The following is a 55,600-nucleotide window of genomic DNA, read 5'->3' on the forward strand; positions in this document are numbered from 1 at the left end:
TCTAATGATTCTTAAGTTATTAGGCTGACAATTATTTTGGAGTCAATGCCTCCTGACCTTGACCCTTGACCTAGTGACCTCAAAATGAATATGGGTGATCTACTAGTCAAAACCAACCTCAATAACAAATATGAAGTCTGTTGACCAAAGCACTTTTAAGAAATTGAGCGACAAGCTTTTTGAACTTATGGTCCCCGTGACCTTGACCTTTGACTCAGTGACCTAAAAATCAATAGGGGTCTCCAAATTGTTATTATCAACCTCCATGCCAAATATGAAGAATGTAGGTAAAATGATACTTAAGTTATTGAGCTGACCAACTTTCTGAAGTCAAGGCCCTTCTGACCTTGACCTTTAATCTAGTGACCTCAAAATTAAAAGGGTCATCTACTAGTCATAACCAATCTCAATACTAGATATGTAGTCTTTTGACCAAAGCATTCTTAAGGAATTGAGCGAGAAGCTTTTTGAACGCAAGGCCCTTGTGACCTTGACCTTTGACCCAGTAACCTCAAAATCAATATGAAGATTGTAGACCAAATGATTCTTAGGTAATTGGGCGGACAAGCTTTTTGAACATAACTAGCCTCAATACCAAATATGAAGACTGTTGACCAAAGCATTCTAAAGCAATTGAACAGACAAGCTTTTTCAAATTAAAGGCCCGTGTGACCTTGACCTTTGATTCGGTGACCTCAAAAGCAATAGGGGTCATCTAATGATCATGACCAACGTTCATGCCAAATATGAAGACTGTTGGTCTAAGGAATGTGGACAAGCTTTTTGAAGTCGAGGGTCATGTGACCTTGACCTTTGACACAGTGACCTCAAAATCCATAGGAGTCATCTTACAATCATAACTACTAGTACTAGTAACCTCCATGCCAATAATGAAGATTGTGAGCCAAAAGATTTTGAAGTTATTGCGCGGACAAGCTTTTTCTAGTCAAGGCCTCTGTAATCTTGACCTTTGACCTGGTGACCTCAAAATCACTAGGTGCCATCTACTTATCATGACCAATCTCAATATCAAATATGAAGACTGTGGGTCAAAGGAATCTTAAGTTATTGGGCGGACAAGATTTAGTCAAGGCTCCTGTGACCTTGACCTTTTACACAGTGACCTAAAAGTCAAAAAGGGTGATCTACTATTCATAACCAATCTCAATACCAAATATGAAGATTGTAGACCATAGGAATCTTAAGTTATTTGGCGGAGAAGCTTTTTTAGTCAAGGCCCCGGTGACCTTGATCTTTGACCCGGTGACATCAAAATCAATAGGGGTCATCTCCTAATCATGAACAATTTCAATACTAAATATGAAGACTGTAGGTCAAATGAATCTTAAGTTATTGGGCGGACAAGGAACAACCGATGGACGGCCGGACAAGCTGATCCCAGTATACCTCCTTACAACTTTGTTGCGCGGAGGTATAATGATATGAGTATATTTAAGTGATACTGTCACAAGGATGCTAAGACCATTTGAAGTAAATCTGCCCAGCAGTTTCAGAATGTTGACGCATGATGACGGACGACGGAGCATCCCCCTTTATACTTATAGCTCACCTTGAACCTTCGGTTCTGAAGAGCTAAAATAATTCACTGGTTTAGAATTTAATTAAAATTATGGAGAAAGTATAAGAAAGGTCTAAAAAAGAAATTTAATTGTTGAACACATGGTGAGCTGATATCGCAAAAATTCACCTCTGAGCGCTTTGTGCTGAGAGCGCAATGTGCTGAGAGAGAAATCAAGTTATGATGACGTTTTTTTATCAAATGCAATGATAATATAAGGTGTTAGTTTCACAATAAATCATATACCATGTTACATGATGTTGAAGAAGAAGAAGAAGAAGAAGAAGAAGAAGAATCTTTATCTCAAAAGATTCATGATATATACAATTACATGTATGCATAAGTAAATAACTAATTACACAGCAAGATGACGTGACTGCAAGTATTTCTTTTCTTTCATTATTAATATGGTTACCATTGATTATATATTTAATTTACAAGTTATTTACTTTTTGAGAGATTGTATACATTCAAATATATAATATTAAGAATTAATTTATGTAATCCATGTAATGAGGATAATTATGACGTTTTGGTAGTTTATCTATTTGGCAAATTAGTATTTTGTTTGGAAACTGTAACAATTTATCTTGAAATAAAAAAACAAGAAACATGGCAATGCCATGAAACCAGGTTTTCAATTATCACCATTGTAGATAAATATGTTGTAGTTGAAATACAAATACAAGTAACAAACAATGTAACTATGTGCAATGTAAATCATGAATAATGTTGGAGGAATTGCACACAGAAGAAGTGTTCACTATATATTCTGTATAAGGGAAAAAAACAAAGGGCCATAATTAGGTCAAATATTATCCAATCACAAAACCCCGACACTATGCGACAGGGCACTTGATGACAAAGCTTCTGTGAAAGTTAGAACAAAATCCATTGAGAAATGTAGGAGTTGAACACAGAAGAAATTGTTCATTATATATTCTGTATAAGGAAATAAACAAAGGGCTATAATTAGGTCAAATATTATCCAATCACAAAACCCCGGCAATATGCGCAATGGGCACTTGATAACAAAGCTTCTGTGAAAGTTTTGTCAAAATACATTGAGAAATGTAGGAGGAATTGCGCACAGAAGAATTTTTCACTATATATTCTATATATAAAAAAACAAAGGGCCATAATTAGGTCAAATATTATCCAATCACAAAACCCTGACAATATGTGCAAGAGAACTTAATTACAAAGATTCTGTGAAAGTTTGGTCAAAATCTATTGAGAAATGTTGGGGGAGTTGCGCACAGAAGAAATTGTTCACTAAATATTCTATATAACGAAAAAAAACAAAGGGCAATAATAAGGTCAAATATTATCCAATCCCAAAACCCCGACCATATGCGCAATGGGCACTTGATAACAAAGCTTCTGTGAAAGTTTGGTCAAAATACATTGAGAAATGTAGGAGGAGTTGCGCACAGAAGAATTGTTCACTATATATTCTATATAAGGAAAAAAAACAAAGGGCCATAATTAGGTCAAATATTATCCAATCACAAAACCCTGACAATATGTGCAAGGGCACTTAATTACAAAGCTTCTGTGAAAGTTTGGTCAAAATCCATTGAGAAATGTAGGAGGAGTTGCGCACAGAAGAATTTTTCACTATATATTCTATATAAGGAAAAAAAACAAAGGGCCATAATTAGGTCAAATATTATCCAATCACAAAACCCCGACAATATGCGCCAGGGCACTTGATGACAAAGGTTTTGTGAAAGTTTGGTCAAAATCTATTGAGAAATGTAGGAGTTGCGCACAGAAGAAATTGTTTACGCCCGCCCGTCCGCCCGCCCGCCGACATACCTCAATCTAATAACCAGTTTTTTCCTTCGGAAAACCCGGTTAAAAATGTTTGCAATGCTGAGGCTTAACGGGTCTTTAAATGTTTATATTAAACAGCTGAAGAAAGTTGCAATAAATTAATGCGCAGTAATGTGTCGTAAAAGTTATCAAAATGTAAACAAAGTTGTACATGCATTTTGATTTCCATACAGAATACAAGTTCGCTTTAATTATACCAAATGACAATATATCAAAAGAAGAAAAGATAATTTATCTACATGTATATGGCAAATGAGTGTGTCAAGATACCAAAAATTATTAGACATGATTGCATTTTTTTAGGCATAACTGGCAAATAATTACATTCCGAGGTTTGATTTTATTAAGAATATTCATAGAGACCTAGCTGTGAATAAAAGATACAATTTTAAAAGAAGTTTAAGGGATATTGTGTATCTGTGATATGTAATTGTCTCCGTCGGTGACCACACTAGACATGCATCTCCTATTTAAAACTGGATTCATTAGCGTTATCAAGCGTTGTGTGGCCAAATTGTAATACGTACGTAAACATGTTTATTCATAGTTGAATGAAAATAACACACTTGACCGACTTTCATCCCTAGTGTAGATAGTATAGACTGGCCTAGTAACCGACTAGACGTATATATTTAAATCATCGGAAATAGAAGAGTAATTTGGAACACAGTCAAACTGTACGATATTTTCATCATTCTTACCTACATTTCATTCGATGTTACTACGCCGTGCAAACATTCAATGATTATGATTTACATTATTTGCTGAAATCGAAAGTACACGCTACAGAAAATTGGAAAAGTGCACGTATTTATTTCAAATTAATTCGCATTTCCAGTTACTATAAATATAGCTAACATAATTAACATATGAACTCGTATGTGTTTCAGCTGATCTGCCCTCGTGTCATCTAACGTCTCTTTATTCAAATTCTATAGTACAGTACTTACTTAAATTAATTAGTATTAATAATCATTTAACAGATTCTAAACTCATGAACGCTTCGGCGCAATTTGTTTTCGATTCATATATAAGGAATCCTTTTCACCACAGAATCATAATGGTTCTACGGATGCAACAAGATTAGCAGCACGACCTTGCTGTCTGATCATGGTCTGCACTGTTTGCTATTTAGACATATTTATATAAAATAATAATGACCGCATTAAAAGATAGACAGGTAGCTGCTAATAATTAAAGGGACCAAAAGACAAGGAATCGGATTGAAAACTGTCTAAATTTGAAATAAACACACGGTTCAGAACTGTTCACTATAAGAGAGATGTGTAAGCGGCCGGATAGCTCAGTCGATAGCACCGCGAGGGTCCCGGGTTCCAGTCCCGGTCGGGCTGCACATTTTTCTCACCCCGTGTGTGTAAAATTGTTTTTACCCTTTATTATAAATGTTCGATCATAGTTGATGCATCCAAGCTGTCTGTGATATAATGAACGTATCTATTAATTCGAAATTAACGGGACTATGTTTGCCCTATAAGGTTCTAAGATCCCTAGCAAGTCATACTCCGTTAATGTTCTAAATTCCTGTTGATATTTTATTTATCTTTTTAATATTTTATTTATTTAATGGAATGCGTAAACATCAAAATAACTTGTACAAACAAACGCTTGGCTAGGGTCCAATCTCTGTTATAGAGACACGTTTCATGACCCCGCCCATATTTCTGTTGTCTTTATACATTACATATTATCTCATCAAAACTTTAGTAATAAAGAAAGATTGGATAAGATTACCACACTTGAACAGCGAATTAAAGATATACTATGCTCAAATTTGATATTAGAAAATATTGTTAATTGATACACAGTCTCTTTGTAACTATAAGATAAACATGCATTGACTTCACACAAAATAGATATGTCTAAAATTCTACACTATACATGTAGGTGGTCACAATATGAATATAAAGTGTCATTAAAAAACTGTCAAGAAGAGACCAACTTTACTTAACCTGTAATAGGGAACGCAGCTTCCCATACATATCAAATTAGAAATTTTCGATAAGAATTTCATGATTTCAATGAATTTCTGTGATTAAATATTTTACTTAAGGATGAGCATAGTATGTCTTTAAAAAATGACACACTGATTTTGCGACAATTGAGGAACCGAAATGAACTATGCAAAATTGTGATTAACTATTGCCTAAATAAAAATTTAATAGGATTAAAAAATCAGGAAATTGTGCTACAATTAATCTGGCGAAATACTCAACTTTTTTCTATTGTTTAAACGTTTTTGTTTCATTTATTAACAACAAAGGTTAAATATTGTCCACGTGACTTTGCTATATTTTGTACATTCACTTTCGCTTTTAAGAACCAGTTCAATGCCCGCTACCTGGCTGCCTGTAATGCCATTGTCAACATGACCTACTGGCGTGATTTCTTATCTATATAACAACCCTATACTTACTTAACCTTATTTTATATTTAAAAAAATACATAAAACATTTGAGCACTTGCTGTGGAGAATTTTGTCTTCAATAAAGCCAGATTATTTTCCTTAAACTCAGTACCAAAACTCGCTGGGTGGTAATCTTTAGTTCTTTCATATTAAAATTACATAAACCAATAATAGATGGTTTCAAAATCACAGCAAAGGCCTTTTACGTAACTTTACCGTGTTGTTTACAAATGTAATATAATGAAAGCTTTATACCCGTTTACGAATTCTATAATCATAGAGGACAATTTAATACATGTTAAACCTTAAAACGTTGTATTAATAGACGTTTTCGCAGGCACAATGACATGACCTTAATTTTACCCTATCGGTTCAATAAATACACTGTTTGGCTTGTTTGTTAACATAGTAGATCAATGAACAAATGGCCAGAAGTTCACGTATACAATTACAATAAGCGACTGTTCTCCTATTTATCTAAGGCAAGGTGTTTGTGTACAAAACACTGCTTATTATTAACATGTCAGTGTTTTGACAACTATATTCTAATTTTTAAAGAAACAACTAAGAAATCCTTAAATGTTTATGGAATTACAAAACCTTTTTTCACTTATCAAATAATATTTCCGGGTTATAAATACGCTGTGCTACATTTTTTCCTGCCATTAAATACATTTACCTTTCGGATGATAAAAATAGACATGTTTAACGTTCACAAATGTATGTATATTTAATACATAAATGTGACCATTGTAACTTGACCCAATACATTGCCACCGGTGACGTCAGATAATACATAAATAATCATCACTTAATTGTTCAACATGTTATATAAAGTTCATATATTAATGTTGAAACAAGTAGATTGTAGGTTTTGCAAGTTCAAGCATGTAACTGATAAAACTTCCTGTTAAAGTGTTTATCTATAATGATCATAGTTACACACTTCCCTTATAAACTAAAATACTAGACAGGCTTGAGATTTACCTCATTAGCAATAGGCAATAAATATACAATAGATCTACGACTGTTCATCCGATTGATGATAAATCAGTAGTAGTACTAGTACCTTCAGCACATGTATGAATTCTACAAATTTATTTAAAACTTGTTTCATATGCTCGATAATTGTGAAATGAATATAACCTATTGTAAAACTTGCATAAATTCTTATTGTCACAGATATAAATCTGACAATCAACTATCATTTATATTCTTATTTAAATTCCTTAACCACCCAATCAGATCACACTTTGTATCTCATCATTTGAGGCTTTTCATTACGATATACAAATTATACATAAGCTTGGGCGTGTTTACAGGAAATTATCAACTTATTATCCACTTATCAATATGGATGAAAATAAAACTCTAGACAAGTTTAACAATAAATATCCTATATTTAGGACTTTTTTTTTTCATTTTTTTTACATCATAGTTTACTGACTTCACATCATATTTAAGGTTTTTAACAAAGCTACATTACCACATAATTTATATACCATATTCTGTACAAAATAAAGAGAAGAAATTACAAAACATCAATAAAACATGTTTAAATGGTAATTACTTATAGACACTACAGAAATCGTTAGTTGCCAGTGATTTATATATAATATATGTCTGGGATGAAGACAAAATTGAAATAAATGATGAAAAAAAAAACAAGATTAACAACTATTTACACATGATTAATGAATAATATATTCAAAGAGACAATGTATACAAGTCAATGGTGAAGTATGCCATTGCTATTTGTTTTGTCCTTAATGATGTGATTTAATGACAATGTATTAAACTCAATTCTATTAACTAGTCCAGCACTGTTATAATGGGTATATAAATGGAAAATGGGTCATAAAATATTATATGAAAAATACAAAAGAAAAATATAAAAAGGGGGAGTAACTGTCACTTGAATCAATGAATGGCAGTTTAATTACCTAATTCAAATGACAAAAATGTAAACATCAATCATTCATTCAATTCAGATGAGAGGTCAAGGCCAAAAAATGGTAAGTTAACACAAGTCATGGGCCCTGACCCCTTCTTAAGTTTTGATGAGTTTGTATGTATTTATATATGTATATATATCAAGAGAGGCAGACATGTGCTTGAGATACAGTGAAAAATAAACCTGAGTAAATACATCACATTTTAACATGATTTGCTGCTCTAAAGTTTACCTGAAGCCAGTTTTCATACATAAAAATGCACCTGTCCACAAATGACTCAAGCAAATTATATCTTAAATAGTTAAAATGTTCATTGTACTTCTTTTAAACATGCAGTCAAATATGTTATTTTACCCAGGTCAGAAGATCAAAAAATAGGTTTGTTCATTATTGCTTTTTATCCACCTTAGAGTAAACCAACTAGTTATGTTTGAATTCAAATTAATGATACAGGTTAAACCTGCCAAATACATTAATGCAAAACTTCAGTACCAAACAAGATTTACAGACAAGTGACAAAAATACAAACAAACACAAGTTCTCCAGGAAACAAAACTCTGAGAAAAAACTTATCCAAATATCAACTGGACCTACATACATGTACACAACTTTCAAACCCTATCCACTCATTGTTTTTCCCAAATGCAATTTATGTCTAATTGCATCTCTGAAAATCTTAAATCTATGAAGGAAATCAGAGAAAAACTCAACTGAGTGCTTGTCACAGAACTTTCACTTGTGTGCACTTAACATATTTTTCACTGAATAAATGCCTGCCATGCGTAACATATTTATCTCTGGGCTTCAACTTCCATAGCATGGGGTGAATGTGCAACTTGTGTTGGTGATGTAGCATATGGAGATGAACTGAACTTTTCTGCTGTTGATAATTTAGACAGGGCCATGAGAGCATCTGGGAAATTTGGAGGTGTGGCAGGAGTATTTGCAGGTGCACATAACTGAAATAAAAAATGAATTATTACAAACTGTCCTGTTAAAATTTTAACTCCTAAATTTCTGAAACTTACTGGAATGCTTAACAGTTTTCCAAATTTAGCCCAAAACAGCTGAAAAATGCCCTGGACTATACATACAATTCATTTCACTTTTTTTTCATAGATTGGAAAAAATATCCTTGCTTTTCATAATCAATGGTGCTAGTAGCATTGATTTGACCTAAAATATATTTAATCTTGTTATTCATGTAATATTATATCCATATATTAAAAAATTTAAAATAGATTGTTTTTGTTATAGTCAATATAACAAAAATCATAAAAAAATTCTAGCACCTTTGTCCATAATAAGCCTTAAGCTAAAAAAATTCTAGCACCTTTGTCCATAATAAGCCTTAAGTTAATTCATTCATCATTATGTTCTAATTTGATGACTGTTGTAAATGAATGTTGATATATAATCACTCCAATGTGATCATAACTAAATAACTTATATTTATAAAAAACCCGAACCATAATTCTTTGTTATTTTGAAAACCAATGACCTCACTAATCAAAGGTCAGGTTTGTTTACAATAGATACCATTTTCAAATAATTGCATAAACACTGATAAAGGTAAGATCTATTTATAATATGGATCAATAATAAAATAGAACCACGAAACATCACTTAAAACCGAAACCGCTAGTAATAAAATTCAAATCATGACGTGTTTGCTTTTTACTGCGTAAATTTAAAATGGGGGCCCGAAACCCTACGCCCATAAATTTGTCTAGTTTTGTTTCGTTAACAGGGAGGGCAAGCATGCGTTTTAAATGTAGGTCACAACCCTACGACAAAAAAACGGCAAAAACCCGGGCTTAAAGAAAAACTTTACCTATTTAAAATCCCAAAAACAAAAAACATTTAAATTTTTAAAAGTAAATAATGATAAATATCATATATATTTGCAGGCGCTAACAGCAAATAATAAAATTTTCTGAACACAAGTTTTTGAATGATGTCATCAAGATGGAGGACAAACATACCGAATAATTTCCACTAGCATGATTCCCATTACACGTTCGACAAGTCGGTACTGATGATTCTTGGAAGAACATACTAAGAGCACTCTGAAAAATAAAAAAATTCTGACTGTCACAAAGACTTGATAACTTCAGTATTTGCGTATTTCATTTGAAACAATATCATTGTTTATAATCAATGAAAATGTAAACACGCGCCATCTTGGTTTTCAGAAAAAACATGCAAAGATCACTTACCTCGAACTGCCATTTAGAAGCGACTAGAAAGTGTTTTGCTTGATCTATTTGACATCCTGTTGCAAACATAAATTGGTTCATCATAACTTGCTGCTTTAATCCGTCCATTATTTTCATTTGTTTGGGGTAAATTTTAATGTCTCCCCCTTCTCTGTGTGTTGATATTTTTGACAGGAAGTAAAGCGTGCACTTGATTGACAGTCAACAATAATAAATTCATCGGATTTCATTGGCTCTAACATAACAACAAGGGCGGGGTTTCAAAGTTTGATTCGGAACGATTTGTATTTCTTCCTTGTAAGCGATCGAAGTTTTTGTTTTGAAAATACGCAAAAGGAAATGTTAACACGTCTAGAAAGCCTATGTAAATTGTCAATAAGTATCTACCAAATGTCTTATTGAAGTTATTTGCGCAGATGTCTGAGAAATTAAGAAAAAAACGACGAAATTCACAATGATGTCTACGTCACGGGCACTTGCTCAGATCAAATTATCAATACACAAGAAGTGATGACGATTCACACGGAAGTGCAAAACGTTAACTGTAATGGACGAATTATAGTAAAACTGAGAAAAGAAATGGTTCATTTTATTTAAAGAAAGCTTTCCTTTAGTCTTATTGGCTTGGAATAAGAAAGAAAATCACTTGATAACCAAATCATGGGTGCTTTTTCAAGTACACTTGGAAGAAGAAACGGTGATGTAGAAGTTCTAGTTGTAGCATCCAACAATGCCTATAAATATCCCCCAAAATCTGGTATGTTAATATAATATAAAAGTACTTTTCTACAATAAAAATACAAAATATTCACGAAAAAAGAATGCCCTTACTATTTAAGCGTATGATTATGAAATCACTGGCTTAAGATCAGAAGATAGAAAGAATACACAGTTAGTTAATCTGCCAATACCTATATAATCCATAAATTTCTGATTTTTTTACAACAGTGTCGATGAACTATCAAACTGACAGCAAGAATTATTTTATGCTTCAAAAGCTTTTTATCCACCTCCGATGGAATCAGGAGGGGATATTATTTTGGCGTTATCTTTCCATTCGTCCATCAAAATCTTGGTTGCTTGTAGTTCTCTGTAAACTTCTACTGGCTAGAATTCAACGAAACTTTATGGGAACACGTCCGACCCTTCAACACAGAGTTTTGGCCCTTCTTTAGTTATGCACTATGCATGAAGAGAAATAATCATTTCCATGCTATTGCTCTGAACACTACTACTGGCAGGAATTCAATGAAACTTTCTGGGAACCTTCAATACCAAGCTCGGAGATGTGCATATTGTTTTCTTTTTAATTAGAACTTTATGCAATATGCATAAAGAGTAGTAATCACTTTCGTGCTATCTTTCTGCAACCACTGGCAGGAATTCAATGAAACTTTATGGGAACCATCAATACAAAGAGGAGATGCGTATATCCTTGCCTCGTTTAGGTCAGACCTTTCAACACAGAGTTATGGCCCTTGATTAGTAATGCATTATGTATTTACAGCAAAAATCGTTTCTATGCTAAATCTCTACAACTTCTTGCAGGAATTCAATGAAACTTTATTGGAACCTTCAATACTAAGACGAGATGCGCATATCATTCCTTTGCTCCTGTCAGACTCTTAAACACAGAGTTATAGCTCTTAATTAGTTTTAGTATGCATATTGAGCAATATCGCTATTTCTTTGCATCTGCTGGATTGATTTCAACAAAACTTTATATGGGAACCATGATCACCATCAATACAAAAAGGGAATTTGCATCTCATTGTTATGTCCAGATAGTACCCTTTAAACACTGACTGGCCTCTGTTACTGCCCTGAATTTTTATCATATACAACAGGGCCGGCAATATCAATTGTCCATATTGCCCAGGTTGTCCCACGACCTGTATAAACAACTGAAAATTTTCAAGAATTTACTATATAAATATCATACGGATAAGTAAAAAAATGCTTCACATAAAAACGGACAAGTAAGACAAAATCAGATTTTGCTGGCCCTGTACAAAGAAATTCAGGCCTTTTTTCCCCTATCCCATAGGTCCAAATATGGGCCCCATTCCCCAACCAAATTATGGTTTTTTAGCTCACCTGTCACAAAGTGACAGGGTGAGCTTTTGTGATCGCTTTTCATCCGGCGTCCGTCCGTCCGGCGTCCGTCCGTAAACTTTTACTTTAAATGACATCTCCTCATAAACCACCAAGCCAATTTCATCCAAACTTCACAGGAATGTTCCTTTGGTGGTCACCTTTAAAAATTGTTCAAAGAATTTAATTCCATGCAGAACTCTGGTTGCCATGGCAACCGAAAGAAAAAACTTTAAATATCTTCTTTTAAAAAACCCAAAGAGCTAGAGCTTAGATATTTGGCATATAACATCTTCTAGTGAGTGTCTACCAAGTTTGTTCAAATAAATGCCCTGGGGTCAAAATTGGCCCCGCCCCAGGGGGTCATTGATTTTCCCTATATGCATATAGTAAAAACTTAAAAAATCTTCTTTTAAAGAACCCAAAGAGCTAGAGCTAAGATATTTAGCATGAAACATCTTCTCATGAGTGTCTACCAAGTTTGTTCAAATAAAAGCCCTGGGGTCAAAATTGGCCCCGCCCCAGGGGGTCATTGATTTTCCCTATATGCATATAGTAAAAACTTAAAAATCTTCTTTTAAAGAACCCAAAGAGCTAGAGCTAAGATATTTAGCATGAAACATCTTTTCTGTTTTCATGAGTGTTTACCAAGGTTGTTCAAACAAAAGGCCTGGGGTCAAAATTGGCCCCGCCCCAGGGGGTCATTGATTTTCCCTATATGCATATAGTAAAAACTTAAAAAAATCTTCTTTTAAAGAACTCAAAGAGCTAGAGCTAAGATATTTAGCATGAAACATGTTCTAATGGGTGTCTACCAAGTTTGTTCAAATAAAAGCCCTGGGGTCAATATTGGCCCCGCCCAGGGGGTCATTGATTTTCCTTATATGTCATAATGTGTATAGCAAAAACTTAAAAAATCTTCTTTTTAAAAAACGAAAATAGCTACAGTTTAGATATTAAGCATGGAACATCTTCTAGTGAGTGTCTACAAAGTTTGTTCAAATAAAAGCCCTAGGGTCAAAATTGGCCCCGCCCAGGGGGTCATTGATTTTCCTTATATGTGTATAGCAAAAACTTAAAAATCTTCTTTGAAAAAACCCAAATAGCTACTGTTTAGATATTAAGCATGAAACATCTTCTACTAAGTGTCTACAAAGTTTGTTCAAATAAAAGCCCGGGGGGGTCAAAACTGGCCCCGCCCCAGGGTTGCCATTGTTTTTAACTATATGTGTATAGTAAAAACTTAAAAAATCTTCTTTTAAAAAACCCAATGAGCTAGAGCTTAGATGTTAAGCATGAAACATCTTATAGGTGTCTACCAAGTTTGTTCAAATAAAAGCCCTTGGGTTAAAATTAGCCCTGCCAGGGGGGGGGGTCATTGTTTTTCATTATATATGTATAGTAAAAACTTAACATCATGAAACAATTTCTAATGGATGTCTTCCAAGTTTGTTCAAATAAGCCCCTTGAGTTTAAACTGGCCTCGCTCCGGGGGCCTATATACAGGTGAGCGACCTCAGGGCCATCATGGCCCTCTTGTTTCCCAATCCCCAAAAAAATATTCCCAATCTAGAAGTCAGCAATTTGAAAAAAGTAACGCATTTTCAATTTTGGTGTCACGAAATAGCCTAGCTTACAGAATATATTCATGTTTTGTGAATAAAAACAGGATTTTTAATTGATAGCAGTTTCACATTCGTACACATTTTAGCCTGCCCTTGTATTTGTTATGACAGAAAAAGCTGAACAGTTTAAGTAAGATTTATTTAGATTTATTTAACAATTGTAACACGTTAAATGCTAGCATATTTTTAGCTCGACTATTCAATAAGAATAAGTAGAGCTATTGTAGTCACCACTTATGTTAAAGTTTTTGTAATAGTTCAAATATTTTCAAAGTCCATTGACATATGGCTTTGAAACTTTGCACACTTGTTCACCATCATTACCCCAACCTGTAGACAGGAGGAGGTAACTGTATCAAGCATTTTGACAGAATTATGCCCCTTTTTCGACTTAGAATTTACGTTAAAGTTTTTGTAATAGTTCAAATATTTTCAAAGTCCATTGACATATGGCTTTGAAACTTTGCACACTTGTTCACCATCATTACCCCAACCTGTAAACAGGAGGAGGTAATTGTATCAAGCATTTTTTTAGCTCGACTATTCGCAGAATAATCGAGCTAATGCAGTCACCCATTTGTCGGCGTCGGCGTCCCTGTGGTTAAGTTTTTGTATGTAAGCTGGTATCTCCATAACTACTGAAGGGAATGGATTGAAACTTCACACACTTGTTCTCTGTGATTATCTAAGATGATTGGCACAAGTCCCATAACTCTGATTTGCTTTTTTACATAATTATGCCCCTTTTTTGACTTAGAAATTCTTGGTTAAGTTTTTGTATGTAAGCTGGTATCTCCATAACTACTGAAGGGAATGGATTGAAACTTCACACACTTGTTCTCTGTGATTATCTAAGATGATTGGCACAAGTCCCATAACTCTGATTTGCTTTTTTACATAATTATGCCCCTTTTTTGACTTAGAAATTCTTGGTTAAGTTTTTGCGTGTAAGCTAGTATCTCCATAACTACTGAAGGGAATGGATTGAAACTTCAAACACTTGTTCTCTGTGATTATCTAAGATGATTGGCACAAGTCCCATAACTCTGATTTGCTTTTTTACATAATTATGCCCCTTTTTCGACTGAGAAATTCTTGGTTAAGTTTTTGCGTGTAAGCTGGTATCTCCATAACTACTGAAGGGAATGGATTGAAACTTCAAACACTTGTTGTCTGTGATTATCTAAGATGATTGGCACAAGTCCCATAACTCTGATTTGCTTTTTTACATAATTATGCCCCTTTTTTGACTTAGAAATTCTTGGTTAAGTTTTTGCGTGTAAGCTGGTATCTCCATAACTACTGAAGGGAATGGATTGAAACTTCACACACTTGTTCTCTGTGATTATCTAAGATGATTGGCACTAGTCCTATAACTCTGATTTGCTTTTTTACATAATTATGCCCCTTTTTTGACTTAGAAATTCTTGGTTAAGTTTTTGTATGTAAGCTGGTATCTCCATAACTACTGAAGGGAATGGATTGAAACTTCACACACTTGTTCTCTGTGATTATCTAAGATGATTGGCACAAGTCCTATAACTCTGATTTGCTTTTTTTCATAATTATGCCCCTTTTTTGACTTAGAAATTCTTGGTTAAGTTTTTGTATGTAAGCTGGTATCTCCATAACTACTGAAGGGAATGGATTGAAACTTCACACACTTGGTCTCTGTGATTATCTAAGATGATTGGCACAAGTCCCATAACTCTGATTTGCTTTTTTGCACAATTATGCCCCTTTTTTGACTTAGAAATTCTTGGTTAAGTTTTTGCGTGTAAGCTGGTATCTCCATTACTACTGAAGGGAATGGATTGAAACTTCACACTCTTGTTGTCTGTGATTATCTAAGATGATTGGCACAAGTCCCATAACTCTGATTTACTTTTTCGCATAATTATGGCCCTTTTTCGATTCATAAATTCTTGGTTAAGTTTTAGTGTGTAAGCTTGTATCTCCGTAGCTACTGAAGGGAATGTATTGAAACTTGAAGGGTTTGTACTTTTTCGGACAATTTTATGTATTCATATAGGTAACCATTATTATACTCAATGAAACACCCTTGTGACAAATTTTCGAATAGTCGAGCGTTACTGTCCTCCGACAGTTCTTGTTTTACTATCAAGCACTAAGAATAGTCGAGCGTTGCTGTCCTACCGACAGCTCTTGTTCTAAATTGGCAAATTTCACAATAACCTTTTTTCCAAAATTGGAAAATTTTACGGCACATATAAATAAAGCCTTATGTCTCCAGTTGTTGTGTTATATATGGATCAATACTGTAGAACTTTGACACATTACTGAAAACCAAAACTGCTTGTTAAATATTATGTTAAAATTATGACATGTGCAAATGAAAATTGTTGCAGTAACATAAGCTATGAACAGGATATTTTTCAATTTGTTATCATCAACATTAAAGAGTGAGATTATTATGTGTTAATCTAGTTTTGAGAAGTTATGGGAGATAACTTGTGAACTTATTCAAACAGGTATTTAAGTTGGTAATATAAACTAACATTCCAATATAAATGTTCATTTCTGTTCTAATTTATTTACATGATGTTGGTATGTGATATATTTATACTCAAATGATATTTATTCATTCTCATTCTCTTATTTCAGGTAACTATTTTGGTTCTCATTTTATTATGGGTGGAGAAAGGTTTGATATGTCACAGCCAGAATCGTATCTGTTTGGAGAGAATACTGACTTAAACTTTCTTGGATGTAAACCTATTCCAGTAAGTAAAAATAATAATCAGTTTCCATGAGCATTTTACAAAAACAATTAATGTAAATTTTAATACAGAAAGTTGTTAAATATTGTATATGTAATACATGGTTTCAATTGTAAGAAAATCCAAACACAAGTTCTAAGATAATTTTAACAATATATAAATTATTCTTAGGTTCTTCTAAATATAGTAAATAAATTTCAGAATATCACTTCAAAGATTATCTCCTGATCTTTTAGAAATGTTAAAGTAAACTGACTAGTATATAAATTATTTCTAAGACTAGAATGATTTTTGCTGCAGTTCCCCTACCCACCAGCCTCTGGTAACGAGCCAACAAAAACATTGAAAAGTCTTGTAAATATAAGGAAAGATACGCTTAGACTTGTTAGGTAAGTATCATAGTCTTGTAAACAGTGAACAATTTTTTTTCAGGTTGTCTGTTTGAATAAAAAAACATCCTTGATTACTATTTTCTAATAGATATTGACTATCGTTACTATGATATTTATTGTTGCAAAGACATTTTATACTCTGCTTAAAAGGAGAGGAGCATTCTTCTGTAATGGCATTTTCCATCTGTCTGACCATCTTGTCTGTTCAGTAACTTGAGAAGAATTATTTGTGGTTTAATTATCTTGGTTTCAGTATATGACCTCTATTGATTATAAGGTCAAAGGTGAAGGTCACCTAGACATTTAATGATAAATCCTTGTCTGAACAATACATTGATAAGGAATGAGCCATGGTTTATGTGACTTGGACAGTAGATGACTTCTGGAGGTCGGTGAAGTCACATTGGCACTTATTGTAAAACCCTTTCCTTGTCAATAACTTCATAAGGAATTTATGAGCCATGGTTTATGTTACTTGGTAGAGACATTGTCCATGGCCAGTATATTACCCCTAAACATTTTGAGGTCTGAGTTTCCTCAGTTATAGGTTTGTAACTTTATTAGTTATTATACATTGTACTATTTTAGTTTTTCTGTTTCAAAGAAAACATCAGGCTATTATGCATGCTGTGGGGTGTCATCATCTTTTTCGTCATCATTGGTTTAATGTAAAAACTTTAATATAGCCCTATTACTTAAACATTTAAAAGTGAACAACATGAAACTTACAATAACTTGTTTATCTTGACAAGATGCAATTGTTTGACAAGGGGCATCATCATGAAAACAATACTTTTTAGAGTTATACTCTTGTTATATAGTATATTATTATATTACAGTTATAACTTATTGACAATAATATAACCAATTGTCCTTTATGAAAAATACATAAGTGTGTAAATATGTTACTGTAAAAGGGAAATGAAGTGGCCTGGGTATCAGTGTCCTATAGACTCATGTCAAGTTGTTTATTACTTGTCTCTATACTGTATATTGCTTAATCTTAACATTTAGTTTCATGGAAATCTCTTCATTAATTAAACAATGAACAGTTCTGCAATAACAATATGTATAATATACTTTAAATATTTTATGTGAATGTTGATTAATTTTCTCAGGATTCCTGAAGTGGAGAAGTTGAAGGCGGATGAGAGGGACGAAACTTTAAACAACAAATATAACCTCGAGTTTACATTTGATTGTGATGTTAAATGTTCAATCAAGATCAGTTTATTTAGTACAGAGGAGATAGCTAATGGACAAATCAGGTACACAATATGAAACACTCATAGTTAGGATTGTATATCAATTAAATGTACCATTATAAATTACTTGTAGGGTATTATGTTAATATTAGAGATGGGTGGTTGAAGATCCAAAAAGCATTATTGTAAAGAGTAATATTATTACAGAATTTACATTTCATGTAATTTGTAAACAAAGGGAGGTAAGTACAATGTGGATAAAATTTTAGCCAAATTTTTCAATAAAAAACAAATGCATATATTTTAATGATTACTTATAATGTGTATAAACATTTGCAGTCCATATTTAACAAATTTTAGATGTTTGGAAATTGTTTTACTTTAGAAGAATAATTATGTACATATATGAAATTTCACTTAAGTGTTGTTACAACATACAGGATCTTTAAGTGTACAGGACTGTCAGTAAAATACATGTATATAAGAACTTTGTAATGTGAACACGGTCATAACTTCATAAGTTCATACTATCTCTGATTCATATTAGTATAGTTCAGGTTATACTCACTTTCTAGATAAACAAACATGATACAAAGTCACGCTCTATAATGACCTCCTCAAAGAAGTGACGTAAACAAAATATACAGGTTTGGTTTACATTAAGGAAAAGGACCAAAAGCAATTTACAGTATACATGCTCAGTTTTATACATCAAATATTTTCTTAGCAAATACATGTGGTTTCCATGGAGACATAGATTTACCAATATTATACTAAAATGTACATTATGACTAATCACTTTGTAAATGTTTATTTCATTTACTATTATTTCATTAAGTTTTAGACTTATAAAATTAATTTTTGACTTTTTTATAATTTTTTATGCTATTTGCTATGTTACAGTTATCATCCAAGAGATCCAAGCACAGCGTCCGAGACATTTCATTATAAAAGAGGGGCGTCTCAGTTATTTCAACAATCATCATATATAATAGACCCGTCAAGGTTCACAGATGAGGAGGTATTTTAAATATTGAAATTTTTTTTTGAAGGAATTGGAAATAAATTTTGAGATTTATTTTTTTGTTCGGTAAATATGAAAATAGAATTCTTATTTTTTAACATTCCTATGACAACTAGTGTTCAATTGTACTTAATACATAAGAGTCCAGTACTAAAATGATGACACTTTATTGTACATGCTTTTCATTAGCTTCCCTTTTTCTGATTGGATTTTATGTTGCACATACGCAATGAGTTCATTTGATGACTTTCCAATTTTTACTGGTAAAGAAAGACCTCAGGTGCCCCACCATGCATTATTTCAGGCACACATTATTTTTGTAATAGTTGCAGTCATAGCATTATCTCTATGATTTTATCTTGCCTGGTGTTCACAGGATTTGATACAGGTGTTCACAGGATTTGATACTCTTATCTTATACTATTACAATTAATATTCTCATCATAATTTCAATTTTTTACTGACTATTAACATCATAATTATGTTCATCACACAAAATAACATGGAGAAGATGCTAGCATAAAAAATAACCAGGAATGATATGAAATCAATATGGTATAAGGTGATCTTCTGTAATTGAATTTGGAATTCTAAACAGGACTGTAGTTAGTAATAGTTATATAAATTTAGATTATTATAATTATGTGTCTTTAAGGTCTGTAAAACGTTTTATGTTCCAAATTATTTAAACTTAAGTCTGATGTGGGGTAACTGAATAAAAGCATGCAACCATTGCCCAGCATATACAATTTTGTGTGGTCTGATGATGGTCTGGTTTCTTCACTATTTATTATGTCATTATTTTTAAATGTTTTCCATTATTTTCAGTTACAGTATACAGCAGATAAAGAGGAAATACCAGTAGTAATACAGTGTATAGCTGAGGATGATGGTGAGAAGATAACATTTTATTATATAATTATAAATGAAATACGGTATTGAAAAAAATTGATGAAATAAAATGCATATTTTTATTTTCCCTATTTTCACTGTGAAGATTTATTTTATACTGCAGTGAAACATATTTTCCGTATATCGCAGGTGTCTTGCCAGACTACTTTCTTCTAAATTCAGCCAATACACAAAATTATAGGGAATTCTTCCTATTCACAATGTTAAAAAAAGAGAAAAAGTATATTATAAACAGAAAATTCCACTTTTTTCTATCAATACAGGATTTAATTTCATCTTGTGGTATGAAATTTATTATATTCCACTTGTGGTTACTGCCACTTATGAAATATTTATTTTCACACCACTCAATGAAAATAAATCCTGTATTTATAGAAAAAACTTGAATGTCCTCTATTTATTAATCACATAGGTAAGAGGTACTTATGTTTCGGTGAAGACTTTTTCATTATGTTACAAAGATTGCTTTAGGTTACTGTTATTAAGGGAATTGATTATTTGTTGTTTTCTTTTTGCAGAGAACTCCATGCATGCACATATGACATTTGCCCTTATTGAGCGAAGCTCTTTGGATGGATGCTATGTAGTAAAGCCTCTTAAACAGAAACAGTTTGTTCATGGGCTTAGTTATTTATTGCAAGAAATATATGGCATTGAAAACAAGAATAATGAGAAAGTCAAGGTAAAGATATATGTTCTCCTCTTATTTTGTGTTGCTAGTTTATATGTCTGTCACACTGATTAGAAACTTTTTAATTTCCTGTTTTTTATATAAGAATTTCTTGTTTTATATGGAGATCCATCTTTGTTTTAATTGACATCTTAAGCTTATGATACTGAAATAATCTTATGATGTTCCTTTACTAATAAGGGCAAAAATATTTCTGTATTGTGGAACAAAATGGCCTCCAGAGGTAAAATAGACATTTAAAAGACATATCACCAGTCCTTTTAAGTGCTGGCCAGACTCTGATTAAATTCAACAGGAATGATTTCAGAATGTTGGTGTACAAAATTTGTTAAAAACAGACTGTTACAGATATCAAGATGGCCGGCAGTGATATAATTATATACATGTTTAAGCCCTGAATGGCATTCCATGAATGTGTTAAAAAAAAATTCTCAAGCATTTTCAAAATATTATTCAATTTTTAATAATTGACATCTGTAATGTAGATGACTAGATAAAAATGTATATAATATTCGATATTATAACTTTTGTCTGCACTATATAAAACATGTAGCAACCACAGTCTAAAACATGTGTATACATTATTTCTAGTTATTTACATCTCTGCTTTCATAACAAGTAATGCAATAAATAGAATGTTATTGTAAAAGTTGTTTATCAACTCTAAAGGTGGCCATTATCACAGTGGAAACCATATATTAGCACTTTACAGTTTAACAGTTTGGCTAAACTATTGGCCTCCTACACGTATGAAATAATACGTAAATATCATTGTATAACTAAATAAATCAATACAAGGAAATAATATCACTTAGCAACATTTTAACTGAAATGTTATAAAACATTTAGTGTATTTTGACCAGCTTTATCACAGTTATTGTTCATGACAGATTTATTTCATTGTTATGGAATAACATGGTAAACAATATCTAATAAACAATAAAACAATAATACAGTACATAACATAAAACAACAACTAAAGAGAACAAAATCTCTTATTGATTGATCCCCCTCTGATGGTATTGACATACAGGCCTGAAATAGAATATCATAGTCTGATGTTAAGAAAGACAATAGAATTTTATATAAAAATTATTTTTACAATTGAACATAAGAGGATATGCATCAAGGAGATATTCTGAAGAAAATGACTTTTGACTGACAATTTAAAAGTAAACAACATAGTTTTATTCCAAATAGAAGAGGGTCCATTCTCCCACAGGACACAGCCATTATATGCAAATAATTTGGCACCCCAGCATCTGACTCGAGTTAATAAATATTATAAAGCACCAACTTTCATAGGATGTTTGAAATTTATGTTCAAGGTTTTAAATGGTTCTAAATGGGCGTCCATGGCTGAGTGGTCATGTCGATGACTCCAACCACTTGCCCGTCATTGCTGTGGGCTCAAATCCCGACAGGTCTTTTGGATTCTTTCATGTGCTGAAGCATTCCACTTAGCTTACAGAATGTCAGTGCTTCTTCTCCGGTGCCTGTTTGTGCCTGAAATAATGTACAGGAGAGCACCTTGGGTCTTCCTCCACCAGTAAAGCTGAAAAGTCGCCATATGACCTTTACTGTGTTGGTGCATCATAAAACCCAATCAATTAAAGTAAATAAATGGTTCCTGAAGGGACTCTACTTAGGTTTCTTAGCACGACAGGACTGGAAATACTTTTTTTGAGATTTTTAGATGTCTCAATGTTGATCAATACCAAAAATAACTTGTGTGCAAAATTTTGGAATATCCATTTTAATCATATTCTGTAAAAAGAACTTAATATGACAAAACGCTGTTAACTCAAATCAATTTAAGAATCAAACTTAACAATTATTTTCAATATTATTGTTTATATTTCTTTTTTTTTCTTCACATTTTTCTGTTTTAAGTGCCCCAGTTGAACGATGTAAAAATTTCAGATTTTATATTTTTAGGCTTTTTGACCTCATTGAAGTTCCTTTAGAAATGTAGTGACCATTTAAATGGCCATGTCTCATTACAGTTTAGCATGCTCTAAATGTTTTCAACTTTACAAGCTAGACAGTTCTTTTGAAAATCAGTCTCATGCAAGGGAGATAAGTTTGATCAAAATGCATTGTTATATCCTTTGCAGTTATCTCCCATGAATTTAGATAGGTTGTTTATTTTGATTGTTTCTCAAATAATATGTACAAAACTTATTATTCTCCTTATATAGGACTAGGAATGGACAAAACTTCTATTTTAGATTAAGTTGAAGATAGACAGCAGAAGTTAATTCAAACTGTTCCCCACACATGCTAGCTGTGATTTAAGAAAAAAAATCATCATTTCAAAAATAAAATATAGCATAATAAACATTTTAATATTAAATGTAGATTTTGTTCATATTGCAGTGATCGTGTGACTTTTTTAAAGTGACACCTTTATGCTGAGACATGAAGTTGAACAAGAATTATATTCAAATTTAATGAATGTTAGTGCCATGAACAATATATTGATTCTGATTTGATCAGTTTTCAGTGGCTGATATTTGTTACAAGTCAAGTAATGAACTTAACTTTATTTTTCACTACTGAACTATAAGATAGATCTATGCATTATAAGAAATATTTTGATTGATATATAGGATGAAGATGGTGATGATGATGACATTGAAGACAGTGGTGCCGAGTGTGTTATATGTATGTCTGATATGCGAGACACACTTATCCTCCCATGTAGGCATTTATGTTTGTGTAGCACATGTGCAGAATCTCTGAGATATCAGGCAAGCAGTTGTCCTATATGTAGGTCACCGTTCAGAGCTTTACTACAGATCCGTGCCATGAGGCGAAAACAAGTGGTGGCTCTTCAGCAGGTAAGCAGGATGTTACATTCTTAATATCAAAAATTATATTAACTGATTTTCTATATATCCTCATTAATTATTATATTAGTTGCAGATGTTCATAATAAAGTATATGGAATTGAATTTCAATTAAACATATAACTTAATACTGTTTGAAGAAGCAGCAGAAATATGTTAACACAAGTATTATAATTTAATTTACTTATATCAGTAACTGTTCTTGTCAAATGTTATTTGCTCATATCAGTTATTGTCAAATGCCTGACATATTATCATTTTGATTATTTTAGGCATTAAACTCTTTTAATACATATGTTGGTTTTTATTAGCTCGACTATTCGAAGAATATGAGAGCTATTGTAGTCACCCCGGCGTCGGCGTCTGCGTTGGTTAAAGTTTTTTGTAAAGTCAAATATCTCAATTATTACTTGAGATATTCAATTGAAACTTACAATACTTATTTATAGTAACAAGGTACATCAGATTGACAAGTTGGATAACTCTGCCTACAATATTGACAGAATTGTGCCCCTTTTTAACTTATAACTTTTGGTTAAAGTTTTTTGTAAAGTCAAATATCTCAATTATTGCTTGAGATATTCAATTGAAACTTACAATACTTATTTATAGTAACAAGGTACATCAGATTGACAAGTTGGATATCTCTGCCTACAATATTGACATAATTATGCCCCTTTTAACTTATAACTTTTGGTTAAAGTTTTTTGTAAAGTCAAATATCTCAATTAATGCTTGAGATATTCAATTGAAACTTACAATACTTATTTATAGTAACAAGGTACATCAGATTGACAAGTTGGATAACTATGCCTACAATATTGACAGAATTATGCCTCTTTGGAACTTAGAAATTTCAGTTAAAGTTTTTTTGTAAAGTCAAATATTTCAATAATTGCTTGAGATATTCAATTGAAATTTAAAATACTTTTTTATAGTAACAATGTACATCAGGTTGCAAAATTGCATAACTCTGCTTGCAATATTTGCAGAATTATTTTCCCCTTTGAAACTTAGAAATTTTGGTTAAAGGCTAAAGGTCTTCAAAGATATTTACTTGAAACTTTACACATGCACTTAGGGTCATAATTGGAGGCTCATATCAGTTATTGTCAAATGCCTGACATATTATTATTTTGATTATTTTAGGCATTAAACTTCTTTAATACATATGTTAGTTTTTATTTATAATAACACGTAATTTATCACCTATATTGATTGGTTGTTTTAGTCTGGGGATCAAACAATGGAGGAAACTCCTGTAAGTCAGGAAGGTGTTCCACCAGGATATGAGGCTGTATCTCTCATAGAAGCTTTAAATGGACCATGTGGGTTACCTCCCTTAAACACCATGGAGGGTGAGCTGACCAATAAATATTTGATTATAATACTGAATGTTAAGGTATTGCAAATAGTACAAATGTAGATAAATTAACAACAAAAGCTTATGAACAGTGCATTTTATTTTATATATTGGGACATGCAAGAAATTATTGCTGTACTTTTCAAACATAGATCTGGCAATTGAATTATTATTAATAGGTTATTTTTATATAGTATATATAGGTTTTGAAATTGATGTTTACATACTTAAGTATGATATAATTATAGGAATACATGTACCCCCTCCTTCAAGATTCCAGACAGACACAGAATCTCGACACAAAAGAAGATCCAGCAAAAAGTAAGACCAATTTTTTTACAGCCTTTCAAATTGTACATCTGTTAAGAAAGTGTTGAATTATCTTTGTAACTTTTTTTGCAGCCTTAACACAATAATGATGAATATTTCCTTTCTTCATGGTCATGGAATTTTTAAAGAAAATAGTGTAAATGTAACAGCTTTTTTGGCAAAATATATATAATTTATTTCACATTCAATAATACCTCTTTATAATTATGTTGATATTACAATGAAATCAGAATAAATTATGATGATATAATAGAAGTATCATGGTATCATGGTATGACAAATGATTGTCTTTGTCACTGCAGACGTAATTTACCAGTGGAAACTGTGAAGGAACTGATGATGAGTGAAGATGATAAAAAGATTCCAGAAGAGAAGGACGGTGAACGGACAGACACGTCTGCAAAAACAGAGTCATCAGTACCACTAGCTGATCCTGCTAAATCTCCAGCACAGAAACCCAAAAATAGATCTGGAAGGTAGGTTATTGTTGAAAAAATATACCCATTTCTAAACCCTCACTACTTCAGGGGAGGTATATAGATTTGCCTTTGTTCGTAATTTTTGACAAACCTCAAATTATATTCATTTGTCGGTAGAATCAGACAAAGACATGTGGATATGTGGACGGGCATCTCAAAACAGGGGTAAAAACATATTTCTTGTTCTCACTTGAGCTTACTTGAAAAAAGATTCAAGTTAAGCTATTAGTGGGGGAAGAGAATGTTCCACTCTCATTAGGCAGGTCTCTGACCACCACATTTGTATTTTCCTGTGAAAGTACTTTTCAGATTGGCAGTGGAACATTCTAATAAATCATACTAACATTAAATTTTATTCTAATGAACACTGTGGGGTCATTTTTCTGTTTTACAAAATTTTCAAAATTTTGAACATGTTTATTGATAAAGAAGTTTTATAACACTAGATACTTTAATATGAGTCTGCAACAGTTTTGTTATTGATGACTTAGAGCATTATCATTTAACAGCAAAAAGTCTAATACAGTCTGTATGTACAGAGTTGATCATGTATTGTTTCATTGCAAACATCGCAGTAAACATGTACTTGTTCACATGTAGACAACATGGCAGCACTTGTTCTTAGTTGATCCAGAAGTGTAAAAATGTTTGGTAACCATGATAATTTCTGTATTATAATTAACACATCTGCAGATGTGTCTTAATATAAAATTTTGCCATTTTCATGACAGTTGAATTCTACTAAAGGCAGTGTTAGGGGGCCTAGACAAAAGCTTGCAATTACCACTATGGTTCATGAACAGGCTCATTCAGACCAAGTCTGCAGCATTTCCATATTGCTGTTTTTGGGCATTCTTTAAGGATTCTGTTTTTCTCTATTTAACAATTAAAGAAGGTTTTAACCCTTACCACACAAAATATAATAAATGGTCTAGTTTATCTTTCAATCTGAATAAAACCATTCACAAATTTTAGTGCATTTTTCAAAATAAGTATTAACTAAATAGTGAACAGTGAAAACCATGATGGCACTGCATGGATGTGTCAGTTAATCTTGGTCTGCATTGGTAGTATAAGTAGGCTCAGTTGCAGCAAGCATGTCAAAGGTTGATGGTAGAATTACATTATTATATAATTTATTTTAGATTACGGAAGGTTGGAGGAGGGGACAATAACTCGTTACCTAGGTCACCATCATCTGATCAGGAGAAAGTGACAGACACTGTACGCATGGTTAATGAGGTAAGAAAATGTTTAGTTGTAATAATAATATATAATGGAGGAACTGCAGAAGACGGCAACCTTCATCGATGTGGCCAGCCTGAGATTGTAGCGGTGAACGAGAAGAAGAAAGATAATATTATGTGTTGATATATCTTGCTCATTTAATACAAGATAATATGTTAGAAGACTTAGTACAAATCACTTCTTATCATTATAGTGACTGACAAGTCAACTTACATACATTAAATAGCCTACAGTTGAGGGCTTAATGACAATGTCAAGTAAGGTATAATATCCAGATATAGTAATAATGCTATTTAAACCATTATAATTTATATCTAAATCATGAATTGATTGTATGATATTAGCAGTTACCAAGAACTGACCTACCTGAGGTTGAAGGTAACTGTCCAGCTGAGTTGACTGTACCATATCCACATCTAACAGTATCATCAGAGAACCTTGCTGATGATGAACGTGAAGATACATCAGAGGGAGAAATAGAGCCAGATCCTGACTATGATTTAGATGATGATGATTGTTGTGGTATGACATTCTTGTTTCTTTTGAACATTTTATAACAAGTACAAGTACTGTCTTAGTGTACACTATTCCTGTCATTGTATAAGTAAATTTCAAAGATGCTGTACACAACAATGTTAGTATGACTGAAACTTTTAGAAAGGTTATTGACTTAATCTTAATCATAAATTAGTTGATTTAAATTTTAAATTTTGAATTTTCCATGCACATTGAGAAAGAATTGGACAATGCAAAATATATGGGATCTCTAAATTCACGTCATCATTAATTTCACTGTAATGGCATATCATCAATGGTCAGAGTTTTCATTGGTCACAGATGACTTAAGTCATATGACTAAACAAAAATTTAACAACATTTTACTTATTTAAACTTTGTAAGACAAACATGTCCTGATTGTCTGTTAAAATATTGTGTGTGTCTGAAAAAGCATGTTGAACATTTTAATAGTTTTTATCTTTAACATAAAATGAGGGTGCAACACCATTTAGTGCAAGATTAATAATGACAAAATGTTTTAAAGAAAGCTTACACAAGGTCTATGTCTGGCCTATTATATGTTAAATGTGACATTGATTGTAAACATTTGGTTTTTTCCCTTGAATGCCTATATATCATAAATTATCAGGAGAACATTTTACATGGTTACCTATGTTAAATGTTTTTTTTGTCTTTCCTTAAATCTCTATTGGGTTTATTTCAATGAAAAAGTTTTAGTAATACTTAATAAATATAATGATAGCTATTGGTTTCCTTCATATAATTTTGCAATAAAAAAGGTAGATTTCCTTTTACTTTTCTAATGATGGTTACAGATATTATAAAGATTAATGTGTTTGTATTTTATAGCCATTTCTGAAGAGAGACTTGACAGTATAGCAAGCGGACAAGAACTTACAGAGACAATTTCCGACTCTGCATATAATCCACCCCCTGACTACGCCACGGTGATGTGCGAGGATTCTGCCGCAGGTGACACGGAGATTGATACAGATGATGGTGCCGCTATTGTACCGATTAACTTACACCTGTCAACATCCGCACCGAGTAGCACCGACTCCGGGAGCAGTAATCATAGCTCTCATGTTCTACTACCACAGTCACATGACCTCTCCTTGAACCAAGATCATTGAAATCAATAAAAACAATCAAAAATATGTTTCTCTGAGAACTTCTATCTCAGATGTTGATTTGAGCGTTTCGATTCACTAGAGAATTCTGAAATAAGAATTGGGAGTATTTGCAATATTACTGAAATGATTAAGCAATGCTTAAGTTTTAGTTGAGAACAGATATGATTCACATTAGCACTATTAGAGCATATGATTTGTAGTTTTCTTGAATTTGTTAGCTATAAATGTAACAAGCTTCAGTGTGCTTGTCATCCATATCAGACACTTTGCTTACTTTTGAAAAAGCAGATTTATCACAATGTTGTTTTGTTCAGAGAAGAACAAACTTTATTTGTTTACTATAAGTTATATCATATAAATTACATTTTTCAGGTATAAAAGCCTAAGCTAGGAATATATATCATTTGGTACTGAAAGTCTCTGAATTACTGAAATTAAATTTTACTTGTAGTAGAAAAAAGTACCAGAATTCTCAGATAAGATATTTGGTTGTGATTTGCTTACAGTATGTTGAATTTATTCCATTGCATTCTTTATAGATAAATAAGGAAATGAAAATGTCAACACATATTTACAGCTGCATTTCTAAATATTATATATTTGTAATCCACAGATAAATGGATGTTGTGGTATGGTACATATTTGTTATTTTATGAGAATAAATAGTTTAATCTTAGGCTGCAGAAGACAGCAGATTTTACCCATGTGACCAGTGCAGACTCAAATTATCTGGCACATTTGTGCCAGTGATCATGGTCGGAACCATTCACTAATCATTCGGTATAAAAAATTTGAAAATTTCAAGATAAAAAAATATGGTTTGGTCAAGATTGAAAGATGGACCAGTTCATTTAAGATAATTGCATGATATTGGTTAAAAACCAGTTCGTCTCACTATGAAGATGCTTACAGAAATACTGGTAATTTACTATTAAAGATAGTTTTTTAGAGAGTAAAACTTAATTGTTATTCTGTGATTTAAGTTACGTAGTTTTATCCCCCAGTATGAGAACTGGATACAATCTATTTATAGGAAAATGATGTTCTTGATCTATAATAGAAGGATCAAATGTTGATATTGGTATTTGTTGCCAGTGTTTTATATTGATTTATACTGACAAGAAAAATAGACCAAATATTTATAAGTTGAAAAAAAGTAGTATTCTGTTTATTTTTTATCCAGTATCATTATGTGTTAGTGGACTTTGAACATACTTTTAAATGACAAATTTAGAAATAATTGTTGAAATAAAAAGGCTACTGTAATCACTTTCTAGATCTTTATACCATAAGTTATCATCTTTGATATATACTTATACTTTGAGACAAGGTGTTTAATCAACACAGTTATATTTTTAGTATTGTTTCTTTTGTTATTTTATGTTTCTTTAAGTATAACCAGAAATATAAGGCATGTACAACAAGCCGCGATGGGCCACAGAAAATATTATACATGTATTTTGATTACTTCATATATTTTATTTATAGTTTGTGTTCATGCTTGTTTTCATCGGAGATTAACCAAAAATATTGTACATGTAATGTGCATGTGCATTTCACATTTTGTTGTCAGGTTTTGTTATGTTTTGTGCTTGCATGCTGGCATGCATTTATCTACTTGAAAATTTATAAAACAGAATTTGTTGTAAAAGACTTCTAAATATTTATAGATCAGTTTTCAGTGTTCTGTATGATATCAAATATGCCAAATAGACTATAGAGCTATGAAAATTGATCACAAAACTAAATATACTCTAATTTTTCCTCCTTTTGTTACTGTTCTTTGAAATTATTTGAAATTGTTAAATACATAAACACACACAATTATGTTTAACTATATGAGGCTTTATGTCAGATGATGAAGTCATAATTCTACATCAGTTAAATCTGTCTTGGATGACCACTATTTTAAACACAAAGCTTTATCTGCTGTAGACATTATTTATTATATGATTCTCTTTATTAACAGGTACACTTATATGAACACATGGCACTTATTTGTTGTGATCAGTGTAATATATGTAGGTATACTTGATACAGTATTACAATTATAAATGTGTTTACTTTAGTGATACAATATGTGACAAAATCATCTAACTACATTTACAAATCCAAACATTTAAGATTAAAGAAACATCTGTACTTACAAACACTTTCTTTTGTGATTATTAAGATAAGAAAATATAAACTTTTAGATTCTTTTATCTCTAAATGTGATTGATTTAACATTGCTTTAACACAATGTTGTTATAGATAGACATTATGTTATTGTATACGCAATGTCATCATTTTAATTCTAGATTGTAGGTACCTACTTGCCATGTATATTACATAATTTTCAATTCACTTGTAAACAGATGTCCCATTTTCTGTTCCACATGTAATCTTTTAATTGAGTCTGTCATGACAAAACCAACATAGTGCGTTTGCGACCAGCATGGATCCTGACGAGCCTGGGCATCCGTGCAGTCTGATCAGGATCCATGCTGTTCGCTTACCAACTCTATTGCAAGTAGAGAAACTGATAGCGAAGAGCATGGATCCTGATCAGACTGCGAGGATGCGCAGGCTGGTCTGGATCCATGCTGGTCGCAAACCCATTATGTTTGTTTTGTCATGACACAGCTCAATTATCAATTTTGTGCTATTTCATTATGATTTAATTGTTACAGACAAATTATTTGCAATTCCTACAGAATGTTAAAACAATGTTACTTGTGATATAGTAAAGTAAATAAATGTATGATGCATTATAAACAGTTTTTTTTAGTTATTTTTTACATGCAAAATATTTTAACTTAAAAATTCTTATTTCAAAATATAATGTGCGTTTGAATTCTTACAATTTAGGCCTAGTTCTGATCATCAAATTAAAATTATTTAGGAAATAAAACATTAAATGTTACAGCAGTTTAGATTGGAAGATGTTGATAATAAAATATACACTGCCTTTAATATAAAGAGACCGCCCCACTCTTTTTGTAAATTGAATAATATGGTAAATTTTCAGTCATGGCTTGGGTCACATGAGTTATCAATTTATCGTTCATGCTATGTGCTGTACATATAAAGGAATTGTAACAAAATGTAGACTTATTTCGCCTTTTACCTATCCACTTGAAGTATATATCCACGGATGGTCATAATGTCTTAACCCTTTACCACATATATACGCGAAACAACGCACTTTCGACCCCCCCCCCTTTTTTTAGGTCTCAAATAGTGAAAAAATGTCCTATTTGGGCCCCAAACATAAGTTTTCGTTTGAGAAATGTTGCTAAAAAAATTGAGCACTTTTTCGGCGCCGCCCCCATCCAAAAGATACGTCAGGGGGTTGGCAGAAGGGGGATGTGCCCCCTTCTGTTAGGGGGGTTTGAAGGGGGGCGGAGTCCACCTCATCGCCAAGAAAATTTTGGACTTGTGAGAGGCTAAAAATGACCCCAGGTCGATCATAATGTAACGTTTAACCAACGCTGAAAAGCCTTTGACTCTATCTCAATCCCTTGAGAAGTTGCAGCACTTTGAATAAATTTTGATGGAAAAAATCGAGGCAAAATAGTGATTTTTGGCAATTTTGAGATGTCCCCTCGTTGCCATGGTAACATGAAATTTAAGACTGAGCATGTCGTTACAAAGGCTATGGTCCAGTCAACATTTGTGCCAAGTTTGATTTGTATTGAAGCATTTTTCATAGTTTCATAGCAGTTTGAACTTGTAACAAGAGGCTTTTCAGTGAAAACGGCCATTTTTCACAATATGCTCATGGGGGAAAGGGTTAAGGAACCAGATAATTTTGGCTTAAGATGTTACTGGCATTTTGAACTTTCACGCCATCATATCCTCTATATACATGTATATCCTCTATATACATGTATATATAAATAAAAATTATAACTGGAAATAAACACTTGACATTTTAGGGACAATTTATCATCCATTTTCTATGAAATAATTAAAACTGACCTGTTATAAAAAGCTGTTGCTTGATACATGTGTACTACATGTGTGTGTCACAGTGTGTGTGTGCGTGCGTGCGTGTGCCCGTGCGTGCATGCGTAAATATGGTTAAATTTGGAATGACCTGTATTGGTTGCTAAGTTTATTCAGGTAGGTCTACCATTGGGTACTGACAATGACAAGTATCAGATAAGAAAGCTCTAGTTAAATTGTCAATTAACCCAGTAACACACTGATCACTCACCATTTAGACAATAATTTTATTTAGATCATGAAAAAATGTGTTTTGTTCCAGGAGGAACATAAATAAATTTTACTAATCTAATTATGATTTTAAAAATAGGGTTTTTTAAACGCTGTCGGTAACAGTAGCTTGTAAACTTCACTGATGTCCAGGTGCCGCATTCATAAAGCTAAGGGAAAATTTTCTCTTAGATTCTAAGACTTCCCTTAAAATATGTAAGATCTCCCTTTGTTTTTAAGAATTTCCTTAGTCGCTATTTATAAACCCTTAAGGGTAAATATTCCTTATTTTTGGTCGATTTTCTTAAATATTTAAGTAACCCATATGCTCCTTAACTTGGGAAAGTAAAGGGATAAAAAATGAAAAAAAATGAAGAAAAAAAAATGAAAAAAATAAAATAAAAAGAAAAATGGCCAACTGGCAGACGATTTGTTCATTTCCTTTTCAAAAACAAAACAAAACAAAAAAAGCAAAACAAATACAGCTACTATCCATTTTGGAATCAACGAAGTTTTAACTGTAATTATCCAAAGGAAATAATTCGTTCGTGTACTAGCCGTATAAACAACACAGCTAACCTGCAATTTCCGTGCCAGTGCAGGCAATTTTCTGAATATTTTAACGATTTAAATAAGTATATGAAACAATTTTTATATAAAAATTATTAATTAAGATTAATAGAATCTATCATTTGGTTAGATAGAGGAAAAAGAATCCCAATCTGAGGGTGATCGGTACTATCGGGAACGAGCCTCGGCGAGTTCCGATGGAACCGATTGCCCGTGTGTTGGGATTTCCCTTTTTCTATCAGATAACCCAACGATTGATCATTTTTTCACTCACCTTGACACACAAGAAACTAAATATACAAATCATTTAAAATACTTGTGCGCATTGCAACCAAGTTTGAAAAGCAGGGCGGGTCTTCTGGCGGTTGACAAAAAGCATTTTACCGTTCGCAAAAAAAATCTTCTCTTCCAGTTAATGTGACCAAATATTCAATGAAAATTAATTCAAAAAGCAAGGTTCTCATAATAAAATACATCAACGTTTGAGTTGGAAAAGATCATAATATTAGTTTTGATGATAAATTCAGTTCATACTTAAATGTTGGACAAAAAGAGCTTTACCGTTTGCGCAACATCAAGAAGCATCGTTAAAATTTAAAAAACACATGAATATTTTCTAGGCAGTGTCATAATATCAGTTTTTACAAAGAATTTCACCATATTTTAAGGTGTGCTATTTTCAGTTGATCGATAAGTAAAATATCTGACCGAGGTAAAGTAGGACTCATTGAAGCGTGAGAGATATTTTTTTTTTCGATTCCGTGGATAATTTAATACTAGTAGACTAATTCTCATATTTTGATACATTTGGCTCTTGTGACGTTTCATTTTTGTCAAAATAGTAATGAATATCGCGTATGTGTAGTGTTTTGAATGAACCCAGGAGTGTGAGATAAGATTTTTCAGCACCGCTATTTTCAATAATTTTTACGAATTTTTAACTAGTGAGAAATGTTAGATCGAAAATAATGCAAATGACGTCATGATTAAGAAGTCGTGACGTCATTACTGGGGCATGATTATTTTTGACGTCATATTAATGTTTGTAAGCGTTTTAATGTAAGACTTCAGCATGAAAGTAGAACGTAATGTTTTCCTATTTCCTTTGATATTGATGGTGAAATGTACTGTGGATTTGAATATTCATCAGCTGCAAATGGTTGCAGACCATTTAGAAATTAATGAATGTAAAAGGTTAGTGAAAGCTCTACATCAAAACAAATTCGAACTTGATAAATTTACAGATGATTCCAACGAAGTAGATAAGCCATGTCTTGGACTCTTGCTAAAATGGGACCGTACGGACGGCGAAGGAAAATCGTTCGATGATTTGGCTTTTCGACTTGGACAAATTGGAAGAACCGATTTATCCGATAAGCTTTCAAAATCAGTGTACGAGGAAAAGGCAGAAAAACTCGATAAAACATTTTTAAAAGACCCATTTAAAAAATCAGTACCAACAGATTCATTGCTACTTGACGATGTCAAGAAGAAGAAGAAGAAAGATGTAGGTAAGAAAGACGAAGGTAACAAACTAGCAGGATGGGAAATAGCCAGCATCACGTGCGGAAGTGTCATTTTATTTGCTGCAGTCTGCTATATGATATATTATTTCTTTGGCGGGCTAATAGTTCGAATGTTCCGGAACTATGCTCCACGATATTTAGTTAAGTGGTCAGAGACGATATTCAGTGAAGTTAAATTTAGGTGGAATAGGTTAAAGAAAACTTACAATAAAGAAGTGGTGGGAAGCCGGGTTGAAAAGGGGACTAGACACATAAGCTTGGCGGAATTAAATAGAAATTTGCATTGTTATTTAAATAACAACTCTATGGATGCGCTGGAATATTTTGATGAAATGATGAGACTCTACAAACAGAAGACATGTCAGTGATATCTTCACACGTTATAATGGCGGTACATGAAAGGTGATTCTTAAAATTAATGCAAAAAAACATATGAAAATTACAATCTGTAACGTTGTTCAAGCGTTACCGTGATACAATGAACAATATTGAATAACGTTGCTTCGGTGAATTATCTTCGTACAATCTACGATCGTATTGTTAATTATTCTTAAAATATAAACACAAACTGCAGACGTTACAAAAAGTAATTAAAATAACACATAACATGAACACTGTCCCGTTTAGCGTTAAGTAATTGTGTAACTCCTGTAATACTGAACACATATTTGTATTTGTGTTGTTTTTGGACCCATAAAAACAGTTCTTCTGTCTTTCTATGTAAATGTTATACAAACTGCGGCTACAGTAAGATAAAAGACGCGCTTTTGTTTACATATATCTACAGTTTTATTTTATAATTGTAACTTACCGTATGTGTATGTTTGTACAAATACTCACTCTCTGTTGTATTTTATTATTTTTCAGTATGATATGAGATTTAAATTGCAAACTACATGTATTATTAAAGTATATACAGAATTTAAAATGTTTACGTTGTTTGAATTTAAATTTAATTAAGGCTTTGGATTCAGTAATTTTAATAAGGACTATTGGGCATCATGTTTTTGCGAGACAAAACACAATGTGGAAGTGAAGAACACAATATTATCTACAAAAAAATAATGAAATTGAATTGGAGAGAGCCTCACACAGAGGACGGGAAATAAAATGATTTAGTGAACATCGCAGAATGAGTTTCGTCCAATCAGAACTTACTTACTAGACTACAGTATAGATAAATATTCTTCAAGTGATCATGTAGATCTTTAATACACATTATGTACATTGATAGCATGAAGAAAACAATTGATGAACATTGTCTGTGGATAGGTCGTTTCACCATCATTTTTTAAATTTTTGGTTTGACATTAATTTAAATAAAAAAACGGTATAATTAAGTTAGTTGATTTAAATGACAATTCGTTTTCCTTAAGGTATTTTACATTTGATGCTACCATCTTTCGAAAGTAAAAAAGTACAAATATAAATGTAAATACTTGATTTGAAATTGAATTGAAATGTCTTGTCAATTCGCTTGCCACTGTAAATGAGCAAACTCCTCTAGGCCCGAAGCAAAGGGGACAACTGCGTGGCAGGTTGGTAAATGAGTGACGTATTTTTGCGATTTCCACTTCAATTACGGTTACGCTTCCTTTTCCCTTTATGATATACCTCCTTTTTTCGTATCTCATGAATATAGATAAAAAAGTAACGACAGACCGAGTCGGTATAAATTGACAGAGACCAGGGAATCGCAGTGACCATTATACATAATTTATCTACATTGGAATATGATTTTTTTTTCAAAACAGCGTATATGTAGTTTTATTGATATACATGTATAAGATAAGTTTATGTGCTGGCATTGACACAAATATATTTTATTTAGATCTTAAGGCATTTGGGGCTCCATATCCATAGTGTCTGTGAATCTATCTTACTCGATTGTTGGTAAGATTTAACTTCCTTTATTTTTCACTAAAAACATTCTTGCACACAGTATAACTCTCGCTTTTAGTACATGTAGTATTCTCAGTTCACGAGCAAATGTCAAAATTGGCGCCTGTAATCATCTAAGATATCCAGGTGTAAAATAACCTGACCTCGTAAGCTGACCTCGATGCTCAATCAGTAATATACATTTGTACATTTAAAGATAAGGGACTTGCCGTGGATATCAAGTTAGAATCAGTCTTATTTCTATTTTATATATAACGATGTATTTTCGTGGATTTATACTTTGCCTATGGACTTTAGCAGTAAGTGCTCTTCACACAAGAGAAGTATTCAGCGATGATCAAGTGGGTACCAGCCCCGTCATACAACAACTAGTTGGGCGCATGAGCGTTCTAGAATCACGAGACCGGAAGCAGCAACAAAAAATCGACCTGCTGGAAGAGGAAATAGTTCAACTTAAGAAAAATGAGGCTGAAAAAGATAAGCTGATACTTGAACTCACGACTTCAGCCCAGAAATACGAGACAGGTAAATGTAAACCGGACTGTCACTTAAGGAGAAGGACTTATTGATAACATTGATTTTTTCGTTTCGAGTTTTTTCCTTTGGTGTTTTTGTTGTCCAAATGAACATGGAAATCTTAACAGGAGATATTTAACAAACATTTAAACATTGTAATCGTAAATACAAAGATAAGATGCCAAATGAATTGATCAATATGATATAATAGTAAAGAAGCTTTCAAGTAAACCACCCAGGGACTGAAACGTTTGTCCAGTTTTCAACATATTTTTTTAAAAATATTTTTGTTTATTATTTTAATGTCCCCCCTTCGAAGAAGAGGGGGTATATTGTTTTGCTAATGTCGGTCGGTCTGTCCGTCGGTAGGCCACATAGTTTCCGCTGATTATCTTTAAAACTATTTATCACAAAGTCTTCATGTTTTATATAGTGATTGGTCATAACTTGTAGATGATCCGTATTGATTTTGGGGTGACTAGGTCAAGGTCACAGGGGCCTTAAATGTCAGAATGGTTTCCGCTAATTATCTTGAAAACTATTTATCACAAAGTATTCGTATTTCACATAGTGATTGGTCATAATTAGTAAATAATCCCTATTAATTTTTTGGGTCACTAGGTCAAAGGTCAAGGTCACAGGGCTTGAAATGTCAGAATGGTTTACGCTGACTATCTTGAAAATCATTCATCAAAAAGTCTTCATATTTCGCAAATTGATTGGTCATAACTAGTAGATGAGCCCTATTGATTTTGGGCTCACTAAGTCAAAGGTCAAGGTCACAGGGGCCTTAAATGTTAGAATGGCTTCCGCTCATTATCTTGGAAACTATTTATCTCAAAGTCTTTATAATTCACATAGTGATTGGTCATAAATAGTACATGACCCTATTGATTTTAGGATGACTATATTAAAGGTCAAGGTCACAGGGGTCTTTAATGTCAAAATGGTTTCCGCTGATTATCTTGAAAACCATTCATCACTAAGTCTTCACATTTCATATAGTGATTGATCATAACTATAGTAGATGACCTCTATTGATTTTGAGGTCACTAGGTCAAAGATCAAGGTCACAGGGGCCTTAAATGTCAGAATGGTTTCCGCTCATTATCTTGAAAACTATTTATCACAAGTTCTTCATATTTGACAAATTGAATAGCCATTTAAAAAAGATGACCCCTTGATTGATTTTGGGATCAATAGTTTAAAGGTCAAGGTCACAGGGGCCCGAAATATAAATATGGTTTCTGATTATTACCTTGAAAGCTATTTTTCACAAAGTCTTCATATTTCACATATTTCTTAGTCACAATGGGGTCACTAGTTCAAAGGTCAGGGTCTTTATATTTCACATATTGAAAACAAAATAACCAATGATGTGAGTCTAGGGCTAGAAAGGGGGGGGGCATATGTTTCGTTCGACATTAATTTCTTGTCAATATTTTGTTTTATTATTTACTATGTTTTACTATCATATACACATTTTTGTATTGTGAAGGAAAATAGTATTAATCTATATCTATTGTACTCACGTCATTCATTGTTTTTCTTTTAAAGAAACCAGAGATAATGTTTTAAGGAAGCGAGAGTTTAGCAACGAGATAACCGTTGCATTTTTTGCCGGGCTAACGCACTCGATTCAACATGCGGGCGAAAATCAGAATGTCGTTTTTGACCATGTAGAGACCAATGAAGGTAACGGATATAATCCTCATCATGGCGTCTTTTCTGCTCCAGTGGCGGGAATTTATGTGTTCACCACGTCAATTATGACGATATCTGGTCGTAAAATATGTGAAGTTGTTGTGAATGGAGTTCGTAAGGCACAAGTAAGATACCTGATTAAATTTTTCTTTCATGTTTTGCACTATTCCCCTATCACACAGAGAGTATAATCAAGAATCAAGTGCATTTTTACACGATACATGTATATACACAGTATGAAATACGAATGTTTACACGTCATATGGCGTCACATTTGATATCAATAAAGCAAATGAAGTAACTAAAATTAAATCTACGCACAATGTAGTTCAACAATTATTTTCATCATTTTTCTCTTTCATTAGTTTAGCATGCTAAAATAGAAACAATTTTTTTCTCGCATTATAGTATAATAATGCACGGTTTATCGATAAAATGCTTTGTAATTAATCCACAGGCCTATCGGTCTTTCTGATTACATTCCTGCAGATTTGAGCTGGAATCGTGCATAATTCTACAAGAATGCACTCAAAATTGATATTTTTTTCTTCATATATCTACATGTATTAATTACAAATAAATACCTTATTAAAAAATCCTTAACTGCCTCGTTGAATATGCCTTCTAGTAGTTCAGTAATTGTTCAACTTTTGTTTCATTGTTAGTTTTGTATGCGTATATACATTCACTTATGTTGTGAAATAAACCAGGACGTATTGTTGACAAATCTTAGCTTAAAACCACTCTCGTTTACAATGGAAAAGAGGAAAAAATGCCATTCTGTGTCATAAAATATATATTTAAATTATTCCTCCTTCAAATTTTGGAATAAAGAATCACTCGAGTTACTCATCCCTCACATGTAACTATATATATTTTCAGGTGTATACACACGGAGACGGTCATTATGATCACGGCGCACAGACAGTGATTGTCAACCTTAAGAAAGGTGATGATGTTGCTATACAAATAGTTGAACATAACCTTGATAATACAATACATGGAGAATCTCCACCGTACACGACGTTTTCCGGTTTTCTCCTACAGCAAGACTTCTCTGGTCCCATCGTCGGCAAATAATGTTTCAAAGATTATATCTATAAAAAGATAATAAAGCTCAAAACTTAAAGCAGTCATTTATCAGTCACGATTTTATACTATAGAGGATTGACCTCTAAGTTTCTACAGTTAAACATCTGTTTGGTTGATAGCCTAGTGAAGGTGTAATACTTTTACTTGTTTTACACATACGGTTATTTTGCAGAACAGATATCATTGAATAATATGATTTTTACTGTAAAAGAACTGCTCAACATTTTTAACTGTTACATCCCTGTCATCAGGCATTTTCGTTAACGCAACCTGCCATTATTCGGTTATCGAACGTCGCTCAGCTCAATGTACGGTAGTGGTTTTTGGAAAATCAAATGCCTGAAGGATTTAGTTTTAATTATTAAAACAGTTGTAAAAATGTTATTAGTATGTTGTTGTATTATATATTGTATGCAAAATACTACTAGGAAATAAAATCATGTTTGTGGAACAGTAAACTGTTGCCCCTCGGTATCAGGGATGACATTTGGAACTGTTACCCTCGGCCTTTGGCCTCTGGCCTCTGACAACAGTTCCAAATGTCATCCCTGAAACCTCGGGGCAACAGTTTTGACTGTTTCACAAATACCAATGAAATAACTGTATAATGATGTATGTATTAAACAACTGGGCACTGGTCCAAATATATATTGCTGTCTCTAATGGGGCACTGTTAAATAGCCCTTTTCTTTCTCTTTCTTAACCTACTAGTATTGTATCTCACTTTCGTCAGCATTCTCAATTCCTTCAGAGCAGTACACTCTTACTTATATTTTTAACATATCTTTTCATCATGATAAATCAGTACCTACTATTGAAAATGTATCAAGTTTGATTTTTTTCTCAATCTGAACATCGTACAAATACGAAAAACGGGTATAAACAAGAATGAATGTATGTTTATAACACCACGAGTGTAAGGAACTAAGGTAATAAGTAAGATAAATAGGAATTAAATTAATTGGTAAATATTGTTTTATCAGCCGTTTACATTTAGTGAAAAAGATCCTTAACGTTATGATGTACATTATCACCTTCTTAATGGCAACGTGACTAAATTGGGAAAATCTAAAATTAATAAGATTATTGATTAATTTTACATCAGTTGAAAAAAATATGCCACTCGTAGATAATGTTTAGTTTAAGAAGGTCCATAATATTTTTCGAAATTTCCCCCCACCAGATATCGTAACGTTTTATTAACACATTTGATTCCACTATTTAAAAGACTTACTTATAAAGTATCTATTAATACCATTGAATCATAATTAGTAACATTTGAATGTCCTGTTGGTGCTTCAGGTGATACAGAGGTACATTTACACATGTCCAATACCGTTGTATCTCAGTACATTTGTCCACCTCTATTTAAACAGCTAATGTTAGACATTTATTTAAACAAATGGTATTTTAAACCGCTTGACCTCATCTTATCATAGGTATGATAGAGACTGTTTCAGACCAGTATTCAGCATTATATACCCTTCATCCCAAGTGAATCTAGTAAGCAAAATCAAAAATGCATCTGCAGCTAGCTGGTATATTTTTTGTTGGGATTACAATGGTTTGCTCTCTGCAAGCTTCCCAGGCAGGTGATGATTCTTTAGTTTCTTCGCAGAGTTTAAACAATTTGATTCAACAATTTAATAATCGACTGAATACTCTTGAAGCTCGAGATAAAATCCAAGAACAAACAATTCTAGATCTGAGGAAGGAACTATCAGTTTATACAGGAAAGGTTGGAATGCTTCAACAGGAGGTTTCAGAAAAGTCAGAACTGATTTCGATTTTGCATAAAAACAACACTCGATGTACCGCAGATGAATGTTCTGGTACAGAAAAACTCAAAACCGAAGGTAAGCTTGTTATGGTATTAGGACCCTAATGGGCACTATAAGGAACTGAAAAATTGACATCATAGGTCAGATGTATACCTTAAAGTACACCTGTATGCAAAATTTAAACAAAGTTTACCGTACGGAAATCAAGTTATGGCCACTTTTCTGAACTCAAGCTAGGATGTTATGAGGGCCCTTTTTTAGAAATGAGGAACCTTTAAATAATATGAAATAACTTTCTAATGAAAAATGTTTTCCCATTAATTTTTGGTAAGAAACAAATAGTACCATTCTGCTAACAATCCACATAAGCAAAATTATGGTTTCTACATAAAAATTATGAAATCTGTATAAAAATGTTACCCTACCCCACCCATTTTTACCACGTGTCTGACCATTTTTCTACTATGAGGGCCAAATTAAAAAAAATCTTAAAATTTACCCAAATGAGTGCCTGTTTTCAAAGTTTCCCTAAATTTTTAAAAAAGTATATTGGTTGATCTTGTAAAATATGAAATACTTTTACCGTCTAGTTTTGATTTTATTACACTTTGAAAATATCAGGTATCATATTTATTACTAGATTTAGCATAATTTAGCCAATAAATACCTATATAAATTAAAAAATCAAAATTAAACACTTTTTTCTTTCCAAATAGGACATGAGAGATACATAAATGATGTTAAAAGAAAAAAAGAAAGAAAAAAAAGTTGACCCTTCTGGGGATTGAACCCATGGCCCTCATTTTCAATGTAGTTAACAGTAGTTCTAGCCTATTTGAATACTCTTCAACGCGGAGGTAATGCATTAGGGTGCTAATACCTTAATGTAATATAAATCACAATCAATGATGAGTTCAGTGAAATCATCTATTTCTCTACATACCATAAACTATAATAATGGACTTGAAGAGCGCCGAAACAACACACGAAATGCTCAAATGCGTTTTAGCTGTGACTTACAATAGTTAATATAACGTATGCCTGTTTTTGTTAGTGCTAGGGAAATGAATAAGAAGAAAAACAGCGGCACAAATAATTATCTGGAAAAAGTTGATCCCTCGGAAAAAACATTTGATCCGACAATTACACAATCAAACATCCATTGCAATTTTGCTGCGTTTTCAACAAAAATCATTTTTATCACATTAATAACTTAATGTCTTCCATACCTGTTCCTCCAGTATATCAAAGTTTCCACAATTTTTCTTTTATCTTTCTTATTTTACAAAAAGAAACTACACAAAATAAACACTGTCACCTATACTTGTACAAATACTTGTACAAAAACTTAATGAGAATGATATGTAGTTCATTTGTCTAAAAATAACTTAACAAAGTGCCTATGTAATTATTATAAATGATAAACATTGAAATATAAAAAATGTATAATTTTTCAAAATGAATTAGTTTCAATTGCTTGCAAAGTACATATCTGATTACGTTCTGTCCCATGAGAATAAAATTGAAAAAAATATCATAATGATAAATTAAAAAAAATAAATTGATTTTTATATTTACACTGATCATTTATATTTTCTACGAAAGATTAATTTGGCATTAAGCTACAAATGAACTCGTGGGGCTCACATTGACCATTATAGATAACTTTATCTATTTTGTATTTTAGTGCATCGGTCACGAAGGCAAGTGAGTACATCGAATGTCGCCTTTACTGCTGGTTTGTCGAGAAGTATACTACATGCACCGGCCTACCAAAACATCGCCTTTGACCGCGTTCATACAAACATAGGGAATGGATATAACGCACTTAGTGGTATTTTCACTGCACCTGTTTCTGGGACCTACGTCTTCTTTACGTCAATTCTTGTTTACAATGGTCGCGAGATATTCTGTCGGATTGTTGTTAACGGTGTCAATATTGCAGATACTTATGGCCGAGGCACAGACGGACGACTCGACCAGGGGAGCCAGTTTGTTATAGTACAGCTTCAGAAAGGTCATCAGGTCTCCGTTCAGAACAAGGTCAAAGATGATGCTATATTTGGAAATCAGGATCTTTATTCTACGTTTTCCGGATTCTTGCTACATTCAACATATTCTGGCTAAAATGCACATATATTTTATTGAAATTGCAGTGACAAATTTTTATGTCATATGTTTTTTATTTCTATTTGCTTGATGATACAATATTATGCACAGTAAATGAAACAATCACATCAATTAAAAACACAGTTGTTTGATGCGTTTTACTAAATACGTGTATATAGAAATGTAAATTTAAGTAATAGATGTTTGTTCCTGTAATAACATAACATGTCAATAGACGACTGTAAGATTATCAAAAACTGGGTGTTTATTCATTTTATTGTATGTATTATGTACACTGCAATGCAGAGTTGCAAAGCAATTCGATGTTTAACTTACCCTTCGTTAAAGGGAACCAGATTTCAATATCCCGTCGCTTTATTACTGTCTGCTATTTAAATCTGGTAACAAAGAAACATAACTGATATATATATTGATCTGGAAGCAGCATGTCATGTGAAGAAGGTTCATAAGGTGTTAAGAAAGGCAAATGCAATTTGCCGTGACACATTATATTCATCATTATTTTTGAACAGTAAACAACATGGAAATGCACTTAATATTGTAACCGGCCTGATAAATAGATTAATATGAAATTAATATAATATATTTAAAACATAAAATCGTTTAGGATAGATGATGCACGATGAGTGCTCGACAGTTGTATCCTAGATATATTAAATATCGGACAATGTTGTTTAAATCATAAAGTAACATATCGGCTTAAGGTTAAAGCCCAAATCTACATGTTTCAATATTATATCTGTATTAATCTTTGGAAGTACGTCAGCCAAGACATCAATTCACACAGCAGCTTCGTAAAATGGAACACTTCAATAATCAATTATTTTTGTTTGATACACTGAAAGATAAACAACACATTAAAATATATTAATATTCATTTGAAAAACAGTACACTTATGTTTTTACAAGGTAACACATATTATGCCACAATCGAAACGTACGCAAATAAGAACGAACTACTGGCCCTGTTGAAGCTTTACTTTATAAGACTTTGGACTAGAAATAACGCCAATTTCTGCTGAGAGGAGGCATTTGATGAAATAAGTCACAAAGCCATATGAATGTATACATATTGATGATCGCAAGCGAATAATGTTTATATTTTTGGCCATAATCCTCAGGTAATTTGTTATTCATATGTCGATAAATAAATTGCCACAAAATGAGCTGCGTCACGACAAAACCAACATAGTGCGTTGGCGACCAGCATGGATCCAGACCAGCCTGCGCATCCGCGCAGTCTGATCAGGATTCATGCTGTTCGCTTACCAACTCTATAACAAGTAGAGAAACTGATAGCGAACAGCATGGATCCTGATTAGACTGCGCGGATGCGCAGGCTGGTCTGGATCCATGCCGGTCGCCAACCCATTATGTTGGTTTTGTCATGACACGGTTCAAATGTTCTTTGTTCTAGAAAAAAGAACTTGTACTTGATTTACACGCATTGTTGCAATTGTTGGACAGGCTATAGCGTTATACATACATGCTCTCATATTTATTTTTTCTGTATTCATGAATTGCAGCGAACTGTTAGTAGCGTTACTAAAATTTCCATGTCATCCCCCTTATATATTTATTAAACGTTTATTTATACAATAATTACACGTATAATGCCATGGTTTAAATTAATAAAAGACAAAATGACAAAGTTAATGGAGCATAAGATAAAATTATTTGATCGTTTAGAAGTCATATATATTATCTAAATCCGACAGTTATGTCTATCATTTTAGGCCTTCCTGGATGTGATCTTGCTTGCAACTTTATATTTTTTCTTGTGATTGTTAATGTCAGGGAATTATGTTTAGTTTAACACAAATTTTTAGGATTCAAGGATAGGTAATACATTTTATAACAACTTTAATGTAACAATAATATATAATATTGATGAACGAATACTCACAATAATTCATGTTAATTACAATACTCTTAAGATTGGAATCACATTCACCGTAATGAAACTATTCTGCTGTATGCATACTAATTATGTAGATTATGTCATTTATGTCAATAATACAAAAAGCGTGGCTCATTATCAATGAAATACCGCCTAACATTCTGTTTATGCTCATATATAAGACGTGTGATTGTAAAATTTATGCATGTTTGTAGACTGATGATGCATATTGGCGGCAACTCTACGAATGATCGTTATTTTATTCCCTTGCTGTAGATAAGTGAAAGGTAAATCACGCGTTCATTCCCGACGAATCAAGTACTTCTTGAAAGGGTTGTAAGTCCCTCAATTCATTTAGAATCATATAGATTAACAATTCATCGTTGAAATTTAACTCGTTGATAATTAATTGTTAAAATTAATTTTTATGTAAAACTTGTAACCATGACATTTTATATTCGGTGATTTACCGCAACTGATATTGTCTCTTCCCATGAAACATGAGCTATGTAAAATACATACCGTTTCTGCAAGTTTTATGAAAAATGGGAATGCAGCATCACGAATTGATACATACGGACAAAAACTAATTCAATCATTTAGAATTATTGGTTATCCTTTATGACTAAGGGAATGTATGTTTATTTCGCAATACTAAATGATTTTTCCTATATGAACAGTCCCAAATATCGGAAGGGATAATTTTGTTTGTTCAATGTTGAATAAAATGGGGTCACTTTTTCTTTAGCTAAATCTATTGACACGTTTATTGTTGTAAAACATGAATAGACACAACACATGAGTGAACTATATATGAGCCGCGTCACGACAAAACCAACATAATGGGTTTGCGACCAGCACGGATCCAGACCAGCCTGCGCATCCGCGCAGTCTGATCAGGATCCATGTTGTTCGCTATCAGTTTCTCTACTTGTTATAGGGTTTGTAAGCGAACAGCATGGATCCTGATCAGACTGCGCGGATGCGCAGGCTGGTCTGGATCCATGCTGGTCGCAAACCCATTATGTTGATTTTGTCATGGCGCGGCTCATATATACTGTTAATGTTTAGCGAAAAGTTAATTGTGCATGTATATTGTTATAATCTTGTATAATGTAATTGTATATATAATGTTTGGCATAATGCATTGTGTATGATACGTTCACTGAAAAATGGAACAAAAGAATATAATTATGATAATGAACAATAGTAATGATTATAATGAACAAAAGTAATGATGATAATGAGCAAAAGTAAGAATGATAATGTAAAAAGGTAATAAAATAACGAGCAATATATATGATATTAATTAGCAATAACAACGATAATGAGCAAAAGTTGTAATAATAATAAAGCAATAGATATGATAGTGAGCAAAAGTAATGATAATATTGAGCAATAATAATGATGATAATGAGAAATTACAATGATGATAATGAGAACTAGTATTGATGATAATGAACAAAAATAATGATGATAATGGGTAATAGTAATGATGATAATAAGCAATAGTGATGACGTTGATAAAAATCAGCAAGCAAAAATAAGACATCTGTTGTTATTCCCTTTTGATAGTTTGTTATGAAAAGCCAACAATAAAGGTATTAAAATATAGAAAACACCATAAAAAGTATGTTTTAATGAAAGACTAATGAGTCATTCATTAGGAAATAAGAAATAAAACACAACAGATCGTTGTTTTAAGATTCAAATAGCTAATTCGAATCAATTGAAAAACAAGAAAAGCATTGATGCAAAGCATCAAAGGGCGACGCCAAAAGAATTTGATCCAGGTTTGCACCTAAATACTTAACAAAAGATGTGTACTTTATAGCAGTACCATTTCATGTGACCTGGAGGCTTGGCCCAGTTTATGTTGAAACTTAAACCAAAAAGAATAGACTCTGTCTTGCCAAGATGCAAAGACAATTTATAGTCAATAAACCAATCTTAAGATTTACTTTACCAGATACAAGGATACCTGAGTCATCATCATATAATGACAGGCACAAGTACATGTATCACACCTGGGAAGAAAAAATATGACCAGATTAATAAAAAATCTGTGTTCATCTTAAAAGTGTCAAAAACCAAAAAAATATGTAAATAATGACCCCCTTTAAAAATATACTATTAACTTTAAGTATATTTTTAAAGGGGGTCATCATTTACATTTTTTTTTTGGTTTGTGACACTTTTAAGATGAACACAGGTTTTTTTATCAATCTGGTCATATTTTTTCTTCCCAGGTCTGATACTTGTGCCTGTGCAAATAAAAAAAAAGTTATTGCTTTAGGGTTGAAGAATGTCTTTTTGACATATATTAAAACCAAAAAAAAAAGGAACAAAAATTTAAAAAAAATTCCAAGGGGGGAACACGTTTGGGGTATTAAGAGGGGAAGGGAAAGTACCAGCCACATCACCAGTGCAAATCGGGAATAAAAATTGAACCATCCCAAAGAATGTCTTTAAACTTTAGGAAAATGCTTGAATTCCATGAAAAGAAAAAAAAATTCTTAAATGGAGTATAGTGTTAATAAACCGGGCCCTGTTTTTGTGTTTAAAAAAGGGATAACGAATAACTCCCTTTTGTCCTTTTCCCAAATTAAATGCTCAAATTAAATGAATCAAACATGGTAAAAGTTGAAAAACCATTTTCTAAACCCTGACTAAAACTCCCTTTGCCCATGACCAACCCCATGATTTTTCAAAGCCCAATTTTGGAGCTTTTCCGGCCGGGTATTTTTTTTAAAAATAAACGGGTTCAAAAACCTCCCTTTTTCCCCACAAATATTGTTTTCCAGGGAAAAATTTAATTTTTTCCCTGTTTTTTTTACAGGGGCATAGAAAATTTAAAAAACTTTTTGGTTTTTGGCCCGGTAACAAGATGAAAAAAACTTTCAGCTTAAACCAGAACCCCAAACCTTGACCACAGGAAAAAAATGAAACCCCCCCGGCTGTAGCTATTGAGCATCTTGGCCCCCTTCCCAACATTTTCCCCCCCTAAATTAGTGAAAAAATTTTTCTAAACCCGGGGACAGTTTTTTAAAATTTTTTAAAATTAAAGATAATTAAATTCTTAATTAAAAAAATTAAGAAAAAAACCCTTACATACCAAAAATCTTAAAAAAAAATTTTTTTAATTTTTTTTAAATAATTTTAAATTTAAAAAAAATTTTATAAAATTTTTAAAATTTTTTTAACTTAAAAAAGGGCTAAGACAGTTATTGGTTATGCCATTATTTATAACAGGTCAATTTGAAAGTGAATATAACTGTGCTAATACATGTACAATATCTATGATAAGAAATTTTATGAAGGCTGATTTGTATTTTACATCAAGGACACCGGGTGAAAACTTATAATATTTCTGAATTTAAAGAGTTGCAGATATGTCATTATTATTAAAGGGATGAGACTTTCATTTAAAGTTATAAATGATAATACATGTATTGATTGAAAATGTCCTGAAACTTGGATCAAGCAAATTATTATAATTGGCAAAGCCTCAAAAAATCATGTTCTGAATAGTTATTCTAATTTTTTTCTAACATGTGTAACAATGCAACAAACGAACCACTTTGTGGTAGATTGTATTTTCATGTTTTCATCTGGCGCCCGGTTACTTTTTGTACTTTGTTGGTTTTCATGTGGCACAATTTTTTTAATCACCCACTATAAAATTTAGTGTACAAATTTATTCAAGGACAAGTAACAATCTACTCTATGAAAAGTATGTTGTCGGGTTGACTCTGGAGACCTGAAGGTTGAGACCGGTGTCCCTCCATTACAAATAGATAAGACAGAAGCTGTCCTTTTCAAACTATGCACATGTTAGAAAAAAATTAGAATAACTATTCAGAACATGATTTTTTGAGGCTTTGTCAATTATAATAATTTGCTTGATCCAAGTTTCAGGACATTTTCAATCAATACATGTATTATCATTTATAACTTTAAATGAAAGTCTCATCCCTTTAATAATAATGACATAACTGCAACTCTTTAAATTCAGAAATATTATAAGTCTCATCATACCAATATACTAAGATATAAATGTATGCACATAACAATAGAAATATTATAAGTCTCATCATACCAATATACTAAGATATAAATGTATGCACATAACAATTAATAATTCCAAGTTTCTATTAAATAAATATGAAATATTGGGTATATAAAGCCAGTAAAAGTATATATATTTCAATATTCACTCATCAGGGCCTCTATGCTTTTGATGACCTTACAACTGGTTAATGTTATAAAACAAAAATTGTAAGTAATATCTAAGATAGACAGAAAAGAACAAATAATTTAGTAAACATGAGTTACTTCCCCTTGAAATAAAGAAAACATGAAACCCAATTGGACACCCTAAACATCAAAATTAAGAAATGTTGCAGGCTCATTTTTATTATGCCATGCAAATTAATGGTAAAGTATTCATAAGAAAGTAGATGGCCATGTGACAGCAGTAATTGCAGAAAATCGGATAGCTGTCAACATCCGGATACTGGTACACTTTGTAAAAACAACCATTCTGTTCAACAGATAAACGTAATATGGATAAAATCAATAGGATAATCGTTTACAACAGTCCATTACCTATCCTTATACTCATTTGCAGGTGAACTATCTTCTTGTAGGAAAGTTTTGAAAATATATAAATGAATGAGCATCAATGTAGACCACAACGATATTCGAAATCCGGGTTTTAGTATTGTCAATAAAACAAAGGGACAAGCTGTTAATCAGAGCCTGCAATTTCGTGAAAATAATATCACAATGCACATGCTTTTTATATCAAGTTATTAAATACAAATATAACAACATATTTGTTTACTTGATTTTTACGAATCAAAATAAATATAATTAACACAACATGAAATTAACTGCTAATAATAACAGCTCCTTCCATAGGCAAAAATAAAAAGCATTCCATAAAAGACGACGCCGCTCACCGGCGTCGCCAATAAATGTATATTACTGTCTAGTTTCTTTGTAATCTTTTTACACGTAGATAGTTGTGAAATGTCCAAAGATAAAGGTGTAACATTTCCTGAACTTATACTTTAATCGTAGTATATGATAAAGTGCACGAGAACATATTCGTTTCTTACACTTTCTGCAGACGTCATATGGACTGGAAATGCTCTACAGAAATAATCGAGTCTCAACTAATACGAGCCGCGTCACGACAAAACCAACATAATGGGTTTGCGACCATCCGCGCAGTCTGATCAGGATCCATGCTGTTCGCTTACCAACTCTAATATGAAAAAGGCAAAGCCTCAAAGCGAGCTCGATGTACTTTTTACGTGAAATAGTATGAAATAATCGCTCATTTTTAATTCAAATGCAGTAACGAGTGCGTGTAACGTCATACGTACTGTGTTAAATATGGCTCCGCCCCTGTCGTGAAATGAATAACGAGTTTTGAAAACGTTGATAAAACTTTGTTTATTTTATTTCACTCTACTGTATATTTTTCAAGCGAAATAAAGATTATTTAAAGTGAAATAAATGTAAAACTTAAAACGTTTACGACATTCAAATAGCGTACTTGATTTGTTTGTTTTGCACGTGCTGTTTGGCGCTACATTGTGACGTCACGTAAAAATATTTTAAACGTCTGTACAGCGTTAACGACTGAATAAAAGATATTGGTGTTCGGATTCATTTTCTTAATTAGACCACTTTCTTTCATTCTAGATAGTTTTCACAACAAAATTCGACAAAAAATGTTTTTATCAGATTTCAAACAAAATGGCGCCTTCGATTTTCATTTTTTATACACAGCTTCCGTTATTCTGGTTCCCTGTCCAATTGTGGTTCCCATAAACGTGCGCGGGTGACCAGTCTACACATCCGTTTTCAGTCAGAATTCCTCAGTTTTTATGGTTATCTTTAAATTCGAAAGGTTGCGATGTGTCCAATTCGGTACTTTGGACGAAAGTTTTCAAAACCATCACTTAGCAGGTACTCGCGTTACCGTAAAGCTCGCTTTGCGAGCAGGCCCTTCGGGCCAGCTCGTCGAGCTCGCTATTACAAGTAGTGAAACTGATAGCGAACAGCATGGATCCTGATCAGACTACGCGGATGCGCAGGCTGGTCTGGATCCATGCTGGTCGCCAACGCACTATGTTGGTTTTGTCGTGACGCGGCTCATATTTGTTCACTCATTTTCATTTTGGAACTTTAAAATTGAAAATATAATCGTGTGAGGTATATCTGTGATAATGTTACACCAGTAATGTTAAAGATAAATCATCAAGATGATGTAGTGATTATGTAACAGGTGCATCATTATAGTATATACTACATTTTTTATTATCACGAAAATAATCTTCCAGTAAATCGGTAAAGTCGTTGTATGACTTTTATTTACAGTTTCGATGTGACTTAAAATCTGACAAACAAACAAACAAATCCGTTTCATTTTATGTCTTGAAAACTAACGTATCTGCACTAGCTATGAATTTTATTTTTTATACGATCAGTTTTACAAAATTATAAAGGTTCAAATATTGCTCATCTAGAATGGTAATATTAATACATAAAATTTAAGTGCTCTTTAGCGTGAATTCTATGAAGTAATTTAGAGCAAATAAACTTCTCTGTTTTTAAAGTCATTTAAAGGTAGACAGATGTCATAGTAGCATTTTGAAACAGACATCATGAAGTTTATAAAGTCATTTAGAACATTATGTTCTGTTATAAACTATAAATGCGATGCAAATTTCATAGCAATGAATTGTTAGAACAATTATCCACCTAAATCACATTGTAAACATGTCAAGTATATATCTTGACAAGTGTATCTAGAACAGCTTAGTTTTGTAGGATAATTTACTCCTGGTTAGGTCGACTAAGCTGTATAATGAGTAGAATCATAGTTAGCTATAACGATTCCAAAACTTACTACATAAATATTTGTAGTAGTATATACATATTATTCAAGATGAGAGAAATTGTAAGAACGGAACATAAATAAATACGTAAAAGAAATATTTTTTTTCTTATAATTATTGCATTCCAGCATTTCAAACTTCTATCATCATCATAAAGATGTGTGTTCTATTAAAGGGTTGCGACTTTACATGTCTTGTTTCAATGGAATACCATGTACATATGTACAAAAGTTGAATACTTAAAACCACTTTGATCATCGGAAATGTCACCCTCAGAAAGAAAGATAGACGATATCATCTGAAAGTATATATGGTTTAATGGCTGACCTCTCTTAATTTAGCACACACATTTTACGTAATATGACTAAGCTAATATAAATCTAAATTACTTTTTATATCATTGAACTGTAAATTATCTAAATATGTCGTGACAATGCCTGCGAAATGTGCTAGTTTCATGTATTTGTTTCGTGCATGATCAACAGTTGATTAATGACTAGTTATTTATTCTGTAAGAAGATTTTGTATAGCAACTCAGCATTTTATGTTTCTCTGTTAATAAAAAGAATATATCAAATTAGTTAGTGACGTGTTCTGTAAATAGTTACTTTAAAAATCTGCTCTCGAGAATGTTTTATTTCTTGGACGGAAACAGGCATGTGGTAAAATCAACAAGTCCTGTGAAAATTTTCACAGTGAAAATTATCAAAATAAAGTTTCACACTTTTCAATGATGAGACTACTTTTTATAAGATTTTCCCCATGTGGTACCTCAATTTTATGATTGTTGACAATTCTGACATTGTCAGGGCTGTTTAGAGAAAAGCAAATCTGAAATTGATAAATAACTTAAATTTACAAATTCCTGGTCGGTTTTTGAATAGATACACATCTGTCAACAATTATTATTTTTTGTAACAATCCTCAAATAAGTACTTTTTCTGATAAATAGATGTATGACTAACAAATGCAAATTTGTTTGTTTGTTTTGGGTTTTACGTCACATCGACACAGTATAGGTCATATCGCAACGTTCCAGCTTTACTGGTGGAGGAAGACCTCAGGTTCTCTTCCGTGCATTATTTCAGGCACGAACGGACACATGAGTAGAACCACCGACGTTCCGTAAGCTAGCTGGATAGCTTCCTCACATGAAAGAATCCAAAGTCCCTGTCGGGATTCGAACCCACAGCGGTGAGGGGCAAGTGGTTTGAAGTCATCGACCTTAACCACTCGGCCACGGGCAAATGCAAATGAAGTCCCTCTAAATGAAACATTTTTTCCTCCCATGAAATACACAACTTTAAAAAAAGGCGGCCGCTTACATTACAAGCATAGTCTAAACTATAATCTTTTACCAAAAATAACGAAAATAAGCTCGACGTGGTGAGAACTGTTTGTTTTATTATTAAAACAAAAGATCATTCATGTTTTTAATAAAATAAATAATATAATTACAATTTAACGTTGATTTTTGAACATATTTTTTTAGCTCAAGACTGCATGCATTTATAAGAAATTCGCCTGAAATTGAGGGCTGGAGAAAACAGATTTTTATTTTCCAGTTAATTTTAAGGAAATTTCATTTAAATGATATTTAAGCATAAAATTAAAAGAAAATTTGTTTCTTTGTTATGTAAGATGTTATTTTATTTCATCTCGTAAACTTTAAAACAATATTCTCACTTCTGGCTACGTCAATACGGTTTTCAAAGCTCATTCGATTCTTACACAAAAACAAACAAATATCCTTTATATCCCTGACTGTTTTGAGACGTTTTTGAGAACCCCTATACAGTTAGTCAAACCAAATAGAACTACATTGTCTTAAATTTCATCCTTCGTCAGGCTTAGGTACGTTAGTGTTTTTTCTTCTTCTTTCTGTTAAGGCATACTTATGGTATGGTATTTCTTTGTTTTATCTATTTCACCTTTTGCAATCATAAGAGCTGCTAGAAGTTTCCTTGTCTGCTTTGCGGGGAATACTTTTACTTTCATTGTCTCATCATGCAGGAACATATTGGGACTAAGAGTGAGATTTGGTGCACACTATCCGGTTAAACCGCTGCCGAAGTTATGGTTTTGCTTCGTACAGGTCTTGTTAACACTTGCATGTTTAGTGCATTGTTTGAACTGTTGTTTACAGGTCTTGTAATACGTGTCCTCATGTAAGGCACATGCTATCATTTTGTGTAAATTGTTTCTCTGTATTTATGTTTTTGCATGGGCCGGAGGCCTTAAAGCGAAATAAAGTATGTGTATTGTATTGTATTGTAAGGTGAGTACTCTGCCTTATGTATTTTTTCTTATCCATTCCCTTTAGCCATTTCCCCCTTGATTCCCTCTTCCAGTGATTTTATTCCATTTTACATTGCACCTTTTGGATATTTTCGCTATTATTCAATACAATACAATACAATACAATACAAATACTTTATTCGCTTTAAGGCCTCCGGCCCATGCAAAAACATATATACAGAGAAACAATTTACACAAAATTATAGCATGTGCACAATGTTTAAACATATACTATATAAATTTAACTGAAAATAACTTTAAAGCATAAAAAAAATTCTGGGAGTTTCTTAATTATCATTTTGTGTCGAAAACATATTAATTGTTTAACTTCCTTTTTCCAAAAGCGTAATACAAAAAATGTTGCTGTACCCTTTATAAGATCATTCATTTTTTGTAGACATCAATATATTAAAATTTGTTTCGGGTTGGTGCATTTAGTACT

General features: G+C 32.5%; 4 protein-coding genes across 5 annotated transcripts; 3 read left to right on the top strand and 1 right to left on the bottom strand.

Moving 5' to 3' along the window:
• Window positions 1–7,223: 7,223 nt before the first annotated feature.
• On the bottom strand, window positions 7,224–10,210 carry LOC132739065 (UBA-like domain-containing protein 1). The gene is made up of 3 exons (XM_060726717.1): window positions 10,018–10,210; window positions 9,784–9,867; window positions 7,224–8,757 (listed from the first exon to the last, which is right to left on the bottom strand). The coding sequence occupies exons 1-3, from the start codon at window positions 10,132–10,134 to the stop codon at window positions 8,590–8,592; spliced, it is 369 nt and encodes a 122-aa protein (XP_060582700.1). The 5' UTR covers window positions 10,135–10,210; the 3' UTR covers window positions 7,224–8,589.
• Window positions 10,211–10,362: 152 nt separating this feature from the next.
• Window positions 10,363–29,425, top strand: LOC132739063 (E3 ubiquitin-protein ligase MGRN1-like). Of its 2 annotated transcripts, none has more exons than XM_060726715.1 (14): window positions 10,363–10,774; window positions 16,362–16,480; window positions 16,778–16,866; window positions 17,988–18,137; window positions 18,978–19,095; window positions 19,927–19,990; window positions 20,529–20,692; window positions 23,314–23,544; window positions 24,785–24,911; window positions 25,165–25,237; window positions 25,549–25,722; window positions 26,871–26,967; window positions 27,318–27,495; window positions 28,342–29,425. In XM_060726715.1, the coding sequence occupies exons 1-14, from the start codon at window positions 10,678–10,680 to the stop codon at window positions 28,623–28,625; spliced, it is 1,965 nt and encodes a 654-aa protein (XP_060582698.1). In that variant the 5' UTR covers window positions 10,363–10,677; the 3' UTR covers window positions 28,626–29,425. The 2 variants fall into 2 exon arrangements, with proteins under 2 accessions (XP_060582698.1, XP_060582699.1); XM_060726716.1 differs by having other exon boundaries at window positions 27,321–27,495.
• Window positions 29,426–37,020: 7,595 nt separating this feature from the next.
• On the top strand, window positions 37,021–40,172 carry LOC132739057 (complement C1q-like protein 3). The gene is made up of 3 exons (XM_060726708.1): window positions 37,021–37,348; window positions 38,897–39,168; window positions 39,926–40,172. The coding sequence occupies exons 1-3, from the start codon at window positions 37,081–37,083 to the stop codon at window positions 40,121–40,123; spliced, it is 738 nt and encodes a 245-aa protein (XP_060582691.1). The 5' UTR covers window positions 37,021–37,080; the 3' UTR covers window positions 40,124–40,172.
• A 1,478-nt stretch (window positions 40,173–41,650) lies between these two features.
• On the top strand, window positions 41,651–44,254 carry LOC132739059 (complement C1q tumor necrosis factor-related protein 6-like). The gene is made up of 2 exons (XM_060726709.1): window positions 41,651–41,991; window positions 43,604–44,254. The coding sequence occupies exons 1-2, from the start codon at window positions 41,655–41,657 to the stop codon at window positions 44,041–44,043; spliced, it is 777 nt and encodes a 258-aa protein (XP_060582692.1). The 5' UTR covers window positions 41,651–41,654; the 3' UTR covers window positions 44,044–44,254.
• The last annotated feature ends 11,346 nt before the right edge of the window (window positions 44,255–55,600 follow it).

The sequence above is a fragment of the Ruditapes philippinarum genome, unplaced genomic scaffold, assembly GCF_026571515.1.
Source record: "Ruditapes philippinarum isolate M1 unplaced genomic scaffold, ASM2657151v2 ctg1595_1_1_1_1, whole genome shotgun sequence".
Lineage (NCBI taxonomy): Eukaryota > Metazoa > Mollusca > Bivalvia > Venerida > Veneridae > Ruditapes > Ruditapes philippinarum.

What these genes read in the sequence shown, in the direction of transcription:
- LOC132739065 (XM_060726717.1), bottom strand. Translation starts at nt 10,134, where the DNA reads ATGAAAATAATGGACGGATTAAAGCAGCAAGTTATGATGAACCAATTT. An exon ending in CTTCTAAATGGCAGTTCGAG is followed by an intron (nt 9,868 to 10,017) that starts GTAAGTGATCTT and finishes TTTATTTTTCAG; the next exon opens with AGTGCTCTTAGTATGTTCTT. An exon ending in ATGCTAGTGGAAATTATTCG is followed by an intron (nt 8,758 to 9,783) that starts GTATGTTTGTCC and finishes TTTTTATTTCAG; the next exon opens with TTATGTGCACCTGCAAATAC.
- LOC132739063 (XM_060726715.1), top strand. Translation starts at nt 10,678, where the DNA reads ATGGGTGCTTTTTCAAGTACACTTGGAAGAAGAAACGGTGATGTAGAA. An exon ending in CAAGGTTCACAGATGAGGAG is followed by an intron (nt 19,096 to 19,926) that starts GTATTTTAAATA and finishes CATTATTTTCAG; the next exon opens with TTACAGTATACAGCAGATAA. An exon ending in AAAAGAAGATCCAGCAAAAA is followed by an intron (nt 25,238 to 25,548) that starts GTAAGACCAATT and finishes TTGTCACTGCAG; the next exon opens with ACGTAATTTACCAGTGGAAA.
- LOC132739057 (XM_060726708.1), top strand. Translation starts at nt 37,081, where the DNA reads ATGTATTTTCGTGGATTTATACTTTGCCTATGGACTTTAGCAGTAAGT. An exon ending in AGCCCAGAAATACGAGACAG is followed by an intron (nt 37,349 to 38,896) that starts GTAAATGTAAAC and finishes TTTCTTTTAAAG; the next exon opens with AAACCAGAGATAATGTTTTA. An exon ending in ATGGAGTTCGTAAGGCACAA is followed by an intron (nt 39,169 to 39,925) that starts GTAAGATACCTG and finishes ATATATTTTCAG; the next exon opens with GTGTATACACACGGAGACGG.
- LOC132739059 (XM_060726709.1), top strand. Translation starts at nt 41,655, where the DNA reads ATGCATCTGCAGCTAGCTGGTATATTTTTTGTTGGGATTACAATGGTT. An exon ending in AGAAAAACTCAAAACCGAAG is followed by an intron (nt 41,992 to 43,603) that starts GTAAGCTTGTTA and finishes TTTGTATTTTAG; the next exon opens with TGCATCGGTCACGAAGGCAA.